General features: G+C 39.6%; 6 protein-coding genes and 1 long non-coding RNA gene across 9 annotated transcripts; 3 read left to right on the forward strand and 4 right to left on the reverse strand.

Annotated features, from left to right (window-relative positions):
• Positions 1–4,544: 4,544 nt before the first annotated feature.
• Positions 4,545–8,234, reverse strand: LOC131007665 (G-type lectin S-receptor-like serine/threonine-protein kinase At4g27290). Of its 3 annotated transcripts, XM_057934593.1 has the most exons (8): positions 7,049–8,234; positions 6,872–6,931; positions 6,437–6,574; positions 6,155–6,279; positions 5,859–6,069; positions 5,516–5,753; positions 5,288–5,438; positions 4,545–5,212 (listed from the first exon to the last, which is right to left on the reverse strand). In XM_057934593.1, the coding sequence occupies exons 1-8, from the start codon at positions 8,142–8,144 to the stop codon at positions 4,904–4,906; spliced, it is 2,328 nt and encodes a 775-aa protein (XP_057790576.1). In that variant the 5' UTR covers positions 8,145–8,234; the 3' UTR covers positions 4,545–4,903. The 3 variants fall into 3 exon arrangements, with proteins under 3 accessions (XP_057790576.1, XP_057790575.1, XP_057790574.1); XM_057934592.1 differs by having other exon boundaries at positions 6,155–6,276; positions 6,872–8,232; XM_057934591.1 differs by having other exon boundaries at positions 6,872–8,232.
• A 6,731-nt stretch (positions 8,235–14,965) lies between these two features.
• LOC131007723 (uncharacterized) lies at positions 14,966–16,028 on the forward strand. The gene is made up of 2 exons (XR_009096224.1): positions 14,966–15,298; positions 15,659–16,028. It is a non-coding gene; the product is annotated as an uncharacterized LOC131007723 (long non-coding RNA).
• Positions 16,029–21,684: 5,656 nt separating this feature from the next.
• On the reverse strand, positions 21,685–23,309 carry LOC131007688 (receptor-like serine/threonine-protein kinase SD1-7). The gene is made up of 5 exons (XM_057934621.1): positions 23,192–23,309; positions 22,913–23,123; positions 22,596–22,833; positions 22,370–22,520; positions 21,685–22,285 (listed from the first exon to the last, which is right to left on the reverse strand). The coding sequence occupies exons 1-5, from the start codon at positions 23,279–23,281 to the stop codon at positions 21,974–21,976; spliced, it is 1,002 nt and encodes a 333-aa protein (XP_057790604.1). The 5' UTR covers positions 23,282–23,309; the 3' UTR covers positions 21,685–21,973.
• On the reverse strand, positions 23,309–25,057 carry LOC131007682 (G-type lectin S-receptor-like serine/threonine-protein kinase At4g27290). The gene is made up of 2 exons (XM_057934615.1): positions 23,671–25,057; positions 23,309–23,565 (listed from the first exon to the last, which is right to left on the reverse strand). The coding sequence occupies exons 1-2, from the start codon at positions 24,986–24,988 to the stop codon at positions 23,420–23,422; spliced, it is 1,464 nt and encodes a 487-aa protein (XP_057790598.1). The 5' UTR covers positions 24,989–25,057; the 3' UTR covers positions 23,309–23,419.
• A 1,848-nt stretch (positions 25,058–26,905) lies between these two features.
• Positions 26,906–28,282, reverse strand: LOC131008204 (uncharacterized). The gene is made up of 3 exons (XM_057935096.1): positions 28,057–28,282; positions 27,670–27,867; positions 26,906–27,510 (listed from the first exon to the last, which is right to left on the reverse strand). Exons 1-3 carry the CDS (start codon positions 28,280–28,282, stop codon positions 26,906–26,908), a joined length of 1,029 nt encoding a protein of 342 aa, XP_057791079.1.
• A 3,572-nt stretch (positions 28,283–31,854) lies between these two features.
• LOC131008205 (uncharacterized) lies at positions 31,855–33,056 on the forward strand. Its single transcript, XM_057935097.1, has 3 exons — positions 31,855–32,190; positions 32,311–32,853; positions 32,916–33,056. Exons 1-3 carry the CDS (start codon positions 31,855–31,857, stop codon positions 33,054–33,056), a joined length of 1,020 nt encoding a protein of 339 aa, XP_057791080.1.
• A 2,115-nt stretch (positions 33,057–35,171) lies between these two features.
• On the forward strand, positions 35,172–35,738 carry LOC131008206 (uncharacterized). Its single transcript, XM_057935098.1, has one exon. It carries the CDS (start codon positions 35,172–35,174, stop codon positions 35,736–35,738), a length of 567 nt encoding a protein of 188 aa, XP_057791081.1.
• The last annotated feature ends 35,216 nt before the right edge of the window (positions 35,739–70,954 follow it).

A 70,954-nucleotide genomic window follows, 5' to 3' on the forward strand; every position in this document is an offset into this window, starting at 1 on the left:
TCCGACGCTTCTAGCTTCTTCCTCCTTCTTCTCTTCGCCTCTTCTAAATCCCCGAGATTCACTTTCCTTTTCTGGCTTTTGCTGTCTGCTTCGCATGGTAGTGGTCAAACGGATTGCTTTCTTCGGTTTGATTCATACCAGGTGGGTTGCTTCAGGTTCCCATGCCCCAAGTTAGACTGGAGAGGTACTGCGGCCGAAGCTCCATGCTGGTAAACATGACATAGCAATCTGGGCTTGGTAATGCCCATTCCAACCACGTTCTTTCCGTTTCCGCTCCACTGGACCTTCATTCCTCAACAACTTCGTTTTCCCCTTGGACAGACCTATACTGATACAAATAAAGAGAAAAATAGGGCCAAATGGCCCAAAAGTCGAAGACGCATCAGTTCTCTAGTGGAATGAACTAATATTTATAAATTAATTGTGGTCTGGGCTGACCATGGAGAATTAATTTATTTGAGGCCCATCTTTATTCCTTGTATCTGGTCCCTAGACTGGCCCAAAGTCTCGTTGCCCTAGCAGAGGTCATTCCTATTTGGTGGCTACTTTATCAGAGACGTCGCATCTCCTGCTCCTCAACATAGTCGTTCCCACCAAACAAGGAACCTCGAAGATTGAAGCATCAGCCCAAATTCAAAAAGCTCTCCAACGTAAGAAATCTTGAAGATGTTCTCCGCCAACGGATCTATTCAAGACCTCTCCTATAAATAGCGCTTGAGGATCACTTCAATCTTCGACCGATTCAACGACATAAGCTGAAACTTTGCCAAAATTATTTCTCAGCCAAAGCTTAACCTCTCCAAAGCTTGAATCGAAGAAGAGAATACCAACGCCAAAAATCAGTCACTGCTGATTACATATATTCTCTTAGACCTTAGGCAAACTCCGGTTTACCCAGAGCCTAGGTCAAAACTAACTCCAAAGAACTTGTTCTTTGAAGTTTAGTTGGCAAGATTTCAAACCTCCCTTCGACCAATAGAATCGAGTGTTTGAGTTGAAAAGGAGTTCAGGAAGGTACTCTGACTCCGTGAGATCCCAGTGCCAATTCGTGCTAGGAGTGAGAAATACAACAAGAGTGAAGTTGTTGGTACTGAAGATTGGATCTTCAGTTGATTCGGTTGTGTGCACCCGGCTAAGCACACATGTAGGTTTGCAGTGCACCCGTAAGCACTTGCAGAGTGAAATTGTTGGTCTGATCAACCGACCGTGGATGTAGGAAGTGTTTTCCGAACTACGTAAAAATCTCTGTGTTATTTACAGCTTTCAGTTTTACTTTCCTACTTGTGTTCTTACAATTGATAAACTGAATACTGATTAAATACAAAGAGAAACCTAAGACTAACAACGTGCTCAACAAAGGCTATTACGAAACAAAAGTATTTCCGCTGCGTATGTTGTCAGTCTGACTGATCTATCATCTGATAGTCAGGAAGATTTATAACATCTCTGTTTTAGTAAACTCGACTGAAGCCTTAACGTGCATCAGTTAAGTTTCAGTGACTTAACTGATAACTCTTTACTGAAAAGTATTTCAGTATCAGTCGTCAACCCTGTTTGGTCAAAACTCTTTTCAGTAAACATGCGTCTTAGTTTGTGTGTAAAGTTTCGTTTTGATCTCTATCTTGAGATCCCTCTGATTTCATAAAAATAGCCTATAAGTGTATTTCCCCCCCCCCCCCCATACACCTATTCGAGACCCTCCGGACCTAACAGTTTTTCTTCAAAATTGTTCAATAGTGTTTCTTGTACATGGATATGTCGTTTCATTTTCTTTACTTGGATATCAAACCTTTTATTGGTTGATTGATTTCCCAAAAAAAATGGAGTTTTTGTATCCAATTTCTGATTAGGATATGAAATGAATTTTAGTGATAATTGATTAATAATCTTGAATTCACAACTAAATCTATGAATTCAAAATTTATTATTTTTAAATTCACGATCATATCTATGAATTCACAATTAAATGTTATTGAATTCACAACCAGATCTATTAATTCACAACTTAATGTTCTTGAATTCACAACTAGATCTATTAATTCACAACTAAAACTAGAATTCACGATCAGTTCGATGAATTCACAACTGAATTCACAACTAAGAATAATGCTAGTCGTGAATTTAAGTTTTAAAGTTTTATTTCACGACTAACAATATTTCTAGTTGTGAATTCATTTAAAACTTTTATTCACGACTAATACTATTTCTAGTTGTGAATTCACGCTAATTCACGACTAACACTATTTATTGTTGTGAATTCTGATTGTGCATATTTTATACGCATATTTTGAGTGTCTTTTGGTAGATTTTAATGCATAGTTCCTACTTATTATTATCTTTTGAAGTTAATTGTGGAACTAATTAATATTTTTAATGATTTTTGATAGATTTTGCAGAAAAAGTTCAGTTTTGAAAGATTTTGGAAGTAAAGAATTCGTAAAAGAAAAGTTGATCTGCGCGTATACCGTGCGGTGTGCCCATACCGTTTGGACGTTCGAATTTACTTGATTTGTGCTGAAGTGGCGAAAAGAACTTGTGGGCTACACTTTGACTTTCTTTATGTGGGCTGACTTTATTCCTTTAATTCTTTTTATTGGGCCTTTTATTTGCTAAGGCATGTGCGCCTCTTTTACTTATTTCATTAGATTAGGGTTTTCTTTATTTTCTTAGTTATTACTATATATTAGAGTTAGCATACAATTCTAAACACAATAAGTCAGACGCCACTTTTCTTGAAACATCAGCTTAGGCGCGCAACTTTGACATCAATTCCAGTTTTTTTTCTTCTTTCTTTTCACAAAAGAAATAAAATAAAATAAAAAAGCAAATCGAAATAATAGAAAAATTACTACTTAAAAATCGATCCCCGGCAACGGTGCCAAATTCACGCTTTGAAACTTGAATTCACAACTAACACTATTTTTAATTGTGAATTCAAACTTTAAAACTCGAATTCACAACCAATATTAGCTATTTAGTTGTAAATTTGAGTTTTAAAGCTTGAATTCACAACTAAAATTAATGTTAGTTGTGAATTTGTGGATAATTTTTAAATTTTTATATGCAAAGGTAAAATGGCAAGTGTGGCTACTTTTTAATTTTTTTTAAATTATAATTATTTAATTTATTTTGAAATTAAATCGATTCGGTATACCTGATAATCGATCATGGAAAATACGTATACCTAAAGTATAAAATTGATATTCGACTATTCGTATCGAAACCTTGAAATACAATTATCGCTGGTTCCGATACGGGTATAGCCGAATAACCAAACATGTTTTACCACCCTTATTCACACTAATAACTTATAAGAGGTAAGTAGTTATAAATTTCACAACTTATAGTAATTAATTAATTAATATTGAAAAAATTTAAAAGCTACTTCTATAAACTTACTCGCGTATGCCTATAGCTATAGTAATTCTTTAATTTCAAAAATACTTCTACTAAGAAAAATGGCGCCTCTTCAAAAACCTGACCACAACCTTATTGGGCCTGTAAGATTAGATCTTACATGTTGGGATGACGTAGTAAGATTTATCTTTATAGCAATGAATTCTGAAAATTGATGAGCTAATATTATAGGCATGGCATGTAGGGCTGGGAATCGGGTCGGGTTCGGGTATCCTACCCGAAAAAATCGGGTACCCGAACCCGAAAATCCCCTAAACCCTATACCCGACCCCGACCCTGAAAACGAAATCGGGTACCCTAATACCCGATAGTTTTTAGGCCATTCCCCTAAATCGAGCCAATTCAAAGTAGCAGCAGGGCAGCAAATTCAAATGAATTCAGTCGAAATTCATACAGAAAATCATACAAATCAATTCCAATTCAATGAGATAATGACCAAATTCAAAGCAGCAAATTCAACATTAACATAGAAAATCTGTATTTAAAAAAAAAAAAAAGAAGAAGAAGAAGATTCGAAGAAGAAGAAGAGAAGGCGTAGAAGAAGTGGCGTTGTCGGAGCTCCACTGGCGGCGAGGGGCGCCGACTCATCGGAGACGGGAGACCGGGAGGGATTTCTGCCCTGGAGTGGGGGCGGCGGCAGCAGGGGAGGGATTACTTAACGGCTGCTGCAGGGGCGAGGGGCTGCCGGGCTGGGATGACTGGCGCCGACGCCGGGCTGGCGAGGGGCGACGGCGAGTGGGGCGGCCGGCCGGGGCTGGACTCTGGAGTGAGAGCCGAGAGGTTAGGAACTTAGGGCCGGCGGGCTGGGTTGGGAGTTTGGGAATTGATTTGGGGGAAAGTACAAAGCAGTACAGGGGGCGGGACGGGAGGGAACTTAGTTTAGTTTAGATTTAGAATAATTTTCATATTTAATTTAATTAAATAGTTTAAAATTTATTAATTAAAACTATCGGGTAATTCGGGTATACCCGATACCCGATTATTTCGACCCCTAAATACTCGATCCCATACCCGATCCCAAAAAAATCGGGTATCGGGTACCCTATACCCGATTTTTTCGGGTCGGGTATCGGGTACCCGATTACCCCATCCCAAAATTCCCAGCCCTACCCATATGGCATGGATGGTTTGCACAGAAGAAAGGTCATTGGAACTGGTTGATTCTTGCCTCAGAAATTTATGCAATGATCAATCCATGTCTTCAGTTGTGGCGATGCTGACGAGCGACGTCATTCTGCCCTAAGCTAGACATCCTGGTTGATGATAGATCAGCCCATATGCCATCATCTTCATTTCTCTCTCTTCCAATTCCAATCTTTACACACTTCTTTTCTACTCACTGAGGCACTGCCTCTCCCCCTGTCACCGCTAGTTTCTAGTATTGTCCATTCTAAAGAATCAAACGCACCTTTGGAATACGGTGCAAATAATATGTCCACACACAATAACAAACATACACACTGCACACACGAATTGGGGGTTCTCCTCATCTGGCCTCCAAGTCAGTAATGCTGATAGTTCCATTCTCCGATTCAATACGTTGGGATGTACAACTGCTCACTGGGCTGAAACTTCTCTCCATAAAAAATGCAGGTTCTTTTGGTTCGGGCAAAACTGCTCCATCAGTTCCTAACATTGAAACCACTGATGACATGTTTGGCCTATCTTCTGCAAATTTCTGAACGCATAATAACCCTACTTGCATGCATCTCTTCACTTGAGACTCCACAAATGTATCATTCAAACATTCATCCATCAACTGCAGAATCTGGTTTTCTTTCCATAGCAACCATGCCTGCCGCAATAATAACCAACTCAGTGTTTTGAGATTATTCAAATAAATGAAATTGACATCAAAGTATTATTTTACATGGCCCAAGAGGTTAAGATAGTGATCGGCGTCTCCATATCCTCTGTTCTTCTGTCCACTGATAATCTCCAGCAAAACCACTCCAAGACTAAAGATGTCAGATTTCACCGAGAAGTTCCCATCAATAGCATATTCTGGAGCCATATATCCACTGCATAAAATTATTGATCTTCAGGCCAGTATAGAAAAAAATGAAGTTAATTATTTAATGATATAAAATAAGCTTACTATGTCCCAACTACTCTTTTTGTTCTAGCAAGAGGTTGATCCTCTTCAAAAATTCGTGCTAAGCCGAAATCTGAAATTTTTGGAGTTAAATTTCCATCTAGTAAAATATTGTTTGTTTTGAGATCCCTATGAATAATCTTTAATCTGGAATCGTGATGGAGATATAGCAGTCCCCTTGCAATTCCCATGATAATATCATAGCGCTTAGGCCATGTCAAAAGTGTTCTCCTTCTGTCATCTGCAAATGATTGAACATAAATGTGAATATTTTTTAGATTTGGCAGGATGAACAAGTAAGGGATTTCACAAGCAAACTAAAAAGAAGAAGGATTTATCATTGTACCAAAAACAAAAAGGTCAAGGCTTTTATTCTGCAGGTATTCATAGACTAGCATCCTTTCCTCTTCTTCAATGCAACATCCCAAAAGTCTTACAAGGTTTCTATGTTGAAGTTTTGCAATCACCCTAACTTCATTTCTGAACTCTTCGAGACCCTGGTGTGAGGTTCTCGACAATCTTTTGACTGCAATTTCTTCTCCCGATGGCATGTTTCCCTGCTTATTATGTGTGTTAGTATACAATTAAGGAAGCCATAGTATTCTTTTTGTCCAACTTCAGCACTCTCACTTAGTAAATTACCTTGTAAACACTACCAAAACCTCCAGCTCCAATCATGTTTTCCGCTGAGAAATTATTTGTGGCTTGCACAATAGTCGCCATTTTGATCACAGGTAATTCTAAGTCATCATCATTCTTTTCTACTGCTAAAAAGCAGAAGGAAATAAAGAATAAAGGTTGAGTTTATGATTAGAATATTAATGAACTATACTTTTTAGAGCAGTCCTCTATAGATGCTTTGGAGTTTGGAGATTGATGAACTATACATACTTCCTAGAATTGTTACAGAAGTTCAATTGTTACCTGGCCTCTTTCGTCCTGTCATTAAAACACATGCATTAATAAAGGCTGAGACGAGAACACCAGAAGCAATTGATATGAGTATCAACTTGATAGGCCATTCATTCTTCTTCTCCTTCTCTTCCAAACTCATGTTAAAATCTACAGGCAAAATTACTTGTTAATGTATGTAAGTAGGAGTGAATGGGACACAAATACAAGATAAGGGCATAGTAAGCCATCTAGCTTTCTTTCCTCTTACTCTTGCAGATCGGATACATATTGAGAGGTTTAATAGTACAGCTTGTATTTGTTACAAACTGCATGTCATCGATTCAAGCAGCTTCTCTGTTTACTCAAATGCTTTAACGCAATATGCATGTAAAGGTGTACTATATCTCAATTCTCTCCTCTTTTGCTTAGTATGAAATATGAAATTGGTAGTTATGAAAGACTTACCTAGTTCAGAAATTGGCACACGGACATACATGTTCTGCTTACTATCTGCTGCAGAAAGTCCTTTGGTATCAATGAGATCACCGAACCACATCAAGCAGCCAGTGTCTCCATTAGTGATGAACGGATTAGCATATGCAGTACAATTACAGTTTTTAAAGCACTCAGCTTTGCACTCACCAAGGCTCATTGTTGTGTTAAGCCAAAATCTCAACATATCAGGATACTTCACTCCCCTAATCTCTTGAAATCCGTCTCCACCATCACAATTCAGTAGTTTAGTCCTAGTACATCCACCCGACCAATCTTGAAGGTCCCAGTCCTTTTGGAACTTGGGAGCAAATCCTTTAAAACAGTGGCATCTAATTGGCCTGTCAGATCTGCAGATACAGTTAGGGCCACAGCTACCATATTCATCGCACGTATCTTGAGGAAAAGCGATGACATGATTCCACTTGCCTTGTCTCACATTCATGGTATGGCGATGGAGTGTACCAGATGCATCCAAAGTAGTTCTTACTGGAATTGAACTCTCGAAGGGTTCTCCCATGGATATCAACCTCTCTTGCTTGAAAACCAAATCTGGTTTGTAAACGGAATTGGGAAAGGGTGTGCCACCACAAAAATACATCCCATTCCACTGTCCCACTCTGTATCTTTTGATTGCCCCTCTTAAAGTCACCACCTCAGCCAAGCCCCGATTTTGGATCCTGTGAACATATTCACCAGGAGATGGATCGTCCGGACTTCTCCATGATGTAAGATACCTCTCAACACCAGCATCAACATCATCCACCATCTTCATTCCTGGTAACATGGTGTCAGTTGGGTAATCGAAACTCTGCCATAGGTAGCTCGTGTTATCTGCAAGAACTAAATTTCCCGAATCAAGGAGCTGTAAAACTGGATTTGATGCCACCACTGATGAATTCGCCAGCCATATAATGCTTTTGCCACTGCTAATCACAAGACTTCCATTTCCGGAAATCTTGAAAACTGGTGCTTGTGAGGCAGTGATGGGATGGTTTCTGTTTGCAACCCAGACTACAACTTCTGGTGTGCTCTTGTACCATATTCCCATGAATCTATTCGAAGATTTTCCAGGCGAGAAAAAACCCATTTCAAAAACTTGGTTAGGAGATATCAAAGTCTGCCTCACAACAAGGGTTTGATTTGGAAAAAGAGTGCAGTCGTCAACTGCTCCAACTGTTAAACTCAGAAAGGGGATGGAGTGAAGCAGGGAGCAGAGGATTGTAATGAAAAAGAAAAGCGCCATGTTCAAATCTGATTACCTGTGCAGCTCCGAAAATAATTTTGCTGGTGACGTAACGTTTATGGTAGAACAACAGTGAATAAAAGAAAAGAAAAAAAAAAGAAAAGAAAATTAAATCGATAAGTTAAATAGAAGAGTCAATAATAAAGTAAGTTGATTTATTTATGATTTTCAAATTTCAATAAATGCGTCACGCATGGCGCACGGTGTGGACACTTGGCACCTTTCGAAACTTCATAAAATAACGACGGTATATACGTAAGTTAGATTTTTTCTATAAAAATAAATAAAATAAAATAAAACTTATCTATTGTGGATATTATGTAATGGTTATGGCCAGATAATTTTCTTATGGATACCTTTCGTAGATTTGTGGATATTATTAATCATGTTTTTGTGTTTGATAGGTTGAACAAATAAACTAGTCACAATATATTGGTGTTTGATATCCAATTACGTGACTTAGATAAATAATAAGAAAGACACAAAAGCCCCTTCTTTAAATCAATCAGGGGCTGGCCAATTTCCAATACCTTCATTATTTTTCTTCTGTTTATAAGTTCACCTAATTTATTATATTTTCTTCTTCTTTTTTTTGCCCTTTTTATTTACATTAGTACGTCCGCACGTGTAACGACGAATATTAAAATTAAAAGATATTTTAAATAAATAAATATAAATACATATATTAAAAGTTCATACATGATCATAAAATCTTATCTATATTAATATTTTGATTATTTTAGTTATGTTTATTAAATATTTTATATATATTTATTGGACATTTTATGATCATTTTAGATAAAAATATGCTACACCCTACGTTTACGATATCGTTTTCACTTTATACGAATTTTAAGAAAGTGGTGGGTAGTAGTTTAAAGTAATGAGTATTGTTGTGAGTGGAGTTTGTAGACCTTACTACTATAAATGAAAGTGGAAATGATATTATGAACAGAGAAAAATGGAAAAAGTGGAAACGATATCGTTGACGAATGACTATTATATATTTAATTTAAAAAATATGTTATTACATCTCTCTCAGTCCCACTAATCATAACACAAAATTCATTTTTGGTTGTCCAATTTATAATGATTCATTTTCCAAATAAAAATAAATTAGGGTCATAATCAAGTGGATCCATCTATTTTAATCCTCTAATCAAGTGGGTCTATCTACATTATCCTCTAATCAAATGAGTCAATTTACTTTGTTACCTAATAATGGGTACGGTTCATCTACTTTCATCAAGTTCTTCTTAATATGTGTCCAAAAGTATGAAAACATGTTTAGTGAGATGATCGGGGGTATTTAATTAATATAAATGTATATATAGTTAGACTACAAACTTATTTTAAAATAAAAACTACAAACCATTTGTTCAAAGAAGTGAAGGCTGTGAGTTGAAGGCCAAGGAATTACTAGAAAGTTAGCCCCCCAACAACATTGTATTCGAAGCTTACGAACTCCTTCAAAGTAAGGTTCAAACTCAAATTTGGCACAAAGCCATCTAAAAAAGCTACATTCTGCTGTAAGTACTCAATCACACTATGGATAATTAGGGAGGCTGAAAACTATTGATAAGCTTGATCATATTAACGCAAGTCACATATATATGCTTCCTATGCAACATAGAGAATGAGACACATGAGCACCTGTTCTTCAAGTGCTCGGCAACAAAAAAAGTCTAGAGCTTTATACGAGAATGGCTCAAATTAAAACACCAAATGACGATACTGTCAAGCTCTATCACTACAAAAAAACGCGTAAATAGCGAAGACAATTACCGGCGGCGATTTTGTCGTCGGTAATTACCAGCGGCACGGCGGCGGCATTTCAGGCGACCCGCTCTTTCGCAATCACCGGACAATTACCGACGGCAAAATCGCCGCCGGTAATTTTATTATACGCAATAAATGTTTAATTTTATACAATTACCGACGGCGTTTTGCCGTCGCTAATTAGCGACGACAAATTGCCGTCGGTAATGAATTAAATATAGGTCACGCGTATCCCTTCTTTTTTCAGTTTTGCGCCGCACACAACCCCCCCCCTGCTGCTGCTTCTCCTTCTCCGGTCGCCACTCGCCGCCGTGCCCAGGTAACTCTCTCTCTCTCTCTCTCTCTCTCTAGATCTATATATATATATCTCATTGTAATTATATATTAATTATATTTAATTTTCACTTATATTCTTCCTTGTAGTTCGACGACCCCGTTTCGCCGCCTTCTTCACGACACCCCGCCGGAAACCACCACCGTACGTTTCTCTTATTTATTTATTTAATTATTTATGAATTTATTTATGTATTTATGTTAATTAAATAGATTTATTTGTTAGATCTAGTTAATTAATTTTTAATTGGCTTAGTTTATAAATTAATTATATATGAAGCATGATTAATTTTAAATTATATTAAGCATGATTAATTTTAATCAATTAGTTTAAGTTGTTAGTTTATATATAATGAAATGTGTAATTAGTTTAATCAATTAGTTTAAGTTGTTTGTTAGAATAATTTATATATGTTGGATAATTTAATTTGTTAAATTAAATGTTATGTGCTATGTGTTTATGAAATGTTATGTTATTATATATTGTGGGATAGATTTAATCAATTTCTTAAGGATCTTCTCCCTTTGAGATAGAAATTGATTATTTCTTAAGGATCTTCTCCCAACAAATAATTGTTTTTAATTTGATTTTTGTATTCTTTATTGCTTAGTTTACAACTGGGAGGCGGGGCGGGTAGATTTAGTTGTTGAGTCGATCACTCGATAGTTAGGATAGTGGGGTTATGCTGTCGAAATTTTGTTAGATTTGAAGTAATTTATTATATTTTATTTGTTATTTTCAATTAGAATTTGAAAGAATGAGTGATAATCGTATGTGGATGTACGCGAGATACAATGATCGTACTGCATTTGAAACGGGGCTTGAGAGTTTCCTCGAGTGGGCGAGAAATCAAACGACGTACACAGATGGAGAAGGTAACATTAGGTGCCCGTGTAAGAAGTGCAAGAATCAAGCGGATTTAGATGTACCTACGGTCAGAAAACATGTTAGTAGAAGTGGATTTGTCCTGAATTACACAAATTGGGTTTCTCACGGGGAAGCACCGCTGTATATGCCGACAGAACGTGTTATAATGGATGAGGATGCTGGATCATACAATAACTATGAAAGGTTGGTGCATGACCATGCTGGACCTAGCAATTACCAAGATCCTCCAAGTCTGGAGCAGCCGCCCAATAATGACGCTCAACAGATTTATAACATGTTGGATGCAGCGGATACTCCATTGTACGCAGGATGTGACACGTACACACAATTAAGTTGGATGACTCAATTCATGAGCATAAAGGTTGAAAGCTACATGTCAGAGAGGACTTACAATCAGGTGTCTTCGATGATGAAAGCTGCTTTACCGCAGGGTAACAACTGTCCAGAAAACTTCTATAGTACGAAAAGAAATCTGCGTGGTTTGGGTTTGCCAGTAGAGAAGATTGATTGTTGTGTTAATAAATGCATGTTGTATTGGGGGGAAACTAGTGAGCTACATAGTTGTATGTTCTGTGACCAATCACGATATAAGGAGAATTTGCGTGCATCTGGAAGTCGCCGAAAGAAACAGGTGCCCGCCAAACAGATGCACTATTTTCCCTTGACGCCCCGATTGCAGAGATTGTTTGCATCTCTCGCAACTGCTGAAAATATGTGGTGGCATGCGACATCAACAAACGATGGGATCATGCGCCACCCGACACAACATGAAAAGTCACGACTGTCACGTGTTCATGCAAATACTGCTGCCTGTTGCCTTTAAAGAACTTCTTCCTAAGAATGTTTGGGAGGCAACGACAGAGTTAAGTTTCTTCTTAAGAGAATTAACATCCCGTAACGTGGCCATATATGATATGGGAATACTTAGTGAGAAGATAGTTGTTACTCTTTGCAAACTTGAGCGAATCTTCCCTCCTAGTTTATTTGATTCAATGGAGCACCTACCAGTTCATTTGGCAGATGAGGCACGATTGGCTGGTCCAGTGCAATATTGGTGGATGTATCCTTTTGAACGATATTTGAGGACATTGAAAAATCATATAAAAAATCAAGCCAAGGTTGAGGGATCCATCTCCAATGCATATATACTTGCAGAAATGTCAACCTTCTCTTCTTTTTATTTTGAAGATCAATTATCTACAAAGTGGATAACTTTGCCTTGCAATATTGAGATGCATGTTGCTGAAAATGATGATCCTCTTTGTCTCGCCATATTCAAACTTATTGGGCATTCAATTGGCCGAGGGAGGAAGAGATACATGGATGAGCCCGAATACATTGTTGCACACATATATATTTTGAGCAATTGTGCAGAGGTTGCAGAGACATATAGCAAGTGAGTATTCTCGTTCAATTTATGTATAAGAAGTATTCATCATACATAGGTAGTAACATATAACTTTTTCTTTGTATCCAAGGGTCTTCGAGGAGGAAAAGTGATATGCAAATCCTTACATGACCGATGCAGAGTTTGAGGTCGCGTTTGACAACGAGTTTATTGTGTGGTTTAGCCATTACGTAAGAGACGATATATTTCTGTTAAATATACATTTACTTACTCTAAAATTAGCTTGCAAACTTAAATTCACGACTGTAACAGGTTTGTCGTCCTTGTAACGATGAGTTGAACCCGTATATTAGGTCGTTTGCAGCTGGACCATTAAGGGAGATTGAAACATACTCCGGCTATTTCATGAATGGCTACAGATTTCACACGACTGATCATGATAGAGAGAGTGCGACTGTGAATAGTGGCGTTTGCATAAAAGGCTCGGTCTACGGTACTGATAGAGATATGCTAGACTTTTATGGGCGTCTGCAAGAGGTTTGCGTGCTGGAGTATCCGAGGTATCCAATTAAGAAGACAGTCTTGTTCAAATGTGAATGGTTTGACTTGTCGGCTCAGGAAACTTCTATTGATACAGACTTCAAGTTAGTTTCAGTGAACCACACAAGAAGATATAAGAAGTATGATCTCTTTGTTTTAGCGAGTCAGGCAGTTCAAGTGTTTTACTGTCCCTATCCCAGTACGAACCAATCAAAGAAAAATTAGTGGTCAGCAAGCAAAGTCAACGCAAGATCAAAGGTTGAAGTATCTACTGCAGTATCTACATCAACATTAGATCAACCATTTCAAGAAGAAGTGGTTACTATTATGTCTACTCACACAAATGTAGGCATTGAACAACCACTTCTTCTTCATCCCCTCGGTGGAATCGTTGAGATTGAAGATGCCGATGAACCAGAAGATGAGAATCCCCCGTTGACATCTGACGATAGTGATGATGATAGTAGCGATCATTATGAATAAATGTAAATGCACATTTTGGTTGAATTTGAAAATAAATTTGTTATGTTTGTTAGTTACTGTTAATGTTATGTTTGGCTATATATTTGTTAATGTAATTGTATGCAACAGGTATCATGTCTATCCGTAGAGGTTTCATGGGATTTGGGAGGCGATCTAGAAGTAATGCGCCGGAAGCTACTGGAGACACATCTGATGGGTCCAGGACGCATATTTCTGGGACTCCCGAGACTCCCCAGGTCTCTGCTAGTATTTCACGGGCTAGAAGGCCTAGGGGCCCTACAGCTGTCGTGATCAGAGAGAAATCGGCTAAGGAAACAGGGAGGATTGTATTTCAGAGGCATCCTATTTCTGGGTAAGTATTTTAGTTTAAATTATTGTTTCTCGTATACCATGATTAAGTAATAAAATTACTTTTACACAGTGTGTTGTTGGAGCCAATAGGCCTGTCCAAAGCTTGCACGCAAGCATTTAAGATGTTTGATAACCCAGACGGGTACACATGGAAGTTGACGCCCCCAGCGATGAAGGATACGTATTTTGGTGAATTACGGGTACAATTAAATTTATAGTACATATAAATTTATCATATTAAATTTATTGGCAGCCTGAGGATGAGCATGACGTGAGGGCCATGTGGGAGAAAAACGCCCGCAAAAGGTACTCCGACATGATGAGCGACTACAAGAAAGAGCTCAAGGAGTGTACCCGCCAAGGGAGAGAGATGTCTAGACCCGCCTGGATGACTTCCGATTTCTGGACTGGAATCCAGGAATACTGGCAGCGTCCCGAGGTTCAAGCTGTTTCTACACGAGCACGTGCCAACCAGATGTCCGAGCCCGATGGGGAAGGTACATGGATCAGTAGGCACGTGGACGGGTCTCAGTCGACTCGTATCCTGCAGCAGTATATGGTTAGTAATTAACAAATAATTAAGTTCATAAGTATATGTATATATATATAGGGTGCGGTTATAGTGAGAACCACAATTATCGTGAGAACATAAGAACCAATAAAATTATTGCATCTGCTATACAAATTAATGCATCCGCTATTAAATTTAATGCATCCGAAAAAAATAATTTTTTTGCTCCCTTCAGGATTCGAACCCAGCACCTGCATCCATCCACCAAGATGATGCATCCACCGTAGATCTTGATGATCGAATGACTTAAAATGGTTCTCCGTTCTTATTTTATTAGTGGTTCTTATTTGAACCTCTCCCTATATATATATATATATATATATATATATATAGGGTCAAGTTAAAAAAGAATGATCCTAAGTATAGAGAATAAAGAATTAATCTCCATCATTCAAACCACTTAATCATGCGGTTGAGATTAATTTAGTTTCCAGCTTTTAATGTATTAAACCAAATTTTGAAATATTAATTTTAATTAGAAAAGGGCATTAAAGTAACTATCTATTGGGTAAAAACTGAAAGCACGGAAATCACTCCCCCATTTTATGCGGCCTCTCCTCTACAAACCTCTCTATCTCTTTCTCTTTCTCTCTCATTTACAGATTTTGAAGCATCAAACCTCCCTCTACCTCCGCCGATACAGCCGCCGCCACCGCACCTCCTTTCTTCCTCCTCCCTAAACCGTCGGAGGCCCAGCAAGATCGTCGGGCCGTCACGATTTTCACCATCAAAAACCTCATCTCCCTCTCTATTTCAACGGCGAGCGGCGAGAATCCACGCCGCCCCCTTCTCCATCAAAAACCTCATCTCCCTTCTCTATGTTTAAGCGTTTCCAATTGGGGTTATCTGGAGAGATTGGAGTTAGTTTTGTTAACTGAGGAATGTGTGTAATTTTGTGTTTGGGATCTTGTTGCTTGGATATTCTTGATTGTTGTGGCTGCTGGGTTTTGCTTGATTAAAAAGAAAAATGTAATCTTGGATGAAATGGCATGTGAATTTTGTTTCTTTTAGTTTGCTTAATTATTGGATTTTTTTCTTTCTCGCTGTGGGTAATATTGCAGGGGAATTTCAAGCAAAATCAGTACCTGATAACCCCTTTTAATTGTTTGTGTAGTTTATATTAGATTCTTGTTTTTGTTCTTTTTGTCACTTGGGGCTTCTTTCGCCAATGGATTTGATTTTTGGGTGTTTTGCAACTAAGTAGTTCATTCTGCTTGCAGGGGGGATTATTTATGTTCGATCTTTAGCTTCCATACTGGTTTTGTGACTCGACGCAAGAACTCATTGGAGGCCAGCGCAACCGTGGAAATCCGGCGTCTCATCTCCAAAGAGATCTCTCATAGTCGGATTCTTCATCTGGGAATTAAATCTCTTTGCAGTCTCTGTCTAATCTGCACTTTTATATTTCTTTTCGTCAAAATAAATGATCAATTTTGGAATTTGGGGGATATTCACATGTCCATTAAATATGAATATATCTGTTCATTTAGAAATTGTGTTCTGTTCATTTAGAAATTGAGTTCTGTTCATTTATGTTCATGCGTCCAGTAAATCTAAATAAGAAATCTGAATATATTGTTCATTTAGAAATTGTGTTCTGTTCATTTAGAAACTGGGTTCTGTTCATTTATGTTCTTGCGTCCAGTAAATCTAAATAAGGTTTTCGTTTCTGCTGTGAAATCTGATTTTTTTTTCGTTTCCTTAACATAAACATTTTGAACATGCTTTAAACAATTACGAACACTTAAATAAACTATTTGAATTTTTCTTACTAACATAAAATATTTAACATAAATCATTTCGAACAAGTGTAAAATAATTACGAACACCAAAATAAACTATTTGAATGTTCATTGAAAAAATGTTTATAGTTCATTGAAAAAATGTGTTCTGTTCATTTAGAAATTGTGTTATGTTCATTGAAAAATCATGTACTATTATATTTCTGAATAATATTATTCATATTTGATTGATTGAGAATTGTAAAAATATTTAATATAAATTATTTTGAATAAGCATAAAAAAGTTACGAACATCTAAATAAAATATTCGAATTTTTCTTGTTGACATAAAATATTTTGAACAATCTTAAAAAAATTATGAACATCTAAATAAAATATTTGAATTTCTTATGACATAAAAATTTAACATAACTTTTCGAACAAGCGTAATAAAATTACGAACATCTAAATAAAATATTTGAATTTTTTTTTCTGACATAAAATATTTAATATATAACTTTTTGAACAAGCATAACAAAATTACGAACATCTAAATAAAATATTCAATTTTGTTTACTGACATAAAAATTTTTGAACAAGCCTTGTGAACATCTAAATTAAATAATATTATACAGATTATGAAAAGATTTCCTAATTCAGCAAATTAAGTTCGACAAATCAGTACAAGTTGTTCGATATAATTATTAAAATGTTCATATAAAAAACAACGAATTAATTTAATAATTTGGCTGAACAAAAAATGTCGGTTTCAATAATGTTTATGGGTTATGAGTAATAAATAATATTATATTTTAATGAAAGAATATATTGCAAATAAATGAAAAAAATATTGATTTATAGCCAAGGAAAAAAAATTCTGGTCAACCAAACGTGATTAAGGAATTAAATGGCTATTAAAAGAAAATACGAAAAGATACACGGTCTTACCAAATATACTTGGATCATGAGTATCTTTAGATTAGGAAAATCGGTTACAATAAATAAGTCTATTACTATTATAACCTTTTCATCCATTATTAAATGATAAATACCGAAAATATTACAACCGTGAGATTAGAAAGATTGGATGCACGAGATTAATTCTCTATTCTCTAAATACTTATCATTCTCTGTTTAACCTTTCTCTATATATATATATATATATATATATAAATATATAATATCTTGACTAATATAACTTATTTATCTTATATAAATGCTTTAACAGAGCTTGGAGCCTGATTTCCCCAAGGATGCGTCGAACTATGCCACCTTTCTCCGCCTCCACATGTACGCCGACAGAAGTTATACGTCGGAGAGAGATGCAAGAATTGACGTAAGTGTTTAAGTTTATTCAAATATTTAGTGAATGTATTTATTTTCTAACAATTATGCATTGTTATGTATGAATTAGCACGAGGTTCATCGACTTGCCGCTGCCACAGGACGAGAGCACCGGCTAGATGAGGTGTATTTGGATGTGGTACAACCGGACAAGTCACGGATCTACGGCGTCGGGAGTGCCGGGCAGAGCCAGGCTAGTAGGGGGTCTATCCGCAGCACGGGCACTTCTGCGGTGTCTCAGCAGCTTTAGGATGCACCGAACTATGCCGCCTTCCTCCGCCTCCACAGGAACGCCGACGGAAGTTATACGTAGGAGAGAGATGCAAGAATTGACGTAAGTGTTTAAGTTTATTCAAATATTTAGTGAATGTATTTATTTTCTAACAATTATGCATTGTTATGTATGAATTAGCACAAGGTTCATCGACTTGCCGCTGCCACAGGACAAGAGCACCGGCTAGATGAGGTGTATTTGGATGTGGTACAGCCGGACAGGTCACGGATCTACGGCGTCGGGAGTACCGGGCAGAGCCAGGCTAGTAGGGGGTCTATCCGCAGCACGTGCACTTCTGCGGTGTCTCAACAACTTTATGAGACACGGAACTCTACGCTAGAGGAGCGCCTGCAGCAGTAGGAACAGGAGCGGGCGGGAAGCAGAGAGGGCTGCAAGGGCTGCAATAGAGGCACAATTGGCTGCAGAGCAAGCAGCACGGCAGGCAGAACAACAAGCCATGCATGAGCGCTTTGGTCAAATAGAGCAGTTTATGAGGATGTATGGTGGTCAGCGAGCTCCATCCCCTGATGATGATGATGCTTAGGTCTCTCCCTGATTATGATGATGCTAAACTTTCATATTTATGTTTTCAAACAAAATTACATTTGCACTTTATTTTCAAATTTATGTTTTATTGAACTATATATTTCAAGTGTTTTATTAAAACTATATATATTTTATATATTTATGGCAATGATGATGATGATTGCATTTAACGTAAACAAATAAATTCAAATCACATTACAATAATCAAATTAAAATACTTTTGGTGTATTAATGTTTAAAAAAAATAATAATATTAATTAATAATTAAATATTTTACCTACGATAAAAATAAGGACGGAAACGAAATTAAAACACTTTTGGTGTATTAATTAAAACACTTTTGGTGTATTAATGTTTAAAAAATAAAAAAATAATATTTAATTAATAATTAAATATTTTACCGACGATAAAAATAAGGACGGAAACGAACTCGATCAGTAATTAACAACATCATTCAGGTATTATCTCCACATATTCAAAGATTATAAATATATGAGTGAGTATATAGCATTTAAATGAAATAATAGGTGTAAATATATCAATAATACGAGTGTTCTGTACTGGTGACCACTTGAAAAGAATTTCAAAGTTAAGTGTGCTTGACACAAAGCACAAGCACGATGAGTGACCCACTGGGAAGTTGGGTGACCGACTAGAAAGTTCGTCTAAATTATGCAATACTGTATAAATACGGAAATAAATAAATAAATAAATTAATTAAAAAATTAATTAAAAAAATACCGAGGGCAAAATGCCGTCGGTAATTAGCGACGGCAAATGCCACCGGTAATGTTTCGGTAATTCTCCGCCGTTCAACGGCGGAAATGCCGGCGGCTTTGCCGCCGTTAGTTGCCGACGGCGCCGCCGCCGGTAGCATATTTCACCGGCGGCCGTTCTTTATTATCGACGGAATTTTTCCGTCGATAATCTCACATTTTTTTGTAGTGTATAAAACACCTAACGAGTAACGAGTAAGAGAACGGACTCGACAAACCTACAAAAAGGAAGACTCCTTACTCTAGCGGCCACGATTAATCACATTTGGTTTGCACGAAACAAATTATTTAAAGATGAATTATTGTGGTGAATAAGCTAGTTCAAAATATAAAGGTGGTTATATACTCGTGATTACATAAAATTTACGTACCCTTCGGATATAGCCCGGGCACATTTGGGACTTGGTAATGATCAACGCACAACAAGGATTGTGTCAGCATTCCAACGATTAGAATCTGGAATTTTAGGGTTTACATGACTATGGCCGCATGTATCAACATGATGATTGTGGCTATGGTCATTGCACCCGACAAAGATACAGCCTTGTGCAAATCTGGCACCTGCTGCGATGCCAAGGCGTATATTGAAATCATTTCAAGTGTTGATGGAACCACGAATGTAAGACTCTAATTTGGAATCGATTGCCATGCATTGTACCCAAGGGGTCTGTGTACCTGTGGGTTTGCAATACTAATTTGTTAATCCTTAAGATTACTTCTTTTGGACTCAACCTTTAGATCCACCCTACTCCCGTCCTCGATCCTTGTCATTCTGGTTTTTCTTCCTCCTTGGGAATGCCCAAGGTTTCTAGTGTGTAATTTATTTTTTGCTCCTTTTTTTATTAATATACATATTTTTCATAAAAAAAAATTACAAATCATGAAAATATATAAATTCACCAAGTAGAAAATTATAACAAAAAGATATTTGTATGATCTAGAGTAGAGGAAATGAACAAACAAATAAAATTAATAAAAACTAATTATCCCCAAAAATATTAATGTGATTTTGACGGAGAAACACAATTTACTATTTTTGAAAGTTGTTTTCCTTTTATATGTATAGATAAATGTACTATACCAAAAAAAATTGTATATTTGTTAACCAAAAAATTATACTATCTGCGTCCATAAAAAATAGTTCTAGTAAGGGGCGACATGAATTTTAATAAAAATGGTTATTGTATTATGAAAGGAGAAATGGTTCCACTTAAAAAATAGTGTTTATAATGATAGTCACTCTCTTCCATAACAAATGTCACATTACTTTTGGGCACAAAGATTAAGAAATTTATAATTAGTAGATAAAGCATGGGTTGATGAAAATTATTTAAATATTAGATATAGAGAGATAATATTTTGACAAAAAAATGAAATCTGTAGTGGGACATCCCATTATGGCTCAAATAGAAATTTTATTAAAAAAATAAAAAAAAATGTTCAAGAGATAAAACAAAACAAGCGAAAGCACCCACGAGTAACCGAAAAACGACCAAGACTATGAAAACATTTTTAGAGGGTCATCCTCGTCAAAAGAATCTTCGTCGTCCAACATATTTCCAAATTTTTTCTTTTGTGTAGAGGCCACAGCCGACATAGATCGGGCTGCGTCGGAAGAGGAGTGAATCACAAAGTTTTGCAAGAAACGCTCCTCTAGACTGAGCATACTGCACTTTATTCAAGAACTCCACCCACGACGGAGAGTCAAGAACGGCGCCTTGCAAAACGGCACCAGCAGCACGACCAACTGCCTTTTGGAAATTTGAAGACATACATTATCCGCTGGAGTCAGTGCTTGATAGAGGAATCAGAAACTTTCCCTTTCTTGGTAGCACCTTTCGGACGCCCCCGGCCGCGAGGTATGGGAAGATCATCAATCACCGCATTTCCTGGCGTCACATCCTAAGCTGAATGATCAATCGCCGAAGGAGGCGTCCCATCCGGGGACTCATGCCGGGTCGACATCTTATTATGGAAAGTGAGACACTTGTAATGGGACGGATGAAGTAATTAATCATATTGTGAGTGGAACCCTACCATGTGATAGATAGTTTCCAAAACATGAAAATTGACTAATTTTTGTGGACATCCCAAAATGACAAAAATTGACTATTTTTTGTGGACGAATGAAGTATTTTATTAAAATTTGAGTATAGTATGTGTATTCATAGACAATTAACCCTTTAATGTTTATTATTTACTACTTTTCTTTTCATTTTGCAAAATAATATATATATATATATATATATATATAAATTATCTTATAAATAAATAAATATAACGTATATACTTCATCCGTCCCTCTAACATCTTCCTTTATTTCTATTTTCGTTCGTCCTTAAAACATTTTTCCAATCTATTTTTTGAAATAATTCCAATAACTAGTACCTTTGCAATCTTCACTTTTTATGGAACTCGTTTTCTACTAATCAAATACACAAGTAACAATAAAGTGACTCTTTTTCTCCATTCACAACCTAATAATAATATTACCCTAATATTAATTAAAACTTGCATCATAAAAACATGATGCACATTGTTAAGAATGGATAGAGTAATTAATAATTGTACTTATATTATTAATTAATAATTTTCCTTCATTTTTGACGGGCAATAAACTAGTTTCAAAATTACAAAGATACACGCACGCACAACTATGAGTCTTTGAGTCTATGAAGTCCAATTGGGTGAAACCCAATTAACATATGAGATGTCTAATCTTCGCCCTAACCCACCATCAACTTCAAATTCAATCATCAATTGGGCCTTAATCTATCGACAAAACAGTCAATTTATACGCAACCCCAACCCAATCTTCAGCAGTTGTCGGAAAAAGGTTAGAATTAGAGCGAGAAACGATAGATGTGGAGCTCCTCATCTGCCCTCCAGGTCAGTAATGGTCAATGTTCTATCTTCCGACTCAATGCACGATGGCGAAGTACTGCTTCTCGCAAGACTGCAATTTCTCTCAATAAAAAACCCAGGCTCTTTAGGTTCCGGCAAAATTACTCCATCATTTCCTAACATTGAAACCACAGATGACATGTTGGGCCTATCTTCTGCAAATTTCTGAACACATAATAATCCCACTTGCATGCATCTCTTCACTTCATACTCCGCAAATGTATCATTCAAATACTCATCCATTAACTCCAAAATCCTGTTTTCTTTCCATAGCAACCATGTCTGCCACAAGGATATATCAACAAGTAAGTTTACTGAGAAAAAAATTGTTTCATGAAAATGGCATCAAAGTATTAATTTGTATACATGGCCCAAGAGGTTAAGATAGTGGTCGGAGTCTCCATATCCTCTGTTCTTTTTCCCACTGATAATCTCCAACAAAACCACTCCAAGACTAAAGATGTCAGATTTCACTGAGAATTTCCCATCAATTGCATACTCCGGAGCCATGTATCCACTGCCATAAAAAGTATTCATCTTAATGCCACCATAGAACATAATGGAGGAGTTTGTTGATATTAAGAAAACTTACTATGTCCCAACGACCCTTTTTGTTCTGGCAAGAGATTGATCCTCTTCAAATATTCTTGCTAAGCCGAAATCTGATATTTTTGGATTTAAATGTCCGTCTAGTAAAATATTACTCGTTTTGAGATCCCTATGAATAATCTTTAATCTGGAATCGTGATGGAGATATAGCAGTCCCCTTGCAATTCCCATCATAATCTTAAAACGCTTAGGCCATGTCAATAGTCTCCTCCCACTGTGATCTGCAAATAATCATATGAATATTTTTGAGATTTGGCAGGATGAACAAGTATGGGATTTCACAAGCTAATCAAAGTGTACCAAAAACAAAGAGGTCAAGGCTTTTATTCTGTAGGAATTCATAGATTAGCATCCTCTCCTCTTCTTCAATGCAACATCCCAATAGTCTGACAAGATTTCTGTGTTGAAGTTTTGCAATCACCATAACTTCATTTCTGAACTCTTCCAGACCCTGTTGTGAAGATTTCGATAATCTTTTGACAGCGATTTCTTCTCCTGATGGCATATTCCCCTGCTTATGCAAGTTAGAATACGAGTATACTTTTAATCCAACTTCAGCACTCTCACTTAGAACGTTACCTTGTAAACTGTACCGAAGCCTCCGACTCCAATCTTGTTTTCCGTTGAGAAATTATTTGTGGCTTGCACAATAGTTGCCATGTTGATCATAGTTAATTCTAAATCCTCATGATTCCATTTTACTGCTAAAAAGTGAGAGCAAAAAAGAATAAATGCTTCAGCGTTAGCTTGAGTTTATACTTTGAATATGAATAAACTCTGTTTCCCAATGCAGTCAACTACAGAAGTTCAATTGTTACCTTGCCCCTTCCGTCTTGACATAAAAAGTACAGCTCCATTGATAATGGCTGAGACGAGAACACCAGAAGCAATTGATACCAGTATGAATTTAGTAGGCCTTTTATTCACCTCCTCCTCTAAACCTCTGCTAGAATCTACAGGCAAATTCAGGCAGCTTCTATGCTTAATGATTCATAACATGCTATGATGTAATTACATACGTCACAGCGTAAAGTAATGGAAGTTACGAAACTACTTACCTAGTTCAGAAAGTGGCACACGGATATAGATGTTCTGCTTACTATCTGCTGCAGAAAGTCCTTTGGTATCAATGAGATCACCAAACCACATCAAGCAGCCGCTGCCTCCGTTTGTAATGAACGGATTAGCATATGCAGTGCAACTACAGTTTTTAAAGCACTCAGCTTTGCACTCACCAAGGCTCATTGTTGTGTTTAACCAAAATCTCAACATATCAGGATACTTCACTCCTCTAATCTCTTGAAATCCGTCTCCACCATCACAATTCAGTAGTTTAGTCCTATTACATCCACCCGACCAATCTTGAAGGTCCCAATCCTTTTGGAACTTTGGGGCGAAACCTTTAAAACACTGGCATCTAACTGGCCTGTCGGATCTGCAGATGCCGTTAGGACCACAACTACCATACTCATCGCACAATTCTTGAGGAAACGTGATGGCAAGATTCCACTTGTCTTTTCTGGCATTCATGGTATGGCGCAGGATCGTACCAGATGTGTCTAAAATAGTTCTTACCAGAAGTGAGCTCTCGTAGACCTCTCCAATGGATATTAACCTCTCTTGCTTGAAAACCAAATCTACTTTGAAAATGGAATTGGGAAAGGGTGCGCCACCACAAAAATGCATCCCATTCCACTGTCCCACTCGATATCTTTTGGTTGCACCTCTTAGAGTCACCACCTCAGCCAAGCCCCGGTTTTGGATCCTGTGAACATATTCACCAGGAGATGGATCGTCCGGACTTCTCCATGATGTAAGATACCTCTCAACACCAGCATCAACATCATCCACCATCTTCATTCCTGGTAACATGGTGTCAGTTGGATAATCGAAACTCTGCCATATGTAGCCCTCCGTCGTGCTTGTGTTGTTGTTTAAAAGAACTAAATTTCCAGAATCCAGGAGCTGCAAAACAGGATTTGTTGCCACCACTGATGAATTCGCCAGCCATATAATGCTTTTGCCACTGCTAATCACAAGACTTCCATTTCTGGAAATCATGAAAAGTGGTGGTTGTGAAGCAGTGATGGGATGGTTTCTGTTTGCAACCCAGACTACTGCTTCTGGTGTGCTCTTGTACCATATGCCCAAGAATCTATTTGAAGATTTTCCAGGTGAGAAGAAACCCATTTCAAAAACTTGGTTTTGAGAGATCAAAGTCTGCCCAATAACCAGCGTTTGATATGGTAAAAGACTGCACTCGTCAACTGCTCCAACTGTTAAACTCAGAAAGGGGATGGAATGAAGCAGACAGCAGAGGATTGAAGTATACAAGCACAACTGCGCCATGTTCAAATCTAGTAACTTTGATTTCATTCACAACTTTATGTAGATATTATATTTTGTATCTCCATTATTTTAGATGATAACTACACTTATGTTATTTTCCAGTGGTCTATAAAATGAATTTAATTCATGTGTTGACTAAAAGTATAGTCATTATTTTAAATTCGTATGTAAAAGTTGACTTAGATCTTGTTTGATTATTCAAATTTCCACAGAATTTATGTTGACATTCTTTAGTAAAATTATCAAATCTCTATGTGAAAACATTATTTTTGGCAGTGTTGGTTTGTTAGAATCTCAACTGATGTTCCTTTCCGATGGAATAAAATTTGAACTTCTCATTCGTAATAATCCTATTAAAGTAGTTTGAAATATTTTTTTATACATACATCAGTGCTTCTTTATATATACAATAATGTTTCTCTATTGTGTCAAATACTCTAATTAATAGAGCACTCACAAATATTTCTTGTACCAATATTTCCTTGCTTTTTTCTATTTTAATGAATGCAATTTTCCGATAAAAAAAAAAATTACACACAATAATGTTTTTCATCTTAATGTTTATGGGGCACACCCTAGTTTCCATGGGTGACCTGGCCCAGACCCGGACTTGACCCAACTCGACATCCTATTCGGATCTAATCCATTTTTTGGTTGTTAAGAATTACTATCACTTTTATTTATCAATATTATCACTTTTATTAAAGGGGTAATAGCCCGAAAATGCATGAGTTTTTTTTCATTTTCTGATTGTCAAATTAGAGGGGTGGTGATATAAACTAGAAAATGAAAAAAAAAATCATAGATTTTTCGGCTATTACCTTTTATTAAAAGTAACTAACTTTTTTATAGAGCCGAGTAATAAAATAGTGACCTTAGACTCAATATTTTTGGCTCAACCCCGGAACCAAAATAATTTTGGTTTGGCAATTTCAACTCAAAGGAAATCGAATTGCTCTGTAAAATCGAATCAAACCAATAATTTCGATTTGATTTGATTTTTTAATTAATAACTCTTATTCAGTGTATATGAAGAACATAAAATAATTAATTTTGTCATGCATACAAAATCAGTAAAGTCTTTCCTTCAAGGAGTAGATGATCTTTTCAAGAATGAGGAAATTTGTATAGTAAAACTTTAGCTCCGAAATATGTTGGAGCATGGACCCTGAAGATAGTGACCGTACAGTCTGTTTTTGAGCTCAGGCATAATTCTATTGGACTTAGAATGTAGGGTTCAGTTAATCTATTCTATACTTATTATAAAAGAGCCTTGTTTTATAAAATTTGGTTTATCTATTATGTCCTTATGTTTAAATTTATTTTAAGGGCAATAATGTAATATCATATTATTATTTTTATTATTATTATTGTTGTTGTTGTCGTTGTTGTTGTTGTTGTTGTTGTCGTCGTTGTTGTTATAAACATACTAGAATCCCACACTAATCACAATTCTAAGTTCAAATTCTTTAAAATTACACAACTTTCTCATTTCTTCTCTCTTCCGTTTTCCTTTTCGTTGCCAAAATCATTGACTACAACTTTCTCTTCCTCTAGCTTCTTTCTTTTCTATTCCATTTTTGTTTTCATCGGTAGAATCATTGACCAGTAATTGCTCTAAGGCTATGTTTATTAGCAACCATCTAACCACCCAACTATCTTCAATATTTAATTAATTTCTCTCTCTTCCACATTACTATATTTATCTCAACTCAACCACCTCTATTTTGTTGATTTATCAATGACCACCCCAACCACCCAACCACAATATTATATATAATTATTTTATTATTATTTTAATCGTAATAATTTTAATAATATTAAATATAAATTAAAAAATTAAAAGAAAAAACAAACTAATAAAAATATAAATTACAACAAACTAAAAATATAAATTACAACAATGCAAACTCGAAATAGAAAAAAACAATACATACTAAGCATTTAATTATCATCGCCAAACTTTTGCCAAATATGTTCGATCAAGTCATTTTTAAGAGCATTGTGAGCTTCCCTGTTGCGAAGTTGTGTCCTGTTCCTCATATAGCTTTCTAGACTTGCAATCCGTTCCGTGGAAAATTCAAAATTAGGATCATCATTAGCTTCAACATCTCCACTTTGGCTATTGAACCTTCTAACTTCCATAAATTCTGTTGGATCACTGTAATTTAAGTAAGTATGCCGCTCGTCTTCCACTATTATATTGTGCATAATGATGCAAGCAAGCATTACTTTTTCCATCATATCACGATCCCACATGAGACATGGTCGTTTGATAAAATTGAAACGAGCTTGTAAAACTCCAAATGCTCGCTCAACATCTTTTCGAGCAGCCTCTTGATGTTGAGCAAACAGTTGATGTTTTCGAGCTTGTGGACCATTAATAGATTTGACAAATGCTGCCCATGAAGGATATATACCATCAGTGAGATAATATCCCATATATTTTACATGGCCATTTATCACATAACTAACCTTTGGTGCTCGACCTTCCAATATATCTGAAAAAACAGGCGATTGGTGAAGCACGTTGATATCATTTCTCGAACCTGGAGTTCCAAAAAATGTGTGCCAGATCCATAAGTCTTGAGATGCGACTGCTTCCAAGATTATTATTGTCTTACCGCTTCTTCCTGTATATTGACCAGCCCATGCAGTAGGGCAATTTTTTCATTCCCAATGCATGCAATCAATACTACCAAGCATACCAGGAAAACCGCGTTGAGCACCAACATACAATAGATAAGCAAGATCTTCTTCGGTTGGCCTTCTGAGGTACTCCCCACCGAAGTTGTGAACTACACCTTGCACGAATTTTTCAACTAATTTTCTTATAGTTTGTGCGCTCATTCTAATGTATTTATCGTGCAAGTCTGCTCCTGTTCCGTATGCCAATACTCTCATCGCTGCAGTACATTTTTTAATCGAAGACATACCTAAACGACCAGTCGCATCACATTTTTATTGGAAAAATTTGTCTATGGCAACGAGTTTGTTCATTATTCTTTCGAATAATGGCTTTCGCATGCGAAACCTTGTTCAAAAAACTTTAGGAGTGTAGATTGGATCGTCTGAAAAGTATTGCTCGAACACACCTTCATGGCCTTGCTCACAACGACGTTCAATAAATGACTGTGGTGCTCTATCAGTGTTGTTTGTAGGTTGTAAAGATAGAGTTGGAATCTGAAAAGCCACGTCATCGATCATGGAGTCAATGCGTCGATTTTGTAATACATGGTTTTCATGCATTTCATCAAATTCGGTGTAATCGAAAGGATCAAAGCTAGGACTGGAATCATCAAAGTTTTCATTTGATGCCATGTTAGAAATTGCTAGTGGAGTAGTGGGAAAGCTATGGTTGTGATGAGTTCAATTACTTGTTACTACAGATATATAGAAATTGCTAGTGGAGTAGTTATTGGAATCCAAGATCACTCACGTGGAGTAGCTAGTGTCCAACCACAATAATTTCGTCTTTATGTCATATCCCACTATCATTTGTCCAATACCAATTAATAATTCAGTGGAATCCAATGGCATTCACGTGGTATAGCTAATGTGCAACAGAAATAATTGAAACTTTTGTCGGTCAATAATGGGCAACAGAAATAATTGAAACTTTTGCCAGTCAATAATGTTGAATATCTAGTGGAAATAAGCTAGTGGCATCCAATGACAATAAAGCATTTGCAGTGGCAACTATTTAAAATCACATCACTTAGATTCAAAATACATAAACTGAAACTGAAATTACATAAATTTAACGCACTGAAGATGAAATTACATGGAATGACATCACACAACAAATTCACGAAAACTAAAATAAACATAAATGTAAACAAAATTATGGAAATAATTCTACCATAAGTCGATTTTTCATAGACTCTTCTTGAGGAGATAAGTTGCTTTTACCCAGCAATGTGTTAAGCACATTCCATTTTGACATCATCAAAGTGGATTGCATCCTAATTTCTTCCATTCTGTTAATTGCATCGGTTTCCTTCTCACGTACGATCCTCAGCGCTTGAAGTTATGCAGTAAAATCCTTAGAAAAAATCGACTGTTGTGATATTTTGGCTTTTCCTTTTCTTTCGCTTTTGCTTTATCTCTACCAACAAGACGACGAATTGTTGAAGTTTCACTTACAGGAGTTTCAGAGGTTGAGTTGTTTGGATTCTCATCTTCCTCGGTGGTTCTTGATTTTTTTGAACTGCCATGATCTTCTTCAACATCATCTTCATCATCAACTGCACGGGCACGTGTACGCTCAGTGCCCAACTTCAGCTCCCAATTCGGATGATGACGCATGACTTTTTCAAAAACCTCATGGTGCGTAAACTTAGTTGTTCCATAAAAAATTTGTGCTTCCTTCTCAACATCTGCATCAAACATGCCGCTACTTTTTCTAGCATATGCTTCTACATATGCACCCACCCACTTGGTTACATTCGCATTCAACCTCTTGTAACGATTTCTCAATGACTCTATGATTCTTTTCTCTCCCATTAATCGCGAGTTGTCAACTCGAGATTCTTCATACATTGCCCGAATGCGTTTCCACAAATTGGCCTTATTTTTATTAGTGCCAACAATTGAATCTGAGCTACAAGTACACCAAGCATACATGAGCGCCAAATCTTCTTGATCATTCCAACCTTTCGGACCGCTGGAGGTGGTTATGTTTGTGGGGTGGACATTTTCTTGAGTGAAATTTTCATGAGTGAGATCATATGGAAATTGAGGGTTTGAACCAGATCCAAAAACTTGGCTATCAATATTATCAAGATTAGGATAATAATCTTGGGAGTTTGAGAAATTTTTAGGATCCTCAAAAAAATTTCTAGGATCCATTGCGAAAAGTAAAAAAATTTTAGTGTGTATGAATATAACAAATGAGGTCTATTTATAAAGAAATTAAAATTATAAATTTTAATATATATATATATATATATATATATATGATAGATATTAAAAATTTTATATTAATATCTAAATTAAAATTATCCAACCAATGAAAAAGTGCCACATCATCAAAGCTGATGAGGAGTAATATATACAGAGCAGAGGAATGAACTCGGACAGAGAAATCACTAGGGTCAGAGGAATGGACTTCGCCAGAGCAATGGACTCAGTCAGAGGAGTCACCAAAGACAGAGGAATGACCTATCACGCGAGTTAGGCAGCGGTATGAGAGACCGTTTTACCTGGGAAGCGCCAGAGCAGAGGAATCGCTTGTCTGCGGGCAAAATTACTACTGTCGTCATGATGATTGTGTGCGACTGTCGTGTTTTCTCGCATGATCTCTATTATTTGACGTATCTAACACGTTTTACTAACGATCTCTTGATTGGTGCTCTGTTTTCACTTGTTTTTGGGTTTTCATGGTTGATTTCTCTAGTAATATGTTCCTTTTGCCGAATTCAAACCCGAATCCGTGAGAAAATCTCCGTTGTTCTCTCTCTATGTTTGGATCTGTGTCCTGGGTTTATTTCCCAGCACACGGGGGTATTTCGGATGGGGTTCCATAATGGCCTTCGCGCCAGTGTTCGGGATATCTTGTATCGCGGATTCCGTTGATAGAGGGTAATTCGAATTGTCTTTATTGGGGTTTTTTCTCATATTTTTTACATGTAGGTACTATGGATTCCTCTGATGTTCGCCGCACCCTCGAGAAGGACCTTGACAACACTGGGCTCAACTCCGCTGCCCGTACTGAGGCGCCCACCTCTCTGCTTAGCAGTCTGCCGGTCAGCACTGTTTTCTCTAAACCACCGGGTTTCTTCAACACTCCTGCCACCCCGCTGACGGGCCAGAACATCACTCCCCAGAGATCTGCTCTGATGACCACAGGATCTGAGTTGCAGGGTTTGGTCCCCACATCTGGTGGTGGTCCGCTAAATTTCGAGCTGGCAGAGCAGATGATGGCTCTGCTGAATTACGCCGTTGTACGCCAAGCGTTGGGAACTCCGCTTTTATCAACTGTCCCCACCACGACTCCTCTGCTGGGAATGCTCAACCAGCAGAGCGCTGAAATCCCACCTCATGCTGCCCTGGAGGTGAATGAACAAATTGCTAACAAGCAATCCACACTGCCAAAGGAAACACAGAGGTTCCCTGCTGAGAGGGAACCGGAAAGGAGGCCAGAGGGGAGCCGCGTCATGTTGAGTAGCATCGTCAGGAGAGAAGGGGTAGACGAGTTTGATAGTCGGTCCATTACTCCCATGTTTGAGGAGGAAAGACCCAGGGAAAACACGAAACTAAAAAATCAAGTGTCACAACTGAAGAACCAGCTCAAGGATCTGGAGGATACTCTGAAAGAGAAGTCTCAGAGGGTTGAGAAGGTACAGAGGTCAGAGAGATCTCACCGATCAGCGAAATCATACCGTTCAGAGAAATCTCATCGATCAGAGAAGTCACGCCAGACTGAGAGAACAGAGGGACGGGAGCAGGAGTACACCTCCAGCAGACAGGGACACAGAGGCCACAAGCGCCATCATGCTCATGACTCACCAAAGGACAGGAGGGAGTACGGGAGGCACAAGGATGACAAGCGTGCCAGAACATCAAGGGTCCTGACCACCACCAGTCGGAGCCCGTTCTCCGCTGACATCTTGGCGGATACTCTGCCAAGGAGCTACAAGCCTATATCATTGGATTACGACGGTACCACTGACCCGGGGGTGCACCTTAGTTGGTTCGAGGGTTTAGTAACACTGCACATGTACACAGAGGGCATCAAGTGCTGAATATTCTCCACCACTCTGACTGGACCCGCCCAGTTGTGGTTTGGAACACTAGCCCCGAACTCCATTCATTCCTTCGAGGACTTGCAGACACATTTTCTGAGATAATTCGCGAGCTCGCGAAGGGTAGGGAAGTCAGCCATCTCTTTGATGGACATCAAACAGGATCAAAATGAAACACTACGGAAGTATACCGCCCGGTTCAATCTCGCTGCTCTGGAGGTGCCAGAGGCGGAGTCACAGATAAAGAATTGTGCATATGTCAAAGGATTGAAGCCGGGGCTTTTCTACGACGAATTACAAATCAGACCAGCAAGAGATTTCGATAATATCATGGCAAGGTTACCAGGGTATTTACAGTTGGAGGATGCCCGGATGGCGCGAAAGGCTGAAAATGATAAACATAAGGCTAAAAGGGCCGAAGCTGCACCGGAGCAGAACAATAGGAATCAGGACCGGGCACCCTTCAGAGGGTTGCCCCCTAGGGTGCTTCCTCCCCAGACGGAGATACCACCCCACCAACAACGCACCGTAAACGAGGTCAATCGCTTCACTGGATACTCTCCCTTGAATAAACCACAAGAATAAATCTTCCATCTAGTTAAGAACCAGTCGTTTTTCTGGGCACCGAGCACTTATAAGGACGGACAGCCACAGCAGGGGCCCAACAACAAGTTATGTGAATACCACAACGCCTACGGGCACTACACTAGATACTGTGGACACCTCAAGCATCAACTGGAGTTCTTAGTGCGCCAGGGCAACTTGGACCAGTTTATCGCCAGGGGAAATGAGGGTCAGGGTCAACCGCCGCAGGGAAACGACCACAGACAAGTTCAAGGGAATGACCGGGATCGATGCCCGGAGGAAAACCGCGATCAACATAGAGGAGCCATGCAAGGTCGGGCACCTCCCCACCCGCCCAGAAGGGAAGTGCACATGATTTTCGGCGAGAATGGGATACCAACTTCCAATCGAGCCAAGAAACAAGTCGTGCGGGTGGTAAGGTCAGGGTATTATCCCAAGCAAGTAATGGTCACAGGTACAGCGGAGGTGCCGGTCATTACTTTCGGGTCAGAGGACCTGCGTACGCTCATGTACCCCCACGATGATGCACTGGTCTTCACAGCAGATATAACATCTTGCATTGTACATCGCGTTTTTGCAGATTCAGGGAGTGCAGTGAATATTCTATACCTGAATGTTTACAGAATATGGGGATTGAAGCTAATATCGAGCCCACGAACGCCCCTTTGTTCGGATTTGGGGGGGAAATCGTCATGCCGCTGGGATTCGTGGAGCTACCGGTCACCCTCGGCAGGACGGATGCTTGCAAAACTAGGATGATATGATTCCTAGTGGTAGATATGCCCAAACCATCTTATAATATGATATTCGGGCGCCCTGCTCTGATGGCATTCAGAGCAGTTATTTCAATGTTCCACCTGAAGATGAAGTTCCCCATCGGAGGAGGAAGAGTGGGGGAGGAGTGGGGTGATCAGAAAATGTCAAAGGAATGCCACGTACGAATGCTTACACACTCCTCAGGCCAGAAAAGAGAAAGGACAATAGAGAGATCGGATACCAGGAAAAAAGGAAAGACGGGTGATGTCGCTGCCCTAGCAAAGGAGCGGCGGGAATTGACAGAGCTGTCAAATACTCGGGAAGGTTCAGAGAAATCTGCCTTGATAACAACTAACGACGTGTGCAACATGATCGAGTTATTCCCGGGAAGGGAGGGTTTTCAAACAAAGATCGGGTCATCCATGAACGAACAAACCAAAACAGAATTAATCGACTGCCTTAAGAGGAATGCAGATGTGTTTGCCTTCAGCACAGCCGACCTAAAGGGCATTGACAGAGGGCTGGCGGAACATCGCCTCAATGTGGATCCCAATGTAAAACAAATAAAATAGAGAACAAGACATTTCGGGGCCGAAAAGGATGCCGCTATCAGAGAACAGGTATACGGGTTACTGGAGGCGGGTCATATTGAGGAAGTGCAATACCCGGAGTGGATTTTAAACGTCGTAATGGTGGCAAAGAAGACGAACACTTGGCACATGTGCCTAGATTATAGGGATTTGAATGCTGCCTGCCCCACGGATCATTATCCTCTGTCAATGATTGACCAGTTGGTGGACTCTACTTCAGGCTGTGCACTACTATCCATGATGGATGCTTACCAGGGATATCATCAAGTTAAAATGTACAAAGGGGATATTGCTAAAACGGCCTTCGCCGTCTGCTGCGGGGTTTTCGACTGGAGGAGCATGCCGTTCGGTTTAAAAAATACGGGAGCCACGTATCAAAGGATGATGGAAAAGATATTCAAAGAACAACTTTCAAAGAACATATCAGTGTACGTGGATGACATGCTTGTGCGCAGTGTCAGAATAGAAGATCATGTCTCTGACTTAGAGGAAGTTTTCACTGTCATCAGAAATCACCGGCTTATGCTCAACCCAGCGAAGTGCACCTTCGGGGTTACTACAGGGAAATTCTTGGGATACAAGGTCACTCCGGCAGGGATTGAGGTCAAGTCGGATAAGGTCAAAGCCATAATGGACATGACACCACCCAAAGGAATCAAGGAAGTGCAAACTTTGAACGGGCGTATCACTGCTCTGAGCAGGTTCATCTCACGATCGGCATAGCAGAGCTTGCCATTTTTCAAGATATTGAGAAAGGGGACCAAATTTCAATGGGACGCGGGGTGTAAATTATCATTCGAGGATCTTAAAGCGTACTTAGCAGAGCTCCCAACTCTGACCAAACCAGTTCCCGGGGAGGTGTTGTATTTGTACATAGCAGTGAGAGAAGAATCAGTCAGCTCTGTCCTCATCAGAGAGGAGGGGAACCATCAGAAGCCAATTTACTTTGTCAGCAGGGTGATTCAAGGGCCCGAATTAAACTATTCGGAGATTGAAAAAGCTGCTCTGGCAGTCATGATCACGGCTCGGAAGCTAAGACCATACTTCTAATCACATCGCGTGGTGGTGCGAACTGCCCTACCCTTCAGACAAGTCTTAGGATGACCAGATCTGTCAGGGCGCATGGTAAAGTGGGCTGTGGAATTAGGGGAGTACGACGTGGATTATGAGCCGAGGATGGCTATCAAGGCCCAAGCCCTTGCGGATTTCATTCAAGAAACTACTCATTACCCGGTGCAAGAATTTTGGGTAGCTTATGTGGACGGATCGGTCACAAAAGAAGGATGTGGGATCGGGGTATATATTGTTTCTCCAAGTTCAGAGGTGTATCAATTTGCCATCAAATTCACTTGTAAAATGTCTAATAATGAGGCCGAGTATGAGGCCGTGGTCAGAGCAGCGCACATTTTGTCAGAGCTGCGGGCGGAATGTGTTATCATCAAAACGGATTCGTAGTTGGTGGCCCAACAATTTTCGGGAGGATATCATATCAAAGAGGATCGGATGAGGGCATACCATTGCAAGATTATAGAAATGAAGAAAAAATTCATGGAATTCAAAATAGAACAGATTTCTCGAGAAGAGAACACCCGGGCAGATTTATTGGCACGAGTTGCCAGTGCAGTGGAACAAACGTGGAGTGATGAGATTACGCTGCTCTGTGACTACAGAGAAATGGGGACTTCCCAGGTTCTTGCGGTGGAAATTCGGGATTATTGGCGGACTCCAATTATACACTTTCTTAAGACAGGGGAGCGACTGAACAAAGAATCCAATCAGAGGGCTCGATACAAGAATTATTGCTTGATCAATGAGCAACTCTACAAACCTTCCTTCACACATCCCTTACTTAAATGTTTATCACCTGAGGAGGCTAACTTTGCTTTGACAGAAATTCATGCAGGTTGTTGTGGTGGGCACACGGGATTCAGGGATCTCATACGAAAAACCATTCGGGCAGGGTTCTATTGGCCAACCATCACCAAGGATGCCAGAGAATTCATTTGTAAATGCGAAGCTTGTCAGAGACATGCCGGAAAAATCAACGTTCCAGGGGAGACAATGGGAATAATGTATGCTGCTTGCCCATTTGATAAATGAGGTATCGACATCGTTGGGAAATTACCCACAGCACCAGGGGGCAAATGTTTTCTCATCGTGGCAGTGGATTACTTCTCCAAATGGGTAGAAGCCGAGGCTGTGTCAAAGATCGACGAAGTAATGGTGGAGCGGTTCATCTGGCGAAACATATGTTGCCGATATGGAGTCCCTAGAATCATCATATCAGATAATGGAACCCAATTCACAGGGCAGAGGATCGCCGACTTCTGCGATCGCATGGATATAACACAATGCTTCGTTTCAGTGGCACACTCGCAAGCAAATGGACAAGTGGAGCTAGCGAACAGAACAATTTGCGAATGAATCAAAAAGCGGCTGAGAATTTTCAGCGCAGAGGGAAATTGATTTATGCTTAAATTGCTCTATTTTTAAGGGTTTGTATGTGCGTATTTTAAGATAATCTTCTGGAAATTGGTGCGTTTTATGGTGTATTTTATGCTTTGCAGGAGATTTAGGCTTTCGAGATGGAAGAATGCAGTTTCGGAGAATTTTGGATGAATTTGGCGTTTTCTAGGTGTTCTGATCTCCAGAGCAGAGGAACCGACATCTCCAGAGCAGAGAAATCACCATTCCTCTGGCGTCTGAGAAATCAAAGACCAGAGCAGCGAAGTCAACTCACCAGAGCAGAGGAACCGACATCTCCAGAGCAGAAAGCGCCAGCGTCAGAAAAAGCGAAGTTCCAGTGCAGCGAAATCAAGAAGTGAAAAGTCCAGCATCAGAGAAGTAAAGTCCAGCGCTCAATAGTCAGGGAAGTGAAAAGTCAGAGAAATCACCATTTCTCTGGCGAAGACAGAGCAGAGAAATCACCATTTCGCTGGCGACCCATTCCGCTGGCGACCCATTTCTCTGGCGAGGTCAGAGAAATCATCCGTTCATCTAGCAAGAGCTGCGAATTCGGCAAGAGTAGGAGTATTTTCCGGAGCGCGCATCCAGCTGGAGAGTTGCCTTATTTTACACGATTCTATTACCATTAGAATTCTACTTTGCATGGCAACTTCCATGGTGATCGAAGGAAATCTGAAAACTATAAATAAGTCCTCTTTTGACCTATTCAAGGACGCCCAAACCCGAACATTCATATTTCAGTTTTCTAGGTTTTAGATTTTTAGTGCTTTCTAGTTTTCAAGGCTTAGATCAAGATTGAAGATTCAAGCCGCTACAATCGTTTTCATTCAGTTTTTATATAATTTAATTTTTACAATTGCTTTCTTATTTATTATGTTCATGTTTTCTTTTGCGATGTCTGGCTAGTTCTTTAATCTGAACCTAGGGTTTGTACATAACTGATTAATTATGTGTGTATGATTTATTGATATCAATTTGCCTTCCAACTTGTGATTCATGATTCCTGGTGCTTAATTTCTTGTGAATTATTTGGCCAATAATTTACATGTCTAGCTGTTCAGTTTGAGTCTTGAATGCGATAATTGTTCAGCCGATTCAGGAATGCATGTTATAGTAGTAGCCTTGACACTTGAATGCGATAACTGTAGGGAGCTATTCTTTGTGTACGTTTGGGAGTTAATTTATTCCTTGGAATCTTGAATGTGAAGGGGGATAAATTAATCTACTTTCATAGGTGTTCGTTAGAGAAGCTTGTGAATAGTTCTGTGATCTCTCATCAGGGTTGGATTAAATTGGTAATTGAATCAATAGATTAAATGCATGTAGTTAATTAGTAAAAGTACATCTCTAGGGTCAGAGTCTTTTATTATTTGAGTTTTTACCTTATTTTATTTGTTGTTATTTGAATTTAGTGCTAATCAAACCTTCCTACTTTCTGTTGCCTGTCTACTGTTATAGTCTGTTTAGGAGATAGCTAAAGTTATTTCGTTGTGTCAGTCTCTGTGGATACGATACTCGGTTACTTATTATTTGCTACAATTGTCTGTGTTAGTTGCAATTTTTGTTGCTAAGAAATTAGTGATCAACTTTTTGGCGCCGTTGTCGGGGACTGATAAGAAGTTACTTTAATATTTCCGATAGGACTTAGTAGTACTTCAGGCGTTTACTATTTCTTTTTATTTTTATTTTTCTAATTCTCATTTTTTTTTCAGGCACTGCATACGATGGCTACTAATGAACAGATTCGTGCTCTACAGGAGCAGCTGCAACAGCTGTTGGACGCTCAAGCTGCTAAAGAAGCTCAGAATCAGCCTCCGATTGCAGAGATGCTCGTTCCTCAGTATGAGTATCAGGAACCTCCCCGTATTAATGCCAATAATTTTGAGCTGAAGACTGGTTTGATCACGATGGTCCAGCAGAACCAGTATGGAGGACACGCTATAGAGGATCCTAATGCGCATTTGGCGCAATTTCTAGAGCTTTGCAACACTGTAAAGATGAATGGAGTATCTGATGATATTATCCGTCTTCGTCTTTTCCCTTTCTCACTGCGGGATAAAGCGAAGTCATGGTATCATACATTGAATTTGAGTGCAACTACTACGTGGGAAGATGTAGCCCAAGCTTTCCTACGCAAGTTCCATCCTCCTGGCCTGACCCTGAAATTAAAGATGGACATTGTGCAGTTCCAGCAGTTTGAGGGAGAAAAGCTGGCAGATACATGGGAGAGGTATCAAGAGAAGTTGAGAAAGTGTCCGAGCCAAGGATTTGATGAAGGCACGCTCATTATCATGTTCTACAATGCTTGTGGAGAGCGTACAAGAATGCATTTGGACACAGCTGCAGGAGGTTCCCTGCTTCAGAAAGGCAGTTCCGAGGCGTGGAGCATCATTGAGAGTATGGTTGCTACGAGTTTTCAATGGCCATCAGAGAGAGTACAATTGAAAAGGGTGGCAGCTGCTTCCAGCTCTGATCCTATGGCAACGATGGTTACACAGCAGGCAGCGATTGCTACGCAGCTGGCAGAGCTGACTACTAAGATTAATGCTTTGACCATTGGAAATCAGGAGCAAGCTGCGAGAGATCCCACATGCATAGAAGACGTAAATTTTGTCAATAGCCAAAACTATGGAAATTTTCAGAAGGTACAGCCAGGAATGTACAACAGAGGGCATCAGTTTCAGCAGCAATATCAGCCAGGAGGGCGCCCACACCCAAATCTAGCCCATAGCAATCCCAACAATGCTTTGCAACCTCCACCGGGATTTTCTGTGTCTAGTGGAGGAGTTATCAATGAGCCGAAGAAGGGATCGCTTGAGGATATGATGCAGCAGATGTTAACAGAGATGTCTAGCATGAAGATAACTGTTAATTCAAGGATGACCAATTTGGAGTCTCAAGTGGGTCATATTGGAAATAATTTTTCAGCACTCTCCAAGCAAGTGCAGATGTTGGAGACGCAAGTTGGTCAGATGGCCAACCAAGCAGCTGCACAACACACACCAGAAAAGTTTCCTAGCAACACTCAGTTCAATCCGAAGAGCCAACATCAACAGCCTCAGCAAAATCAACAATGTCATTCCATACGGGTGGTTGATAATTCAGTTGAGGATGAAGAGCAGCGGGATCATACAGAGCAGAGGAATCACCATTCCTCTGCAGAGTAGTGAGATCGTACAGAGCAGCGGGACGGCAAGAATGGAAAGGAGAAAAATGTAGAGATTATGGAGGAGGATGACCTGGAGACGATTGTGTGCGATTTGCCGCCTACTTCTAAGGTATCGTCGAATACCTCTGCTGTTAAGAAGCCTATTCCTACTCCTACGTTTCCCAGGCCAGAGTACAAGCCTGTAGCACCCTTCCCGAATAGCCTGGCAAAGCAGAAGATGGACCAGAAGTTAGCCAAGTTCATGGAGATGTTTTCAAAGCTTCACATCAACATTCCTTTACTTGATGCTTTGAGAGATATGCCAGGCTATGCCAAGTTCCTCAAGGACGCAGTCTCCAACAAGAAGAAGTTGGGGAAATATGAGACGATAAATCTTTCTGAGGAATGCAGTGCTGTGCTACAAAGAAAGCTACCTTTGAAGCAAAAGGATCCTGGCAGCTTTACTATAGCTTGTGTGATTGGAGGGCAGAATTTCTCCCCCGTTCTTTGTGATTTAAGGGCAAGCATCAATTTGATGCCTCTCTCTATTTTCAACCGATTGGAGATTGGAGATATCAAGCCTACCTCTATTGCATTGCAGATGGCAGATCGTTCCATCACATATCCCAAGGGAATTGTGGAGGATGTCCTAGTGCAGGTGGAGCAGTTTATTTTTTCTGCAGATTTCGTAGTCTTGGACATGCCGGAGGACAAGAATACTCCATTGATCTTGGGGCGGCCATTTCTAGCTATGGGCCGTGCATTGATAGACGTGCAAGAGGGAGATCTGACTTTCCGCGTCAATGATGAAAAGATGACATTGGGAGCCTATGGGGAAACTGTGATTTTCAAGAAACCTCCACCAAAGGAAGTTCCCCAGAATGAAGTGATTAATTTGGCTGACAGTTTTCTAGCAAATTCGGAGGATGAAGAGGTTGAGAAGAATGAGCTGCCCAAGTATGAAGCCAAGAAAAAAACTCCAAAACCAAAAGAAGTTCTGACTTTTGAGAAGTGTTTGTTTTTGGAGCATGATGGGGGGTCATTGAAAACCCATACCTCCAAGAAGAAGAAAGTGAAATTCCGGATTTTTCGGAACAAGAATGAGAAGGGGGCAATGCTTGTGGAGGATGTTCGAGCCAAGAGAAGTGTTTTGGTGGAGAGAGCACCCAAGAGTAGAAAAGCTTTCCAATGGTTAGAGTGATGTTTCCGACCTCCATGAGTTTTTGAGGTATCGTCGAGCTCTAGACGTTAAATTAAGCACTTGTTGGGAGGTAACCCAACCGTTTTTGTTTTGTTTTTCTTTCTTTCAGTTTCGTTTTGTTTTTGTTTCTTTGTTTTGTTTAGGTTTTTAGTGCGGTGTTGAGCTTGGAAGTTGCGAGGCTCGCGCTTTGTTCATGCCACCGCCAGAGGAACAGGTGTTTCTCTGCCAGATTTCTGAAGGTCTTCATGTTTCAGCGCAGCCACTCTCTTCGCTGCCTTGTCCAGCATGGCCACTCTCTACTCTGCCCTACCCCTTTTCTACTCTTCGCTGCCCTACCCAGCGCCGCCACTCTCCACTCTGCCCAAGGTCACAAACCTCATTTCGCCGCCTCTCACGATGGTTCAGTTTTTCAATGCCGATAATCAGGGACGTTTTCTACACTCTTCTTATTTCTTTTATGCCCTGAGGACATGGCATGCTTTAAGTGTGAGGGGGTGTTTTGGAGCTTATATTTTTCAAAAATTGGGTGAGATCAATCTTTCTACGCTTAGTTTTTGGTCTCGAATCTTGCTAATTTTTATGAATTTGTGGAAGAGAAGATGGTTTTCAATGTGCATTTCGGGTTTGTGTTTGTTTGGTGGTTATTCGTACTTTACTTTTGATATATGTTTCTTGATTGTGCAAAGAATTATAAGTTTTGTTGCAATACTTTTGTAAGTTAGTAAAACGTGATTTGTCCGGTAGATGCTAGAAGGAGTGTTGTCATTGTGATTGCCTACGATCATATCTTATCTGTGAAAAATGAAAAAGTTGGACGAATTGCCAACTCTGAAATTGCCAGCTCTGAAACATCTGGCCTGTTCTGAAAACGTGGCAGCTCTGAGTCTCTGCTCCTCTAGTCTAACTATGAGCATGGGAAACCACGTGAAAAGACTTTGGATTACATCCAAATGGTTTTATTTCATGAATTATGGCTCAACTGTCGAAAATTCTAAGCACACAAAGTGTGAAAAATGGTGATATTGATTATAAAGGCGATCACATTAGGGAATTCACTTCTAGCGGAGAATTGGGTCTGATCGAATTACTTGCATTACTCTTTTGTTGCTTCTTAAACTTTGAGTTACTTGCATGACCGAGAGATGTGTGTTGATGGTAAAGTTTTGAATTGACTTTGTGAATGTTTGGATGGAAATTAACATTGTTGAAATCAATCTCTTCCTAGGATTCATATAGATTTTGCTTGAGGACAAGCAAAAGGCTAAGTGTGGGGGAGTTGATTTATGCTTAAACTGCTCTATTTTTAAGGGTTTGTATGTGCATATTTTAAGATAATCTTCTGGAAATTGGTGCGTTTTATGGTGTATTCTATGCTTTGCAGGAGATTTAGGCTTTCGAGATGGAAGAATGCAGTTTTGGAGAATTTTGGATGAATTTGGCGTTTTCTAGGTGTTCTGATCTCCAGAGCAGAGGAACCGACATCTCCAGAGCAGAGAAACCATCATTCCTCTGGCATCTGAGAAATCAAAGACCAGAGCAGCGAAGTCAACTCACCAGAGCAGAGAAACCAATCGCCAGAGGAACCGACATCTCCAGAGCAGAAAAGCGCCAGCGTCAGAAAAAGCGAAGTTCCAGTGCAGCGAAATCAAGAAGTGAAAAGTCCAGCATCAGAGAAGTAAAGTCCAGCGCTCAATAGTCAGGGAAGTGAAAAGTCAGAGAAATCACCATTTCTCTGGCGAAGACAGAGCAGAGAAATCACCATTTCGCTGGCGACCCATTCCGCTGGCGACCCATTTCTCTGGCGAGGTCAGAGAAATCATCCGTTCCTCTGGCGAGAGCTGCGAATTCGACAAGAGTAGGAGTATTTTCCGGAGCGCGCATCCAGCTGGAGAGTTGCCTTATTTTACACGATTCTATTACCATTAGAATTCTACTTTGCATGGCAACTTCCATGGTGATCGAAGGAAATCTGAAAACTATAAAAAGGTCCTCTTTTGACCTATTCAAGGACGCCCGAACCCGAACATTCATATTTCAGTTTTCTAACTTTTAGAATTTTATTGCTTTCTAGTTTTCAAGGCTTGGATCAAGATTGAAGATTCAAGCCGCTACATCGTTTTCATTCAGTTTTTATATAATTTAGTTTTTACAATTGCTTTCTTATTTATTATGTTCATGTTTTCTTTTGCGATGTCTGGCTAGTTCTTTAATCTGAACCTAAGGTTTGTACATAGCTGATTAATTATGTGTGTATGATTTATTGATATCAATTTGTCTTCCAACTTGTGATTCATGATTCCTGGTGCTTAATTTCTTGTGAATTATTTGGCCAATAATTTACATGTCTAGCTGTTCAGTTTGAGTCTTGAATGCAATAATTGTTCAGCCGATTCAGGAATGCATGTTATAGTAGTAGCTTTGACACTTGAATGAGATAGGTGAAACTGTAGGGAGCTATTCTTTGTGTACGTTTGGGAGTTAATTTATTCCTTGGAATCTTGAATGTGAAGGAGGATAAATTAATCTACTTTCATAGGTGTTCGTTAGAGAAGCTTGTGAATAGTTCTGTGATCTCTCATCAGGGTTGGATTAAATTGGTAATTGAATCAATAGATTAAATGCATGTAGTTAATTAGTAAAAGTACATCTCTAGGGTCAGAGTCTTTTATTATTTGAGTTTTTACCTTATTTTATTTGTTGTTATTTGAATTTAGTGCTAATCAAACCTTCCTACTTTCTGTTGCATGTCTACTGTTATAGTCTATTTAGGAGATAGCTAAAGTTATTTCGTTGTGTCAGTCCCTGTGGATACGATACTCGGTTACTTATTATTTGCTACAATTGCCTGTGTTAGTTGCAGTTTTTGTTGCTAAGAAATTAGTGATCAGAAATGGATCGAGGAGCTGGATACTGATCTCTGGCCTTATCGAACCAACCCGAAGACAGCAACCGAAGAGGCACCATTCACGCTGGTGTATGGATCCAACGCAGTGATACCGGCAGAGGCCAGATTGGAGTCATACCAAATAACAACATACAACACAGAGCAAAACTCCGAACTACGCAGAGCAGAGCTAGACCTAGTGGAAGCGCAGAGGGATGAAGCCCAAGTCAGAGCAGCGAAGTACAAGAGCATCATCAAGGCCGAATATGACAAGAGGGTCAGAGCAAGAAAATTATCCAAAGGCGACCTAGTCCTCAAGAGGGCCGACGCGTTGAAACCAATGGGCAAGTTCAAGCCCAACTGGGAAGGTCCTTTCATCATCACAGAAGTTTTGGGCGGCGGAGCGTACATATTGTCGGATCCAGACGGCAGAGCTCTCCCCAGACCGTGGAATATTAACACTTTGAAAAAGTTCTATGTGTAATTTTGTTCAAACAAAATATCAAATTGTAGACCGGATACTCTTTTTCCCCACAGGGGTTTTAACGAGGTTCGGGGCCATGTTATCAATAAAATTGGATTCGTGGTTTTAGGAAATTGCCCGGTGTTGATCCATTCATTTTAAATTATTTCATTTTACGTCGCATATTTTACTTAACATGTTCATGCAGAGCATTGCACATGTCACCAGAGGGGGGAGTAGGGTATATACCCATAATCCAAATTGCTGCTTAGCAAGTCAAGGGGAACACAAACATCCAGGGCCAACATTCATGAAAAGGAAAAGGCAGAGGGATCGTTCAATCGTAAGCCGCGAAGAGTTGAATGCATCCCCCGGATCATCCATGCTCCGCGCAGAGGAATCACTTTAATTGTAAGCCACGAAAGTTGGATGCATTCCCCGGATCATCCATGCTCCGCACAGAGGGCTACTGTTCAATCGTAAGCCGCGAAAGTTGGATGCATCCCCCGGATCATCCATGCTCCACGCAAAGGGCTACTGTTCAATCATAAGCCGCGAAAGTTGGATGCGTCCCCTGGATCATCCATGCTCCGTGCAGAGGGTTACCATTCAATCGTAAGCCGCGAAAGTTGGATGCATCCCCTGGATCATCCATGCTCCGCGCAGAGGGTTACTGTTCAATCGTAAGCCGCGAAAGTTGGATGCATCCCCCGAACCATCCATGCTCCGCGCAGAGGGTTACTATTTAATCGTAAGCCGTGAAAGTTAGCTGGGTCCCTACGACCAGCTAGGCTCTGCGCAGAGTATGCAAGCTTGCGGGAAGGAAGCGTCAGAGGAACACCTAGATGGGAAGTGTCAGAGGAATGCCTAGAAGGAAAGCGTTAGAGGAACGCCTAGAAGGGAAGTGTCAGAGGAATGTCTAAAAGGGAAGTGTCAGAGGAGTGTCTAAAGGGGAAGCGTCAGAGAAATGATCAGGAAGGATGTGTCAGAGAAATGAACACAAGGAAGAATCAGAGCGATAGAAGGAAAAAGTCAAAGTAGGGCATGCCAACAAGAAGCCAAAACAATGGAAAACGGAAAAATCGAAACAATTCCGACAGCACATTCAGAGGAATCACACTGTCTAAATGAAGCTTTCAGCCTCACCAGAGTCAGAGGAACCGACCAGGGGAACCGCGACCACTTCAATAAAAAATAAATCCTACTCTCTACAGAGGAAACAATTGTCACATTTCGGGACATCAAAATGCAGTCCACACCAATTCAAAAACAGAACAACAACAACAAACAATGCGAAAGAAAAATTGGTGCAAAGGCAGACCAAAAATTGAAGAAGAGAGAAATCACAGGAAGAGTTCATTGATAATTCAAGGGGGATAAAGCTGTACACTACTGCCAAATAAAAAATGTTATTTAGATGTAACAAAATATTTACAAATTAAAATTTATAAGTCTTGGCAAAGGAGGAAGGAGATAATAAGGGCAGCTAGGAGGGAGAAGCAGGGGCAAAGGAGACTGGAACCACATGACCAACAGCAGTATCAGAGGCCTCGCCAGAGGGGCCCCTTCTTCGAACACCGGCAGTGTGTCCGAGTCGTCCACCTCGCGCAGACGCTGTTTTGTGTCCAACAGCTTCAATACCTCCCTGGTATATTTCTTTTCATCCTTGTATAGGGCATAGAGCTGGTCCACAGCTGCGGAGGAGGAGGCTGGATCTTCAAAGGCGGAGGCCGCAAAGCCAGAGGGCAAAGGGGGCTCCATGCTGTATTTCTTGAATCCCCGAGAGCTAGTACTAATTTGGCCCCTCAGTTGGCCCACGAATTTTTCCAGAGAATCGCAGAAAGAGGGCCGGTACTTGGGAGCAGTCGGCACCGGGTCAGAGCAAACCCCAAAAGCAAACTGGGGAAAGGCCTTCTCTAGGACCGGATACCACCACGTGGGCTTCTCCGGAGAATCAGCGGGTATGCTCAGCAGCCTGTTGAGGTCCTCATCCTTGATGTTTTCCATCAAGGCCTCCAAGTTCTGGGCAGCAGCTTGTTCCTCTGACGCCCCCAACATCTCTGCCGTCTTCAGCGCAGTTTCTTTGATCACGTGGGAAAAGAGCTGGGAGAACCCCTCCAAGTAATCGGGAGTCCTCTGGAAGACTGCCAGAGTATTCTCCAGCATCATGTCCAGGAATTGCTGGCCCTGGGGAGAGATGAAAAACTTCAGGCGCTGGTCCCGGGCACCTAGCGCATAACCCCGGCTCAGAGCACCCTCACAAGCTGCCTTTCAGCGGCGCTTGGACTCCCTATACTCTGACTGGTACCGCATCCAGAATCGCACCAGGTTCTCATACCCCTCCTTTTTGCTCCTCTCCAGCTCAGAGGCTAGAGAGGCATTCTCCACTTCTAGCTGGTCAATCTGGGCTCGCAGTGCAGCGACATCCGCCTCAGCTTGGCTAAAGCGTTCCACCATGACCGTGACATCTTGGTCACGTTTTGCCTGCACTTCTCTCTCCTTTTTTAGGTCCTTTTCCAGTGCATCGTAGTCGTCGATGCACTGGATTGTCTCACCAACTTGGGACTCCAGCTGCCGGGAATCAGAGGGAAAATGTCAGAGCAGAAAAATCAGAAGGTAAATAACAAAAGTGCTGAGATAAGAATGAATACAGAGTACCTAAATCCACAACTGGTCGAGGTTGCTGGCCAGCCTCGTCCTCTTCATCTTCTTGGTTGCTTCCCGATCCTTGGGATGAATCTGGGTAAGCAACTTCAACACAAACTCCCTCCCCTTCATGGACGAGACTGGCTTGGAACCGGAGGCCTTTGACACCTCCGCGGTCAGGGCCAGAGGATTGCCCTCTTCGGCATCCACGGAGGTAATCTCCGTTTCACCTGCCGGTTCACCCTCTTCATCCACCAGCCTGCTCCCCTTCTGCAGGCTCTCCCTCCTCTTTTTCTCTGCAAGGGCCAGCAGGGCACCCTTCCTCTTTTTTTGGGTGAATGCAGGAGTCGGGATGTCTTGGACTTGCTCGGGAGCAGGGGCATCTTCAAAGATGTCCACTACAGGGATGTTACTCCCAAAAATGGCGGACCCTCCCTCAGCTCTGCCAGAGCCAGAGCCAGAGCCACCAGCCCTCTGGCTGTCTGGGCTGAACATGGACAGAACATCCATGTCTTTTCCCTTGCCTGGAGGGAAGCGTTGAATAGGGGTAACCACCCCAGCAGCATTTGACACCGTACGGGAGGTGTCCATCCCAGAGCCAGTGGGTTGCTCTGATGTGTCTACCCTGGAGTTGGTGTCTCTAGAGCCTTGCCCCATATCGCCAGAGGGACGGTCGGCTAGAAGCGTGGCCCGGCACTTCTGTCTCCACGACATGCCTGCAAATAAGCAACGTCATATCATCAGAATCAAGGTAATGGCAATTTATACATACTTACTAACACTTGATTTTACCTATAGATGCGCGTGGAAATAGAGAAAACAGGGCATTGGCCGCTAGGGCCGAATTGCTGGTAGTAAGATCTTTACAGGGGAAGGGCTCCTCGTTGTTAAGGGTGTTGAGGAAACCTATTACCCCCAGATCAAAGTCACTGGGGTTTCCTAGGGAAGGGGACTTATACTTGGTTCGGGTTTCATGCCACCTTAGTTATTGGGCACCATATTGGCGCCAAGTACCCTCGGAGGTCACCATAAAATAGTAATAGGACAAGAAGCCCTTGTCATGGGAGTTGAGGGAATTGAGGAAGGTGGAGGGATAGGTTTTGCGGGCGGCAAAGCTGTACAGAGGGCCGCCCTGCAGTCTAAGGGATTGGGTTTGAAGAAATAATTTCTTGGTGTCTTGAACACCGTGAGCTTTACAAAGAATGTGGAAACAAAATAACCTCCGAAGAGCGGAAGGGGCTACTTGATAGAAAGGGATGTGGAAATAATTACAAACCTCCACTAGGAGTGAAGGAGGAGAAAGTCTCAGGCCAGCATCAATTTGTGCTCGCCATACGACCGCGGTGTTCATTTGCATTCGGCGAAGGGGCTATAATGATTTGGATTGGAGCTCAAATCTTAGGCAGGCGGGGTTTTTACATTTTTCTGCCATCCTACGTAAGTCCGCGATGTGTAGCCTAGAATCGGGAACAGACTTAGGCATATTGGGCGTGGATGGGAGAGATTCGGGAGAGGCTGGGGGATCCTGGGGATTCGGAAGGGTGGAAGGAGTTGGCAGGTCCGGAGGATTCTGGGGGTGGGGGGGAGAAGGCGAAGAGGCCGTAGGAGAAGGAGAAGGGGAAGGGGAAAAAGCGGGTTGGGCGGCGGAGGTGGAAGCTGTGGACGGAAAAATCTAGGGTTTACACGCTCAATCAGAGCACCAACAGATTTAATACGATTACTTTACACCGAATATAAGTATCAGGGGAGGAGGATACGCGATTTACCTAGGTAAAATGTTCTTTAAAGTCGATGGAAGGGACTGGAGAGGGAAAGTCACGGGGAATACGCCGGAACTGAAGATGGAAGATCGCCGGAAATTGAGAGAACCGTCGAAATGGTTCGAAGTGAAAATGAAGAAGATGAAAAGTAAAAGTTTGAAACTGCTAAGTATAACCTACGCGGGCAACAGCAAAATAGCGGGATGAACGACACATGGCACCCAGGAAAGGATCGACGGCTGAGGATTTCTACGGGAACACGAAAAGACGGAAGGTCTGAAAAGGTAACCTCGAGACGCGGAAAAGTATATTGCGAAGGGCGGGCATTTAATGCAGGTGATGTCAGCTTTGCGGGCGAACACTCTAACTAGTTACTTCATCAGCAACTAGCCAGACCAGAGGGGGGAGTAGCTGATAAGGAGTAATATATGCAGAGCAGAGGAATGAACTCGGACAGAGGAATCACTAGGGTAAGAGGAATGGACTTCGCCAGAGGAATGGGCTCAGTCAGAGGAATCACTAGGGTCAGAGGAATGGACTTCGCCAGAGGAATGAGCTCAGTCAGAGGAGTCACCAAAGATAGAGGAATGACCTATCACGCAAGATAGGCAGCGGTATGAGCGACCGTTTTACCCGGGAAGCGCCAGAGCAGAGGAATTGCTCGTCTGCGGACAAAATTACTACTATGCCCTTGACCACGCGGGAAGCATGTTTTCAGAGATGAAATTACTATTTTGCCCTTCTATTGTACTCTATAAATACCCCATGCATTCCCCTTGTGTAAACTACGTGCTCTTCACTCAATACAACAACAATTCAATTCTTTCTCGGCAATTCAGGTTTTTCTTTCAACTTTTACGCTTAAACACTAGGTAAAACTCACAACTTAGAATTAGGTGTTGATAAGATACATTATCAAAAGCTTTATCCAAAAAGCAATGAGACCAAGAGGTCTGATTTCGTTGGCATGAGACCGTGGTCGGCCGATTAATTTGATTCAATGTCATTTTTCCTTTTTTTTTTTTTTACTAATCTATGTGGCTGGTCGACCAAAGCTACCAAAGGTCGATAGAAGTAGTCTAAGGAGTTACGGCTCTGAGAAGATTCTTTGTGATCCAGCCGATAAAAGTTGAATCTGGGAACATGGTATGTATTCTCAATTTTTATCAAACGAAATATGTGCTTATGTAGCAAATAGACTTGCTTGCTAATCTCGAAGCTAGCATGTAGTATATTACTAGAATGTTTAACTCAAAATCCCAAATTATGAATTATTATTAATTTGATATATTTATATACTTTTTTTATTATTTTTCTTCTTGGTTTTGAATTATGAGTACTCACAATTTTTTATCCACGTTAAGCTTACCTTTAGATAAATTTTTTCTTCACCAAAAAAAGTATAATGTCAACATACATGATCAATCTCAATGCACCATACAGAAATTACTTTTAAAAATAATATTAAGATTAATTACTATATTGCCATATTATGCAATAGAATTAAAAGCGTGAATTTTACGTTTTACAGAGCAAGTTAATTTAGGCATACTAGTGTATTACCCGTCGAAATTCGACGGGTACATATTTTCTTGTAATTTATATATTTTATGTTATTCTTATGATAATTATATAAAATAATTTTTATGTAAATTATTTATATAATTAATTAAATTAAATTAAAATAAATTAGTAATACATTTTAAATTATATTAATGTCAACAACTTTTAGCAATTAAATTATTAATTTTGTTGAGATCATAAAAATACCCATTAATTTTCATATGAAATTTTATAAAAAAATTGACGCGTAAGAAAAAAAAAAGAGTAGAAATACATATAAATTTGACATAGGTATCATATAATTCCGAACTTCTAAAAGCATAACTAATTATGAAAATAATATCGCCTGATATTTAAAAGACCATAACTGATTTATCGAACATCGTATCAATTGGAGTTTTAAGACCAACCAAGTTGTGGGCATAAGCTCGTCGCAAACTTGACAGATCACCTCTAACTTCTGAGCATCATCTTGTTTGAAACTTGAAAGAGAATCATCTCGTCTAAAACTTGAAAGAGCATCATCTCGTCTGGAGTTTTGAGCATCATCTCATCTAGAGTTTGAGAGACCATCATCAAATATGAAATTATATTCAACCATGACTCCAATTGTCAACTATCTAACAAACATAACTCTAACAATTTAGATATTTTATTTATATATGTAATTTTATTAGTTCAAACTCTAGAGAGAAATGAAAGAGAAGAGTTCTTAAAGCAGTAAAAGAGAGAGCGTGTGCTTTATTTCATCATCGTAGGTATTTATAGGCATTACAGTTGGGGTAAAGTAGTAAATTCGTTTGGTCATCTATTCTGCATGCTCGCCATTAAACTAATTAAGGCTATTATTAGATTATAACTTGTCAGGTCGTTGTCCCCTAATTACTGAGCTGGATTCTGTCCTCATCATCCCGCTCTGACTCTAATGACTTAGCTCTGATTCTGGATCTGGCGACTTGGCTCTGGCTCTGACTTTAATGACTTAGCTCTGGAATCTCTGCTCTGGCATCTCTGCTCTGGCAACTTGGCTCTGGCCCTCTGCTTTGGAACCTCTGCTCTGGTTAGCTCTGGCTCTGTCAGTTCTGCTCTGGTTAGCACTGGCTCTGGCATCTCTGCTCTGGCAACGTGGCTCTGACCCTCTGCTCTGGAAGCTCTGCTCTGGTTAGCGCTGGCTCTGGCAGCTCTGCTCTGGAAGCTCTGCTATGGCAACTCTGCTCTGGAAGCTTTACTCTGGCAACTCAAAATGGTATTATATGGACCCCAATCAACTGTAATTTACATATTCCGTCGAAAGGCTTATAACATATCTTTCACAAGTCAGAAACAAATTTTATTCAAATACGAAGCACTAAAATTACACAGCAAAAGGTTTGCTTTGCTCCCTAAACACAGCAAAAGAAGAACAAAAGTACCTTGTGTTGGCTGAAAAAACACGATGCAACGTAAATCATTATTAACTAAGGAATTTATAGCTAAAAATCTAGGTATGCAATTAAAACTTATAAATATCGGAAAAGCGAGGATTAAGAATGTAGGTATGCAATTAACTAAGGCCTAATCTGGCTATTTGGCTCTGGCTCTGACTCTAACGACTTAGCTCTGACTCTGGATCTGGCGACTTGGCTCTGGCTCTGACTTTAATGACTTAGCTCTGGAATCTCTGCTCTGGAAGCTCTGCTCTGGCAACTTGGCTCTGGCCCTCTGCTCTGGAAGCTCTGCTCTGGTTTGCTCTGGCTCTGGCAGCTCTGCTCTGGAAGCTCTGCGATGTCAACTCTGCTCTGACAGCTCTCCTCTGGAAGCTTTGCTCTGGCAACTCTGCTCTGGTAACTCTGCTCTAGCTAGCTCTGGCTCTGGCATCTCTGCTCTGGCATCTCTACTCTGGCAACTTGGCTCTGGCCCTTTGCACTAGAAGCTCTGCTCTGGCAACTCTGCTAAAAATCTAGGTTATAAGTTTCCATTGTTAAAATTCTTTCCAAAATTTGTTTTTTCTAAAATAATAATCATTCTATATTTAAAATAGTGAAACGTGTTATTAAATTAGGAAACTAATTTAATACTTATCAAAGGTGTGTAGGAAGAATCACGACAGATTCAGAAATGAAGGTATCAAAACAGAGAAGTCGTCGGTGGGGTGGGGGCCGACGGCACGGTGGACGAACTCCAGGGCTCAGCGGCGACTATTTCGCCGGAGTCTAGAAGAAGGAACGACAACGGGTTATAGGAAAAAGAAATCTTAGGGCTCTTGTATTAATTGCTTCGAATGGAGAATTCTCATGGGTTTAAGAAGTGGAAACAGAATCGAACTAATTAAGGAATGGAAGAGGGAGTCAGAGATGAGGCGGAGCAACGCCGCCCTTAGGACGGCGGCGACGCTGGAATTTAGAGGGAGAAAGAGGCGGGCAGTTTAAGGGGGAAATTAGGGCTCGATTTGAGTGTGCAATCGACTTTAGGGAGAGAAAATGATTGAGAGAAGAGAGAGACAGTGAAGGGGGAGACGACGCCGACCGGATTCAGGGACGACGGCGATGGGGTGAGGAAGAGGGAGGCGTGACTTTTGTTTTAAAAGTGAGAATGAGAATATATAGATTGGATTCTCAAATGCCACGTTGGAGATTGAGATTGAAAAGAAAGAATTTGAGGCCTGTCACGTAGGCTAAGGTCTAATCATATTATAGAATAGATTATTATTATTATTATTATTATTATTATTATTATTATTATTATTATTATTATTATTATTATTATTATTATTATTATTATTATTATTATTATTATTATAGTAATGGACGAACAGAAACAAATAAAGTTTGCATAAATGAAAAATATATTTTTCTTCCCTATATAAATAAAATGTATGGATTTATTTTATAAAAAATAAAAATAAAATTTTAATTATTTTGATAGACATAAAATAAGATTTTGTTTTAAATTAATCAGTTTACAAAATTTGTGCCTTATTATGCAAACATGTAAATCAATGACCGGACCCATTTCTAATTTACATATACGTGCATGTCTCAATTCAAACTTAATTTAAAATTAATTTTATTGAAAATTAAGAATATATATATTATATATATATATATATACACACACAAAATAATATATTGCAACATATACATATAATATGTGCGGTATTGAGAAATATAAAATTAATAACAAATATACATCTAATCACTAACATTCAATTAAAATAATTTATCATATATAGATTATAATTTTTTTCTTATCAGACATATAAATCTAATTTTTATCTAGAAAAAATAAATAATAAAATTTATTAATTTAGATTATATGTAATGTTAATATTATTATATATATATATACATTTATTATTAATTATATTTATTATGATTAATGAATCTTTATATAGAATGTAATAGTTAATTAATTAATAAATGATGAAGATTATATATGGTAAATTTTGAAATGGTGAGATTTGAGATATGGCACATAGGTTAAGGCTTAATCCTATTATATAATAGATACCCAAACCATTTGCCTATATATGAGTTGGATTTTTTTTTTCTTAATCTTTTTTTTTAATATTATACGTGATATTGCAATCACATAAATATATCAACAAAGAAGACTTTCACAAATGAAAAGGAAATGTTCTAACCTAAAATAGTAAGTAATACAATGTTTTGAGAATAATATTCATTTATAGATATACAATAAATAATATTTTATTTTATTTAAATCTATTTTTTATCCTTGCAGGTTCTATGCTACATAAATTTAAAAAGGTGTCTGATTGCACTTATTGTGGTGCTACGAAATTTTAATACAAGCCTCCAACTTTTTTTATGATAAAAAAAGTTATACTTCATTTTCTGAAAATTTCAAAGAATTTTAGAATTGTTTACATCTGAACAGTTGAAAATAATTTTAAACTATATTATTTATTTATTTTTCTAGCTTAATATAATTTTAAAGATCAATTATTCAAGAATGAGATTTTTGAACATGTAGCTATAGACATTCATGTAATTGAATTTCAAAAAGGAGGATTACCACATATATGTCCATATGTTGATAATTTTTAAGTATGCAAATAAGATAAATACAACAGATGAAATAGATAAGTTTGCGTGTGTTGAACTTCCTGATGAAGAAAAAAAAATCTTGAGTTATTTGAATTAGTGAAAAAAATATATGATGCACAGTCCTTGTGGAGAGAAGAATCTAGAAAATTCTTGTATGGTGAAAGAAAAATGCAAATATTATTACAACAACTATATTGCAAAAGCATAATATAAGGTAAAGATGGACATCCAAACTATAGAAGAAAAGATAATGGATCAATTCTACATGTTTGGAGTGCAGACCTAGACAACTAGTGGGTTGCGCCATGCAATGCATATTTATTATCAATGCATATTTATTATCCAGATACAATTGTCATATCAATGTCAAAGTATGTTCTCGTATCACAACAACGAAATATTTGACAAATATAACTATAAGGGACGTGATAGAGTGACAATTCATATGACCCAAACTGATGACCAAAACCAAGTTGATGAAGTCAAACAATTTCAAGATGCACGTTGGGTATGTGCTCAAGAAGCGATGTGAAGAATTTTTGAATTTGGTTTGAATGACATTTCTCCGGTAGTCATCAACTTGCAGCTTCATCTTTCAAATAAACAGTTTGTAGCCTATCACACATCCCAAAATTTGGAAATCTTTTGGGGTAGGATCATGTTTAAAAAACAATGCAAATAATACTCGCTCCGTCCACCAAATGAGTACTCATATTTTCTTTTTGGTTCATTCATCAAATGAGTACCCATTTTCTTTTTTGTTAAGTGTACCCCATACAACCCAACCCACAATAAAAATGAGACCCTTATTCCACTTACACACATTTAATCAATTTTTTTAAGCGACTTAATCAATTTCTTTAAACTTGTGTCATCCCCAAAATGGGTACTCAGAGCATCCGTAGTGGGGGCTCGGGAGCTGGTGCGCACTGAGCTCGGCCGAGCCACCACCAATACCGCACCCCAGAGCCTGCGTCTGGATTTCTCCTTCGCTCCTAGTGCATAATCAAACTTGATTGGACGCGTGCAATGCACAACTCAATCACAATATTCCATACATTAAAAAAAATGTTGAACGGCTCTTTGTGTTGGGTTTGGTAGATTTTATTTTTTAAGTTGAAGAGAGACGTTGAACAGCTCTATTGCATTTGTTTTTTATTTTTTTTATTATTTTTTCACTTCTATAATTACTACTCCCTCCGTCCACGAATTAAAGCTCCATTTCATGTTCGGCACGGAGATTAAAAAAGCTGAAAAAGCTCCATTTCATGTTCGGCAGGGAGACTACGTAGTTGACTAAAGTGTTAAAGGTGTTGTGTGGTGGGTCCACTAGTGGTAAAGTGTAGTAAATATAGAATATAAAAATGATAAAGTTGTTATAAGGTGGGTCCATTAGTAGCAAAGGGTAGTAAATATAGAAAAAGAAGAAGAGTAAAAAAGTATAAAAAGTACAATAGGGCTTTAATTGGTGGACAAAAATTTAAGTGCAAGTAGGGCTTTAATTCGTGGACGGAGGGAGTACCATTTTCTCATTCAATTTCACACAATATTCTTTTTTTTCTTCATCTTCTTCCTTCTATTTTATTTTATCTTCCTCTCATTTAAATTATGTTAGAAAAATGGAGGATAATTGGAGAAATTGGTCGAACAACCACCCTCAAAATCCCTCTCCGAGCAAAGCAAATTTGTTTGGCGGAGCATTCTCGCCATTCTCTCAGAAATCAAACGTCAGCTCCAACGGCGAGGTCTTGAGGGAATTAATTTGAATGCCAACTTTGCAGCGACGGTGGAGCTCGAGGTGGATGAGATATCTACTTTGAAGGGTTGTATACAGAAAGCAAGACTTTATCCTTGTATACATTGATTCCTTAGTTCAGTGTGATTCTTATATCTGAAATATTGTTATTGCATAATCTCATTATAGTCCAATTTATCTCATACTATAGATTATATGGTGTGTTGTAGATCACGGAAGATCATATAATTGGAAAAAGTTGAGATATAAATTGAGTTCACAATCGAGGCAACTATGGACGAGTTGCTGGTTTAGATTGTAACATAAATGGATAAATAGCTTGTCTTGGTTATTTATTTATGCTAGTACCTTCGTGTATTGAACAGGATCACAGTGAGATGAATTCTTATATTCTGACTAATTAAGAATCAAGATCTCGGCGACTTAAATAGTCTTAACCTTAGTTGGATTAATCGATGTGAATAATAGATTGACTATTGCTTTGATTTATCATGGGTGAGAGTTCTCTTGAAGCTCAATATACTCGATAGTTTGGGTGATAGCAATTATTATTTGACATGCGATTATATTGCAATAAGGATCCGTGTCCTGCTAATAACAGGATGATAATATCCTCTCGAGGAACTTAATAAGTTTATCGTACTAAACCCTGCAGGTGAAATTAGTTCCGATACGATAATAAGTTTAAGTGGTAGCACTCGAGATGTCGTTTATAATTAAACGACTAATTAATTAATTAATTGATCGTCAGAGGAATTAATTAATTAATTAATGGATATTGGATATCTTAAACACAGGGATTAATTAAGTCTAATACTAGCCCCGACTCACCTAAAGAATAAAGAGGTAATTCAGTATTAATTTTCTAGTGGAATAAATTAATACTTGTGTCTCGATTTTATTCTGGGCTGAATAGGAAAATCGAGCACTGGGAGGCCAAACTTTATTCAAGCTAGTAGATCCCCGCTTGGCCCAATAAAGGCTTCACTCCATATGGGGCGTCCGTCCATCTATTTCTCACTTAAGCCTTTGGGCTTTGTTTTAGTTTAATTAGATGATGGGCTTTAATACCCAGTATAAATAATAGGTACAGCCCTAATTCTAATTACTTGTGACATTACCTGAGATAAAATAGAGAGAAATCTGTGAGGGCACAGAAAAGCGAGGCGGCGCGTTTCCCTAGGAAAATGAGAGGACTTGAAGATCGTTGCCACCCAACGTCAAGTCTTGCCGTGGGAACAAGTTGGAAGATCAACACTGGAGTCGATCATTGCCGGATTTGCAAGTAGTAAGATTCTATCCTCTTGCTATAGGCACATGGTTTTTGTTTGTATTCGTTTGATATCCGAAATGGATCACGGACACGTGAATCATATGTCAAAATATGGTTCCTTCAATTGGTATCAGAGCCGTGGTTCCAAAATTTCGGCTCTGTCTGGATAAACGAATAGTAAAATCATTAAGTTTTTTTTTCGTTTTTTCCTGCTGTTGTTCTTAGTGGCTTGTTGATTCGTGGGATACGTCGGTTTGACGTTGTAATTGTTTTTCCACCACGAGAAAATCCGTGGTTAGATTAGTTTTTCGAATTGTATTCGTTTTCTGTTGTAATCTGTAATCTGGAAATTCAACACGGACAATGGTACTGTGCACGAAGAACGAAGATTGCTGGAGCTGTCTGTCCAGATTCCGGCGAGCCTCTGCCCAACGGAAATCGAAGATTATATATATCTGGGCGACCAGCGGGAGCCCGGCACCAGTTTCCGACGTGTAGAGCGACTGGCAAGCGCCATCACGCCATCGCGCCTCCGACGAGTCTTTTCTGTTCCGAGAAGCAGAGCTGCAGATGTTGTTTGTTCTTGGCATCGGCGGTTGGGGGCGCTCCGGCGTTCCTTACCGGCACGACAGCCTTGTTATACAACAATTTCGCCGGCGAGGCCGTGTAATCTCAGAACTGCAGCGGTCGACAGCCAAGGAAACGTTGAATCGCGGAGGATCTTCATCGCGATTTCAATTTTTTTGGCGTCTGGAAATTACTACCGTGCTGCTGCTCCGGCGTCACCCTGGTCTTGACCGGCGACGTTATGAGGTGGAGATTGCAGGCGGCGGGGCTGGTGGCGATGAGTCGAGGGCGCGCGGGCGGTGGTGGGTTGTGGCGTCGCTCTTGGCGGCGCGAAACCCTAGCTGCACAGAATCCTAACTGCAACAGGTCAAGAATTGTTGGGCCGCTGATTTTGGGTTCTAGGGCTGGAGACATGTGGGGCCTGGCATAAGCTTGGGCCGCCTGATGGCTGAAATGGGCAGATTTCACAGCTGGAGCGGTTTATGGGCCGGCTGGATCCGAATTTTTTTTTGGTGGCGTGTTTCTGGGCCCAAATTCGAGTTTTGGGCTAGTTTTGAGCCTTGTTTTTTTTAATCTAATATATTAGAAATGAGATTCCACAAATGAGCCACGAAGAATTTCTTTTTCTTTATTGTTCCTAGCATGTCGTCGTTTTAATCACCGTTAAGGTGTTTTGGGCATGATTTTATTTGCTTTATGTGATTGTAAATGCGCATAGAATATCATGCTAGGTTCAATCACGTTTTCACTAAGCACGTTTTATTTTCAAGCGAGCATGTTTTATTACATGTGTTCTAGAAATGTATGCTTAGGTTTTTGTGTCAACGTGATTTAACCTGTAAACCTTTTGAAGTAAAAGACTAAGCGGAAAATTCAATTTTTTTAAATAAAATTGATATAGACCTCCACAGTTGGTTTAAGACAAAGTAAATTAATAATTGGTGTAAACGTCCACACGAACGTGCCTTGCACTCGTTATTAATTTGCATCTTTTGTCGGTTAAACTTCTAAATTAAAAATATTTTAATCTTGTGAATAAGTGGGAGTTTTGCATGTAAACGTTCACACTATCGTGACTTGCATGTATTAATTTCTGCGTGTTATTCTAGAAAGGATTAAAATTAATTATTTGAACCTTGAGAATAGTGGGAGCTTCTCGTGTAAACGTCCACACGAACGTGGCTTGCACGGGTTAGTTTTTCATGGATTATTCTAGGAGAGGTTAAAATAAAATATAGTCATAAAGTTGACTAAACTGTGGTCATAGCTTAGGCGTTTATTTCAAGTACAACTCTCCAACGGAGTCCCTTCTTGAAATTGCGTGGTCTAGTTAAGGTCCGTTTATTGGTTCCATTTTGTCATAAGGATAAGTTGACAATGGAATGAGACCAAAGACTGGGTGTCTGGTCAAACGAAGAGCGCGTAAACGTCCACACGAACGTGGCTTGCGTGTAATTCGATTGGGCTAACGGAGGTTTCAATAATATTGTTTTATCAAAAGGTTACAATATTATTGTTACGAATCTTTATGCAATAACGTGTTTTCTAATGTGCGTTCGTTTGTTTATATTTCAGATATGACTGTTACCCCGCTTTTGAATGTTTTATCTGCTAAGCCGCTTACTGGTCCGAATTTTTCGGAATGGAAGCGCAATCTGGGATTTGTCCTAGACATGGAGGAATATAAGTTTGTGCTTACTACTCCCGCTCCCGCGAACCTTCATACTCGGTCTTCCGAAGAGCAAAGGGAGGCCCATAAGCGGTGGCATAGGGCGAATAATATGGCGAAAGCTTATATTATGACCACTATGTCTTCTGCGTTGCAGCAGCAACATCAGTCGTTGGAGACTGCGGCTGCAATTATGAGGAACCTCGAGGAGCTCTTTGGGAAATCGGACCGATCAGTCCGTTTTGAACTCATGAGGAAACTCATGTCTTCAAAGATGACGGAAGGTTCGTCTGTGCGCGAGCACGTGCTTGGAATGATTAATCATTTCAATGAGCTGGACGTGCTCGATGGAGGAATCGAGGATGCTACTAAAGTAGACATGGTTCTCCACACTCTGCCCAAATCCTACGAAAACTTCTGACTCAATGCCATAATGGGCAAGAAAAAGTTCACTCTAAATGAACTGCTTAATGAGTTGGTTACGGCCGAGGGGGTCATGGGAAAGAGTCCACAGGCTTTGGCCACTGCCACAGGACCCAGTTTTCCACCGAAAAGTAGGAAGAAGAAAGGGCCCAATGGCAAGAAAGGCCAAGCAAAAGGTGGGAGCAAGAAGAAGCTAGGCCCGGCCAGAGGCGTTGGCAAGCCAAAGGGGAAAGGGAAATGCTTCAAGTGTCAACAAGTAGGACATTGGAAGTCTGACTGTCCCATGATGAAGAAAGCTCAAGGTATTTCTACTACTCTTGTAACGGAGACATATTCAGTTTCGAGATCTTCCCATCAATGGGTTGTTGACTCGGGTGCAACTGACCATGTTTGTTACACCTTGCAGGGGTTCCTGCGGACAAGGGAGTTTAGTGGAGGCGAGCTGGCACTCTCCATGGGAAATGAAGCAAGCTTACCTGTTGTTTCAATTGGAGATGTGAATTTATTGATTGATGGACATGTTTTAGTTTTGAAAGATGTACTCTATGTTCCGGGTTTTCGGAAAAACTTGATTTCTACCATTCAATTACGCAAGTATGGATATTCTGTTCTTTTAGAAGATAGTGCAGTATTCATCAAAGATGGTCAAGTTTTATTTAGAAGTGCGGCTGATTCTCTTTATACTTTCTCATGTCCATTCGATTATTCTTCATCTGCTTATACTTTGACTACAAACCAAAAGAAGAGAAAGGCTTCTTCTCTGGAGAACCAAACTCTTCTTTGGCACCTAAGATTGGGTCACATCAATCTAAGGAGGATCCAAAGACTGGTTTCCGATGGTATCTTGGAGTCTCTCCAAGTAGAACCACTCCCAGTCTGCGAATCCTGCATAGAGGAAAAGATGACGACTCGGCCTTTCAAGGCAAAGGGTATAGGGCCAAAGAAGTGTTGGAACTGGTTCACTCTGACTTGTGCGGACCTATGTCCACTCAAGCTCGTGGAGGGTACGAGTATTTTGTCACTTTCATTGACGATTACTCAAGGTACGGATACATTTACTTGTTGCACTACAAGTCTGAATGTTTTGACAAGTTTCAAACATTCAAGGCGGAAGTAGAGAAGCGACATGGTAAAAGTATCAAGTCACTGCGATCTGACCGCGGTGGCGAATACCTCAGTAACGAGTTTAGAGCATACTTGTTAGGATCTGGGATTACATCTCAGTTGACTACATCGGGTACACCCCAACAGAATGGTGTAGCAGAGAGAAGAAATAGGACTCTTCTAGAAATGGTTCGTTCGATGATGAGTTTCGCTACTTTACCTATTTCGTTCTGGGGATATGCCTTAGAAACAGCTGGTTACATTCTTAACTTAGTGCCTTCTAAGTCGGTTGCAAAGACCCCGTCCGAGCTGTGGTCAGGGCGCAAGCCTTCTCTTAACCACATCTGGGTTTGGGGCAGTCCAGCACACGTGCTGAACAATGATGCCGATAAGTTGAGCCCTAGAACTGAAGTAAAGCTGTTCATAGGATATCCTAGAGGAACGAAAGATGGTTATTTTTATTGTCCTAAGGATCAGAAAGTCGTTATTAGCACTAACGCAAGATTCTTGGAAGAGGACTATGTAAATAACCACAAAAGTAGGAGCGAAATCATCCTCGATGAGGTCAAAGACATTAGCACGACAAGTCAACCAACTCAGCCAATTGTGCAAGATGTAGTACCCCAAGTCTCATCAGAAAACGCACAAGCTGTCGATACTGAATCTGCAATAGTGCCACATCGTAGTGAGAGGGCATCAAAGGGCAAACTGCCCAATCGATATGCGTTTGTCAATGAATCTACGAATTCAGTTGATGATGGGCTTGTCGAAGAAGATCCCTGGACTTACTCAGAAGCACTAGCAGATCCAGATGCTCTTGAATGGGAAGCATGTATGGTTTCTGAATATGAATCCATAACTGCCATGGATGTATACGAGAAATGTTTGCTACCTGTTGGTCGTGAGGCCATTGGCTGCAAATGGGTATACAAACGCAAGAGAGGACCAGACGAGAAGGTTACGGCCTTCAAAGCGAGACTAGTGGCGAAGGGTTATACTCAACGACCTGGTATCGATTATGAGGAAACTTTTTCGCCAGTAGCCATGCTTAAGTCTATTCGAGCTCTCTTGGCCATGGCTGCCCATATGAACCTAGAGGTGTGGCAAATGGATGTCAAGACCGCATTCTTGAATGGGTATCTTGAGGAAGATAGAGACATCTATATGCTACAACCAGAGGGGTTCATCAAGGAAGGTGATGAGCATCTAGTGTGGAAGCTCAAGAAGTTCATTTATGGACTTAAGCAAGCTTCACGATCCTGGAACAAACGTTTCGATGACGTGGTCAAAACTTATGGTTTTGAGCAGTGTGTCAACGATAGTTGCGTTTATAGGGTTTGTATCGATGGGAGTCTGGTATTCCTTATACTCTATGTGGACGACATACTTCTCATTAGCGATAATGTGAATGTATTGTCTGGCATTAAGGAGTGGTTATCCCAACAGTTTCAAATGAAGGATTTGGGAGAGGCAGCATATATTCTCGGGATAAAGATTGGTCGTGACCGATCTAAGAGAATGTTGAGTTTGTCTCAAACATCCTACATTGACACTGTTTTGGCGCGGTTCAGTATGCAGAATGCCAAGAAAGGTTTTCTACCTTTCAGACATGGTGTTCCGCTATCTAAGGCAATGTGTCCCACAACGCCTGAGGAGGTAGCGAGCATGAAGATAATTCCCTATGCCTCGGCTGTGGGAAGTCTCATGTATGCGATGCAGTGTACCAGGCCTGATATCTGTTTTGCCGTTGGCATTGCAGCAAGATATCAGGCGAATCCAGGTCAAGCTCATTGGACTGCTGTAAAGCACATACTCAAGTACCTTAAACGGACTAAGGAGTATGCGCTAGTTTACCAGTTTGATGATCTGACACCGGTAGGGTATGTGGATGCCGATTATCAAGGTGATAAGGATAAGAGGCGGTATACTACTGGCTATGTGTTTAAGTTTGGGGGTGGAGCCATTGTATGGAGAAGTGTAAAGCAGAAATGCAATTCACTATCCACCATGGAAGCCGAGTATGTAGCTGCTTGTGAAGCTGCTAAAGAGGCTGTATGGCTCAGGAACTTCCTAACTGAGATTGATGTGATTCCTAGTTTGTCAAAGTGCATCACAATTTATTGTGATAACGAGGCTGCTATTGCGAATAGCAAGGATTCAAGATGTCATCAATCCATGAAACACATTGATGGCAAGTATCATTACATTCGGTCTGTGGTCAAGCATGGTGATGTAGCTTTGATGCATATTGCGGGAGTTGATAATCTGGTTGATCCTTTCACGAAGAGTCTTCCTGGTGCGGTGTTCAACAAGCATGTTGAAGGCCTTGGAGTTCGTTGCCTCCCTATACTAAATTAAACTTTAGTATAAGTGGGAGATTTTGTAATAGCTAGAGGATATTATCAGTTTTCAGTCACATTGTATACTAAAAGTTTGCTTTAGTATAAGTGGGAGAATTGAAGGGTTGTATACTGAAAGCAAGACTTCATGCTTGTATACATTGATTCCTTAGTTCACTGTGATTCTTCTATCTGAAATATTGTTATTGCATAATCCCATTATAGTCTAATTTATCTCATACTATAGATTATATGGTGTGTTGTAGATCACGGAAGATCATATAATTGGAAAAAGTTGAGATATAAATTGAGTTCACAATCGAGGCAACTATGGACGAGTTGCTGGTTTAGATTGTAGCATAAATGGATAAATAGCTTGTCTTGGTTATTTATTTATGCTAGTACCTTCGTGTATTGAACAGGATCACAGTGAGATGAATTCTTATATTCTGACTAATTAAGAATCAAGATCTCGGCGACTTAAATAGTCTTAACCTTAGTTGGATTGATCGGTGTGAATAATAGATTGACTATTGCTTTGATTTATCATGGGTGAGAGTTCTCTTGAAGCTCAATATACTCGATACTTTAGGTGATAGCAATTATTATTTGACATGCGATTATATTGCAATAAGGATCCGTGTCCTGCTAATAACAGGATGATAATATCCTCTCGAGGAATTTAATAAGTTTATCGTATTAAACCCTGCAGGTGGAATTAGTTCCGATATGATAATAAGTTTAAGTGGTAGCACTCGAGATGTCGTTTATAATTAAACGACTAATTAATTAATTAATTGATCGTTTGATGAATTAATTAATTAATGGATATTGGATATCTTAAACACGGGGATTAATTAAGTCTAATACTAGCCCCGACTCACCTAAAGAATAAAGAGGTAATTCAGTATTAATTTTCTAGTGGAATAAATTAATACTTGTGTCTCGATTTTATTCTGGGCTGAATAGGAAAATCGAGCACTTGGAGGCCAAACTTTATTCAAGCTAGTAGATCCCCGCTTGGCCCAATAAAGGCTTCACTCCATATGGGGCGTCCGTCCATCTATTTCTCACTTAAGCCTTTGGGCTTTGTTTTAGTTTAATTAGATGATGGGCTTATTATTTAGGGTTTTAATACCCAGTATAAATAATAGGTACAACCCTAATTCTAATTACTTGTGACATTACGTGAGATAAAATAGAGAGAAATGTGTGAGAGCACAGAAAAGCGAGGCGGCGCGTTTCCCTAGGAAAATGAGAGGACTTGAAGATCGTTGCCACCCAACGTCAAGTCTTGCCGTGGGAACAAGTTGGAAGATCAACACTGGAGTCGATCATTGCCGAATTTGCAAGTAAGATTCTATCCTCTTAATATAGGAACATGGTTATTGTTTGTATTCGTTTGATATCCGAAATGGATCACGGGCACGTGAATCATATGTCAAAATATGGTTCCTTCAATCTACTATACCAGCGACGACCAAACAAAGAGGTGGCTACACTCCAGAGAGATGACGCTCGTTTGCCGTTTATATGTGGAGGTTACACTTGACTCCGTCAAAGGAGCCGACCAAAATAGTGGCGTATATTGGGGCTCCATCGTCACCAAATACAACGAGCAACGGCCCCAAGACACCATTCCATGCGACGTGAAACAAATCAAGTCGCACTTCCAACGCGTCCGAAACGACGTCAAGGTATGAGAGGCTATCTACAACAAATGCAGAGTGAATTGGGCCTCCGACATGATGATAAACATGCCTTTTTACCTCTTGGTGTATCATATTTGATGTTTAGTTAATGAGGATTTTGTGTGTTTGATGGTTTATTTGAGCTTATATTGGTTTATGGTCAAGAACTTGTCACTTGCTTGTTGTTTGAACTAATTTTTGGAAATAATGAAGCAGAATTTGGAAGAATTGGCTGAAATACAAGTTGTAGTTCGTCTCGAGAGGAGTTCGTGAGGGCAAATGGATCATAAATCGGAGTTCAGACGAGGGAGAACGAGCCAAAACAAAATTGCTGCGAAAAGCTGTCAGGACCTCGTCTAGAATTCGGCACCTCATGCGGGCTGGGCGCGCTGCTGCGCCTCGGACCGCGTCACAGCACAGATTTTGCGCGATTTTTCTATTATTTCAGCTATTTTTTGATCCTACACGGTTTTGACCTATATTTTGAGACCTAGGGCATATAAATACTCCCCACAAACATATTGAAGAAGACATTTTTTTTATCATATTTTACTTTTCCTGAGAGCTGAGAGAAATGGAGAACGGAGCCAGAGCAAGAACTGAAGAATCTCGATTCTACTACGGTTTTATTGTTGAAAGTTTTACAGTTTTATTGAGATATTGATTTTTAGTCATATGTCTATGTGTGACTAAAATTCCTTTTTTCCCTGGGTTTAGGGAGTAGATATGATTTGAATTTCTGACTGTTGGATTCAATTAATTGAGATTGTTATTCCTTTCTATGTTCTTGTTATAATTGTTTGCTTTATTGCTTGATCACCAATTTAGCATAATCATAGGTTTTAATTTGAAATCGGGAGATGATGATTATTACCTGAACTAAGAACATAGAACACATTTATTTTAATTCTAAAGGGAATTGATAATTGTGAGGGCATTAATCCTAGGAACTTTTAGGAGTTACATGTTAGAAGTGTGATCCAGGGATGGTAACCTTGCATGTAATCAACGATTTGTATGCAACGGGAGTGCGTATGAACGAGCTTAGAGATTGCCTTAGGAATCATCTCATTAATTGAATTGAACATGTTAGTTAGGAGAATCTGTTGAAACCTTTGCCTTGGGAAATCTTCTCTTATCTGTTTCTCTGCTTCGCAGCTTCATTTATTTTGTTTCCTGTTATTTATTTATTTAGTTTTAAAAATGAAACTCTTATTTTCGTTTGTCTAGATAGAGTAGAATAAATTAGGATAGGAATTGGTTAATTCAGTCTCTGTGGAATACGACCTTGCTTGCTACCGTATACAATTGCATCCGTACACTTGCGGCGTGTCAAATAAAATAGCGAACAAGTTTTGGCGCCGTTGCTGGGGACTGATTTTTATCAATACTATCTGTAGATTGTTTGAGACTAATCTGGATTTTTTTTTTGTTATTTTTATTTATGTTCTTTATTTTTCTTTTGATTCTTATTTTTGGTTCTGGAGTTTTTCCAGGTAGTGCATGAGCAGCTATGGAGATTTTTGATAGCATGGGCACTACATGCTATCAATGGCCAGCCGAGAAGGTATATTTGAAGAATGTTGCTGACACCACAAGTTCTGATTCGGTTACTTTGTTAGCCACTCAAATCACTGCATTGACTTCCAAGATAAATGCTTTGATTATTGCTAAGATGGAGTCAGCTGTGAAAAATCCGATGATGATGGAAAAGGCAAATTTTGTCAGTAATTTGAATTTTAGGAATTTTCAGCAGGGTGAATTTCAAAGAGGACAACAGGGAAACAATCAGAGTTGGCAACAGTTCTATCATGGAGGGTGCCCGAATAACGCGCTTCAGGCTCCACCACCAATGGAGTCATCAATGAGGAGAAGAAGCCTAATTTGGATGAGCTGCTGATGAAATTTATCTCCAAGTCGGATGAGAGGATGGAGAAGCTTGAGTCTACCACTGCTTCTTTAGGGACTCAGATGAAGGTATTTGAGACTCAAATGACTCAAATGACCACTGCTATTAGCAATCTATATCAGTCGGGTCAATTCTCAAGCAATACAGTGGTGAGTCCAAAAGAGTACTGTATGACCATTGAGCTCGAAAGTGATACATTATATGAAGAGCCTCAAGCGATGGAAGAAAAGCAAGAAGTTCTGAAAGTTGAGATAAGTTTGAAGGATGAAAATTTTAAAAGTGTTGAAGAGCGCAATGTCTTAAATGTAGTCGACACTTGCATCGACCAAGGGAAATCATTGAAGACTTGTCTCTTTAGCTTTTATCTAACTCCATCTTTTGATTTTAATTTTGATTCATCTGATGAACACTTTTTGGAGTGTGGTAGTACTTTTGATTGTTCACAGGATGGCCATAGTTTTCAAGAAATTTTGAAGGTTGAAAAACCACCTTATCATTGGTTCGCAACAAATTTTGATGAAAAGTGGCCACCACCTACACCTGCTGGATCATCGAGTTAACGACGTTAAAAATAGCGCTTATTGGGAGGCAACCCAATTCTTGGTTAGTTCGTTTCTTTTTGTTTGCTTGTTTGTTTTTGTGCCCCACAAATCCTTTTCAAACTTATTCTCCTTGGTGGTGAATAAGTTTGGGGGGATGTGTCTTCGTGGGTGCACTTTTATTTTGGTTGTTTTTGTTTTGTCGTTGAGTTTTCTTAGTCTTGCTTTGGTGGTTCTCTCTGTGATGTTACCTCGATGATGATGCGAGTAGTGTAGAGATTAGTTGGATAACTGGCTCATGATGATTTTTGTTTAAATTTGTGAAATTGCATGCGTTTGTGTTGATATTATTGAGATTGAGCATGATTGATGGATGATAAGCATGGTCTCTATGTGTTTGCAATCAATGAAATAAGCTGTGAGGATTTGAGCCTTGACTGTCATTATTTTACTGTCTTATTTCTTATTCTTGAGTGATTGTTCGAGCATGCTTGTGTCTCACTAGAACTTGTCTTGGTTTCTCCCTCGAGGTCACATAGTGTGCTTAATAACTTTGAGATGATAGAAGACCAACTTTGCTAGCCTATTTATCCCATATTTGTCCTATATCTTTATATGATCCTAGTTCACCCCATTTGAGCCTTATTATCCATATTTTTTATTTAGCTTTGGGTGGGAGCTTGGAAACTGTTGATATGGGAGAGTTGGCGTTGTGGAGATGTGCGATTATGAATTATGAATTCTGTTCTTGATTGGAAAAAAATCCTAGTACCTTGACTTGTTTGAAAAAAAAAGGGAAAAGAATTGAAAAAAGAAAAAGAAAAAAAAAAAGTACATAGGATGCTTTAGAAAGTCATAATGTCATGAGGAATAATTGATGAGTTGTGATGGATTTTGTATTGAAAATTTTGGTTTAATGGGAGGTGGAGGATTGTGTTAAATAAGAATGCTATAAGGTTGGTGATTGTGCTACATTGAGAGTATTTATTAGTCACTTAGCCAAATATATCATACCCTACCAAAGAGCCTACATTACAACCCTCAATAAAGAACTTTTTGATCTTGGTTATAGGAGCACACATTGAGTGGTGGAGAGGTGAGACGATTGACAAGCTTATGGTTGAGTACTTGTTCTGCTTGAACTGAGCGTATACACGTTCATGTTAATTAATACACTTCAGAGTTGAGAGTTCTTATATTCTATATCTTTTTGGCGAGGATTGCAAGTCATTGAGACCATAATTTGAAGTTTGTCATGAGTGTGATATCTTGATGATAGGAGATACAAATGCATGTTGGTATTTTTGTTGACAAATCTGAAGCCACAATGTTATCCACTTTTCCCTGCGCTCTTGTTGATTCATTCTTGGTTCATCTTTGATGTAGTAGCCCCACCGTATTTATACTATTGTTGATTATATAATTAAGTTCATATATTAGATCCCAATATAGATAGTCATCAAATAGAGGACCGTAGTAATCCAATTTCTATATGGGATTAGCTGATTAAGTAAGAAATATAAATTCAATTATTTATATTATTATATAGGCAGCCCAATCTCTATATAAATTTAGCTTCGGCCCAATAGTGTTATTGTTTGGGCCTATAACTTTATTTGAAACCTAAACCCAGTTATTGGTTATAAATTCAGTTTTAATAAACCCAATAGCTGTTACTTGGGCCAAGAGGGTGATGAGAAGTGATATAAAGCCCAATAGCATTTTATTTGGGCTAATACCCAATACTTATTATTTAAAATAATAGTATGCTATGCCAATATATATAGAGTAAGCCCATGAATTTTTGGAAGAAATCGTGAATTTTTTAGACCCGATGTGAGTTTCATTGTCAATTTAGAATCAACAGATCAGATAAGCAATTGATGCATCACCTATTATATGAAAGAAACACGTATCATGTGATTTAACACATATCTCTCACCTTTCCACCCAGCTACTTCATTTAACTGACTCAAACGATTATAAATATGAAGAGTTACAGTAGTCTCATCTTTTCCCCATTCTGCTAATTCCAAACAACAAAGCAAATCATCTATAATCGTCTACAACAGCTTGTGCAGTTTGTATAAAGAAGGTAGTCTTTCTTTTCTCTTTATGTACATAATAACAGTAAAAAATAGTGAAAACAGTAGTAATAGTAATAAGCTACAGACATCCCTATTCAGATTCAGCAACACAATCCCAATTTCTCGATAATCAATAAAGGGTTAATAGCCGGAAAATACACGAACTATCACCGAAATTGTATATTGTACATGACCTTCAAAAATAGCTCCACAATACACCACCTTTTGATTTAATTGCAATTTGCACATGCGTTGACCATCCCTAAAATCTTAGATGACGTGTCTCCCGGAATTTGCAGACGTGGACGCACCGGCGATCATGTAAAACGACGTCGTTTTGTCAAGCTTTTTTAAATAAAAAAAATTAAAAAAGAAAAAACTGTTGTTGCTTTACGCCCCCGCCCCTGCCGCCGGCTGCAGGTGTGCCGGGTGGTCACGAATCTCCGGCCACCACAACATCACCGCCGCAACACCACCACAGATCTGCAAACCAAAATGGAAATCCCCAAATCCTCAGCCACATAAAAAACCCTAGATATGCAAATCTACAAACATCAAATCCACCCAAAAATTCAGAGATTGGAGATTTGAACGTGGAGAAACAGATTAGAGAGAGAGAAGAGGACGTCTATGACACTGGGATAGGGAGAGGTAACCGGCGGCCTCGTCGCCGCCGGAAGATAAGAGAGGCCGAGGGAGATGGAGCTTTCGCGGGGATGAGCCGAGAGAGGGATGAACAGATTTGCGGGGAGCAGCGGCGACGCTGCTGCTGCCGGCGCTGACCTGGCCGAGAAAGAGAGGAGGGAGAGATGAGGCGGCTGGGAGGCGCCAGATCTAGAAAAGGGAAGAGCGGCTGCGGCGGTGGCTGTTAGGCTGCTGTTCCGGCCGAAAGATGGGAGACGATCGCTGGCGAAGGAAAGCAGACGGCTTGGAGGGGAGGAACTCCGGCGTGGGTGTGAGGATGTGAGAGGGTGTGCATGTATGTGAGTGTGTGCGTGAGATTTGAGAGAAGAGAGAGAACAGAGATTTGAGATAAGATGGAAGAAGGAGAGAGAAGAAAAGAAAATTCAGTTTCAGGGCAAAACGACGTCGTTTTGCCCACGTGGATGCCATGTAATGTTAAATAATGTCCACATCATCGCCGGTCAAACTTAAGGGTAATCGGAACTTTCACCGTGTGCAAATTACGATTAAATTAAAAGGTGATATATTATGGAGCTATTTTTGAAGGTCATGTGCAATATGCAATTTCGGTGATAGTTTGTGTATTTTCCGGCTATTAACCCATCAATAAATAAACAGATTTACATCATATAAAAATTGAATCTTGACCAGTAGACGACTGTCACTCTGAGTAATCCCTTGAAACCTCGGTTCCTGAAATAGAACAAGTAGAGATTCATTAGTTTGTGATGTTAAAGCTGAAATAGAAATTAGATTGGAAGTTTGTTGGAATAAGATTTTAAATTGGGAAATAGAGAAGAGGGAAGGAAGAAGAAGAAGATGGGATTAGCAGTAGCAGCAGCAGCCGTGAGCCACCACAGCAGAGGCACGGCTGGCGGTGGTGACCGCTTGCGTTGCCCGCACTATGGCGGCCGCGGTGGCTACTAACAGTAGAGGAAGAGGGAGGTTGAGCGAGAGATAGAGAGGGAGATTAAACAGGGGGAAGCAAGGCGGCGGCGACCGCCGGTGCTGCATGCGCCGTCGCGGCTCGCAGCGGCCGCCGCGACTAGGGTACAGAGAGGGAGAGATTTCGAGGGAGAGCAGAGAAAGGAAGAA

This window comes from Salvia miltiorrhiza, chromosome 2, assembly GCF_028751815.1.
Source record: "Salvia miltiorrhiza cultivar Shanhuang (shh) chromosome 2, IMPLAD_Smil_shh, whole genome shotgun sequence".
In the NCBI taxonomy this organism is placed as follows: domain Eukaryota; kingdom Viridiplantae; phylum Streptophyta; class Magnoliopsida; order Lamiales; family Lamiaceae; genus Salvia; species Salvia miltiorrhiza.

What these genes read in the sequence shown, in the direction of transcription:
- LOC131007665 (XM_057934591.1), bottom strand. Translation starts at nt 8,144, where the DNA reads ATGGCGCTTTTCTTTTTCATTACAATCCTCTGCTCCCTGCTTCACTCC. An exon ending in AAAAGAGTAGTTGGGACATA is followed by an intron (nt 5,439 to 5,515) that starts GTAAGCTTATTT and finishes AATTTTATGCAG; the next exon opens with TGGATATATGGCTCCAGAAT. An exon ending in ATCTTAACCTCTTGGGCCAT is followed by an intron (nt 5,213 to 5,287) that starts GTAAAATAATAC and finishes TTATTGCGGCAG; the next exon opens with GCATGGTTGCTATGGAAAGA.
- LOC131007688 (XM_057934621.1), bottom strand. Translation starts at nt 23,281, where the DNA reads ATGATCAACATGGCAACTATTGTGCAAGCCACAAATAATTTCTCAACG. An exon ending in AAAAGGGTCGTTGGGACATA is followed by an intron (nt 22,521 to 22,595) that starts GTAAGTTTTCTT and finishes TTTTTATGGCAG; the next exon opens with TGGATACATGGCTCCGGAGT. An exon ending in ATCTTAACCTCTTGGGCCAT is followed by an intron (nt 22,286 to 22,369) that starts GTATACAAATTA and finishes TCCTTGTGGCAG; the next exon opens with ACATGGTTGCTATGGAAAGA.
- LOC131007682 (XM_057934615.1), bottom strand. Translation starts at nt 24,988, where the DNA reads ATGAAATCAAAGTTACTAGATTTGAACATGGCGCAGTTGTGCTTGTAT. An exon ending in TGTGCCACTTTCTGAACTAG is followed by an intron (nt 23,566 to 23,670) that starts GTAAGTAGTTTC and finishes ATTTGCCTGTAG; the next exon opens with ATTCTAGCAGAGGTTTAGAG.
- LOC131008204 (XM_057935096.1), bottom strand. Translation starts at nt 28,282, where the DNA reads ATGGCATCAAATGAAAACTTTGATGATTCCAGTCCTAGCTTTGATCCT. An exon ending in TTGTGAGCAAGGCCATGAAG is followed by an intron (nt 27,868 to 28,056) that starts GTGTGTTCGAGC and finishes AATGTACTGCAG; the next exon opens with CGATGAGAGTATTGGCATAC. An exon ending in TGCTCAACGCGGTTTTCCTG is followed by an intron (nt 27,511 to 27,669) that starts GTATGCTTGGTA and finishes TTGGAACTCCAG; the next exon opens with GTTCGAGAAATGATATCAAC.
- LOC131008205 (XM_057935097.1), top strand. Translation starts at nt 31,855, where the DNA reads ATGGACATCAAACAGGATCAAAATGAAACACTACGGAAGTATACCGCC. An exon ending in TCAGAGGGTTGCCCCCTAGG is followed by an intron (nt 32,191 to 32,310) that starts GTGCTTCCTCCC and finishes CATCTAGTTAAG; the next exon opens with AACCAGTCGTTTTTCTGGGC. An exon ending in CAGATATAACATCTTGCATT is followed by an intron (nt 32,854 to 32,915) that starts GTACATCGCGTT and finishes GAATGTTTACAG; the next exon opens with AATATGGGGATTGAAGCTAA.
- LOC131008206 (XM_057935098.1), top strand. Translation starts at nt 35,172, where the DNA reads ATGAAGAAAAAATTCATGGAATTCAAAATAGAACAGATTTCTCGAGAA.